The sequence below is a fragment of the Ovis canadensis genome, chromosome 1, assembly GCF_042477335.2.
Source record: "Ovis canadensis isolate MfBH-ARS-UI-01 breed Bighorn chromosome 1, ARS-UI_OviCan_v2, whole genome shotgun sequence".
Taxonomy (NCBI): domain Eukaryota; kingdom Metazoa; phylum Chordata; class Mammalia; order Artiodactyla; family Bovidae; genus Ovis; species Ovis canadensis.
In genome coordinates, this window is record NC_091245.1 from 44,857,963 (window position 1) to 44,930,051 (window position 72,089).

A 72,089-nucleotide genomic window follows, 5' to 3' on the forward strand; every position below is an offset into this window, starting at 1 on the left:
TCACTTCCAGAATATGCAGTATTTTAGGGTTAATTGCTCCATCCCTACATCTGGGTATTAGATGAAATATATGTGGAGGTCAAAGTCATTATAGTTCTTCCGCTATTGTTGCTGTTTAGTCACTAAGTCTTGTCTGACTCTTTGCGAGCCCACCAGGCTCCTCTTTCCATGGGATTTCCTAGGCAAGAATACTGGAGTGGGTTGCCATTTCCTTTTCCAGGGGATTTTCCTAACTCAAGGATTGAACCCACTTTTCCTTCTTGGCAGGTGGAATCTTTACCACTGAGCCACATGGGAAGCCATAGATCTTCTACAAAGGCCTAAATCATGTGATTTAAAATACCCCACAGCAGACTTTATTTTATTCACCAATAGAAGAGTTTCTGCACGTTGTGGATACTCAACAAACAGTTGATGGAACAAGAATAAGTGTAGAGAAGCTGAAGCACTGAATCTATTAAATTTGTGCTTGTGAATGGGGATAATAACTGGGAAGAAAATCATGATTTTTCAAAGACCTGTTGAGCCTCTGAGGCTTGGGCTTCTGTGATTTAGTCCCAGGAGAGAATTAATATTAATAGTTACATGTTTTGAGTTCCATGAATACCAGATATTGAGCTAGACAATTTAGATACATCGTTGTTAATCTTCAGAATAACTTTCCAAGTTACATATTATCTATTTTATTTATGTGTATATAGGCTGTGAAAAAGTTAAACAATGTTCCCAAAGTTACATAGCCATTAAATGGCAAAGTAGTAACTCAAATCCATATGACTGCTAAATCAATGCATTTTACTTTTATCACATTTAATATTGTATATATTTTGAAAAATTTTATTCTCTTTGTAGTAAAATTAGTGTATGTTCATCCAAATAAATTCAGAAAAGAAAGGTGCAGGGGGACAAAGTCAGCCATGATACCTTCACTCTTTTGTAAACATATGGCAATATAATGTTTCTAAAAAGTCACCGCAAACACTGAAATAACAATCACAAACCTTTGCTCTTAGGGGAATTATAGAGTTAGGTTCCTGCGAGCCTTTGGCCCTAACATTTTCATGAACTGACTAATCTATAACCTTGTTTTATGTATGTTTCTGTTTAAAAATGCATTATTTAATTGTTTTGTTGATTCATTAACATTTAACTGATAGCCAACAGTACTATAACTCGTGCCTGAATGGAGTTTACATAACACATTCATTTGCTCTTCAGGTATATCACCACTTTGTTATTCTTAGGAACAAAAGGCAGCACTTCAGCACTATACTTGGGGTTCATTTTAAACAGTGAAGTCACCTATCAAAAGCTCCAAAATAAAAACATGGCACTGCATAACTGTAGAAAGGACTCTTATGTACAGCATGAGAGCTGAAACAAGAAGGTAGAGCCTTATCTTGCTCAACCTCAGCTGGAAACATGCATGTCAGGCGATTCAAATATGGTGTTATTTGGGCATGTCCATCAATGACCATGGAAATCATAGTCTACTATGTAATCACAGAGCTAGCAACTGAATAATCATGTCAGCTTCTGCTTTCTAAGAGGACAGATATTAGACGGTTTATTCCATTCTTTTCAATTTTGAAGAAAGCTGTCTATAGATTCCCTTGAAAGTATACATTATGATTTTAGAGAAAATTTACTCTAAATCTGAATTGCTCAGGTAAGACTTCTCTTCTTTGTCTTATTTAGAAGCAAAGATTTAGAGGTGGGGGTGAAGAGAGGGAATTGTCATTCATTTTAATATAAGGATAATCTCAGATATTTTCCTTTTCCAAATATTTATATTTATTAGCACTCTATTTTGGAAAAGTAATGTTGGATATGACAGAAATTAAAACAGTTTCGGGGGTACACACATTAAAAAAATAAGACTCCTTCATAATCCCCAAATTCAGCAATCACTGTTTATCATTTTTTATAAATATATTGTAGAAATACTCTATGCAGCTACCAACATATATATCTACATTTAAGTTTTATAAAAGACGTAAAAATGAAAAGATATACAGGATAGGATAAGTATCCCAAATTCTATTTTATCCAAAAAGGTAATGATATATTTTATAACTCTTAAATGCACTAGGTAGGAAGACAGTAAAAATGTCTTGAGATTTTTGTTCTAATTTTAAGGGAAAGGGAACTATTATCAATTGATATCATCCTGTATGCATACTTGTGCTAGGCACTTTATACATTTTATGTATTTTGAGGTCTCAAAGATGTCATGAAGGAAGTATTATTCCCATTTTATAAATTAAAAATACTGCATTTCAGAGAAGTTATGTAATTTCTTTACTGTCACACAGCTGATTATACACAATTAGAACCCACTTCCAGAGCATTATTCCAATATCTATGCTCATTTCATATAGATAGTCTAGATCTTACACGTTATGCTTAACATTTGAATTATTAATATGGATATGGCAGTTGATATTAGCTCAGTGGTTTAAAAATCTCTAATGAGGATCTGTAAGGACCTATAAATTCATCCTTCTTCAGTCTGTGATTAATGCCACTTTGTACTTGACATTATAAAACCATAAATATTCAGTAGAGTCAAATCTCTTAGAGAACATCAGACACTAAGAAGAATGGCATCACAGACCTGCAGATGGCACTGCTGCCCACAAGTCATCCAAATCTAACTTACTAATAGGTTTCTTAAAAATACATTCACTTTACAAATTATGCAACAGATTCCGAAAGTTAAATTTCCACTGTCTGTGATTTTTAAACTATGTAATTCTTTCAACTTATGATTTGATTTTGAAATTTAATTTTCTGTTTACTGACCAATAAGTGCTTAATAGCAACACTTAATAGCACTACAGCCTAGGTGAAATATAAATCTGAGTGGAGGGGACACACAATGTTAAGATGGGTTAAAGAAAGACTTTGGACTCTTCACTTGAGCATGAAGTAATGCCTGGCAAGTTAGATCACTGAATTGTAAGAAGACAGGTAGAAACTGCTAAAATCTAAAGATGGATGCAGTCTTTAGGATTTCCAAGATATAAATCAGAAAGCTGACAAAAACCCCATAAATACAAAAGTCTGAGACATTGTACATAATGAATAAGAATGCAGGTCCTTTCACTGTATTTTTAGCTTCATCATGAACTTTTAAGAAAAATTAATGCTAATCTCAGTCAATCATATAAGCGTAGAAGACAAAAAGAGCTACTTTATTCTGAGTTGTTGACAGATAGGATACTCTAAGATTTCATAGGGTTTTATGTGATTGTTAAGATTACAGGCAATTTAAACTTTTTCAATTCCAAATCATCTATTAATATGACAGACATTACTTTTTAGTAAATCAACAAACAATGAAGCAAATAATATCCCAAAGCATTAATTCTCATAACCTCTCATATTAATCCCTTTTCTAGTTTGTTCATTTTAATGCTAAGGATCCCTTGCAGTGGATATGAGGCATCCTCCATAGAACCCATTCTGTGCTGAGTCATTCTCTTCTCACCAGTCAGGGATACTGGCTGCAGTCTTTTATAGGAACCATGCTTGACTGAAGGGAACTTCTTCACCCAGGGTTGCACTTCCGAAATCAGTCCATATTGAGTGACTGGTTTACAGGAAGGTACCTTCCCTGGTGGCTCAGATGGTTAAGAATCTTCCTGCAATGCAGGAGACCCAGGTTCAATCCCTGGGTCAGGAAGATCCCCTGGAGAAGGAAATGGTAGCCCAATCCAGTGTTCCTGCTTGCAGAATCCCACGGACAGAGGAGCCTGGTGGGCTACAGTCCATGGGGTCACAGAGAGTCGGACATGCCTGAGTGACTAACACTTTCACTTAGATGAAGGTACAAAGGCTCAGTTGCTTTTTTCAATTTGGGACAATTCTGAAGGCCCATCCCAGCTCCAAAGCCTGTTCATTGGATCAGTTGAGGCCTCTATTACAATTCTGCTGCAGTTCAACCTTTTCTTTTGCCCCATCCTTCCCACTCTCCATCACTTTTGCAAGTATTGCTAAGTGTTGTTCAGTTGTTAGAGTCGTGTCTGATGTTTTGCGACCCCATGGTCTGCACCATGCCAAGTTTCCCTGTCCTTCACTGTCTTCCAGAGTTTGTTCAAATTCATGTCTATTGAGTTGGGGATGACATCTAACCATCTCATCCTCTGCTGCTCCCTTCTCTTTTGGCCTTCAATCTTTCCCAGCATCAGGGTCTTTTCCAATGAGTCAGCTAAATGTACTACTCAGTAATCTCCGACACACAAATATTTGTCTCAGTACTGTAATATGGGTAACATGACCTAAGGCAGAACTAAGACTAGTCCTACAAAGCTGACTAAACTAGGATTTCGGATCTGGATCAATCAATGGCTAGCTTGTAATGAAGAATCTATTACTGGTGGTTGGTAGAATACTGACAGACCTTGCCAAATTTTTTACTGGTAGTGAGTTTACACCAATTCTCAACCAAGAAAACAAATCTAAAACAGTATCACTTAATTGTCTTCTCATTTACAGTTTTTAAAAATAAGTCTATAATTCTTATTTTTGTTCCTCTGTATAAATTGTTTTTCTCTGAATGCTTTTCCTCTTTGTCATTAGTTTTCAGCAACTTGATTACATGTGCCTTGGTACAGGGTTTTTTTTTTTTTTTTGCTGTGTTACTTGAACTTCTATAGGTTTATGGTCTTTGTCACATTTAGGAAAACCTCATTGTTTTTTGTCAGTAACTTTACGCCTTCTGTTTTTCTTCTTTCATTTCTAGGCTCTAATTTACACAATTCTCAGTTTCATATTTTCACATAGCTCATTGAAACTCTGTTCTTTTCGTTTCTTTCAGTTTTGCTTCCTTTGTACTTTATTTTGAAAGTGAAAGTCACTCAGTCGTGTCTGACTCTTTGCAACCCCATGGACTGTATAGTACATGGAATTCTCCAGGCCAGAATACTGGAGTGGGTAGCCTTTCCCTTCTCCAGGGGATCTTCCCAACCCAGGGATCAAACCCAGGTCTCCCACATTGCAGGTGGATTCTTAACCAGCTGAGCCATAAGGGAAGCCCAAGAATACTGGAGTGGGTAACCTATCCCTTCTCCAGGAGTTGAACCAGGGTCTCCTGCATTGCAGGCGGATTCTTTACCAACTGAGCTATCAGGGAAGCCCAAAATCATACCTTCCCTTACTGGGAATCAAACCCAGGCTGCAGTAGTGAAAGTGCTGAATCCTAGTCACTAGACCACCAGGGAACTTTATTTTGGGTAGTGGATATTGCTGTTTCTAAGCTCATGACTTTTTTCTTCTGCTGGGTCTAATTTGCTCTTAATTTTAATACATTTATTTTTCATTTTAGATATTATAATCTCTAGAATTATCTTTGAATCTTTTTTGTATCTTCCATGTCTGCCAATATATTCCTGATTTTCTTTATATCCTAGAATATATTTATAATGTTTATAATAACTGTTAAAGTGCCTGTTAATTTCTTATCTGTTATATCTACGTACATTTCTATTGATCACTTTTACCTCTGGCTATGGATTATATATTTTTCTGTTTCTTTGCATGTCTGATAATTTTTTATTGGATGCTAGACATTGTAATTTTTATATTGTTAAATGTGGATTTTGTTGTATTTCTTTAAAGTATTGTTCTGGCACACAGGAAGTTACTTGAAGAGCAATGTGAACATTTTGAGGCTTGTTTTTAAGATTTATAGTAGGATGAATTCATAGCAGTTTTTATTCTAGCACTAATTTGGCCCACTATTGAAGCGCAACTCTTCTGAAGATGCTACCCAATGCCCCAAGTATTAGAGGTTCTCTATACTTTGACAGATGGGAATATGTATTCCCAGATCTGTGAGGTACTGAGATTGTTTGGTTTACTGCTTTTCATTCCATTCTTTCTTTGTCCCCCAAACCCCTTTTTAAGTACTCAACTGATTTACTTCACCCTGTCCAATGCCAATTAGTACTCAATAAAACCTTTAAACTACTGCAGGTCTCTGAAGAGTTTTTTTTCTTTAACTTTTTGTCTTCTGTATTTTTTAATAGCTTCCTCACTCATCCTCTGATCTCTAGCTACTGAATGCACTGAAATGCTGAGCTTTATTTTGGCTGTCCCTCCCTGCACTGTGGCCTGGCAGCCGCCTGGAGGCAGTAATCTTGAGACAATCATAGGGATTCTCCAGTGGCTCAGCTGGTAAAGAACTTGCCTACCAATGAAGAAGATACAAGAGATACAGGCTTGATCCCTGGGTTGGGAAGATCCACTGGAGGAGGAAATGGCAACTCACTCCAGTATTCTTGCCTGAAAAATTCCATGGACAGAGGTGGATGTGACTATGCACACATGCATAGGGCTTACCTCCTTTGTTTTCATTTTCTGAGGAATCAGTCTTTTATTACCTGTAGTTGGTATCTCTTAACAGTTGCTTCATACATTGGGCTGGCCAAAAACCTTGTTTGGGCTTTTCGTAAGATGTTATGGAAAAACTTAAAAGAAAGTTTTGGCCAACTCAATACTTGGTTTTCCAGTTGCTTATGGAAGGATAAGTTAGACCAATTAATGATACGAAAGTTTTTTTTCATAATGAGTAAAAGTCAAGACTATTTTCAAATGTCTTATACATTCTGCATTTCCTCAGTACACATCCTGGGAGGTTTTCTGGAGAGATTAAAATCAGCTATTCTATATATTTTCCCCCCTAGTTCTTAAGAAAATAAGATTCTTAGTTAATACAAAAGCTAAGTTAATCCTGAGTTAATAAAAGATTTACAGTATAAAGTTGGTATACTTTATTGTATTTAGAACTGTGAATTTTATTCCAGTGAACTGACTTTATTTCCTTAAATTTAGAGTTTAGTGTTAAAACCACAATCCTTCATTTCTCTTCTAGAAGTTTCAACAGTAATACCACATGCACACACATGTGCTTTACCTTCAAAATCAAAGGGAGATATATCTGTTGGAGAGGTAACAGGCTGCAGGTATATAAAATTCTGGAACTATTTTTAATTCTTCCAAACATGAACATATCACCACTGATAGAAGAGAACAGAAAATATATCGTGAGATATGAGAACAGAGATTGGAAGGAAAGTTTCAATCAGCAGAAATTTTATTAAATTCAATATAAGAGGAAAGGACCTAGAAATTGAGCTTAGGCTTGCTAATAAGTTCAAGATTTAAATACATTACATTGCCTCTTTTAATTATCCTTACAACTTGGTTAAGTAGATGTTATTATTCATATTTTATGGATGAGGAAACTAAGAGTTTAGACTTTCCAAGGACAGAAAGCTAGTCAGTAGGAAATTCTTTGTACTTTCCACTACTGAGTATAGATTAACTAGATAAGTATATGAGAAGTGTGGATCACTAAATGACAGCAATTAGCAGAAGCTAGTGGGAATGCTTGGTGGCAATAACTTTTGGCACCAGAAATAAAATTTTCTATGTGTTCCAACAGATTTGCTAGACCATTTCATATCCTCTTCCCTGAAATTTGCAACATCTTCCCCAAAATGCTTTACTTTCAAGGGCTGATTTTGATTCTTTTTTCCCAAGAAAGTAAAAGTATTAGAAGAAACTTTCTATAAGCATCTAACATCAAACCAAACCATCAATATTTGAAATTAAAGACTCTTTTTTTCCCCCTGATACAATGGTATCTGTCCACATTCCAGTCAAAGGCTAAGCATTCAACTTGTGTAATGTATCCTGTATGCTTTCACATATTCAATGATTGCTTCTGAAGACATTAATGTTTTCTTTCTCTTTATACTAGACCAAATATTTTCAACTAGTATGTACAATCAGAAGCTTTCTTTCATAACTAAAAATAGTTTAATAAGACACACACTACAAATAAGTTTAACAAGAAATTGTTCACAATTTTGTTTTGTATCCTTCCCTTCTGCTCAAAGCAACTGAGAGGACTCTATTTTTTCCTACAATCTTTTCTAGTGCTATAATTCTAGGTGTTTTTAGTATTAATTTCTAATATTTTAGAGTGCCTATTTTATGCTAGATACTGTGCTAAACACTCCTGTCATGCATTATTGTATTTAATGCTCACATCCTAATAGACATGTTCTATTATAATTTTTATCATACAGATAAGAGAAAACTGGGATTTAGAAAAGTTAATAACTTGTCTGTGGTTACATAGTATACAGCACAGTATGATTCAAATCTGACTTCAGAGTTCACATTATTAAAGTGTTATGTCATGTACTCTTTAACCTCAATTGAATGCACACTAATGGAAATGAAAGTTTATTATGCCTTTATAGTATTTATATACTTAATATCAATCAATAAATACAAAATTAAATTGTTACAAAACCCACAATAGTTTTTATCGCAATACACAACATAATTCACACTAGTACACACCTTTAAACAAATTTTTGAGTCTACAAACACCTTGGGAAGAATTCTAATTTGGTTCAATATTTTTAGCTAAGGTTTCTGGGCAAAAGATATATTATTTTCTGTTCCTATTTTTAATAAAAATAATAATCTCAAATGGAACATTGTCATTTTACTGTATGACATTACACTGAGAAATCAAAACAGTCATTGAACAATAAGCGTCTATTACATCCCAGTCAGTATGTATATCTTTACACTTACCAAATAGATATTAAATAATCGTCAGAAAAATTGAGAAGAAAAATTGCTTCAAGTTTGTACTGTTGGTCAAGCAGAAATTTGGAGAACCTTCTATTAAGATGACAGGAACTTACACTTGGGATTTTCTTCCATGAAATAATAAAGCCAATGTGATCCCAGTTTGACATTTTATTTATACAAAGTATTCAGGGCACTGATTCTCAAAGTTGGCTGAATATTGGAGTCACCTGGAGAGTTTAAAAAATACTAAGGCCTATATGCTATCCATTAAAATTTTGATTTAATTAATATAAGGTAGGGCCTGAGCATTTTTTATTTTAAAACTCTCCTGGTGCTTCTAATATGCACCAATTTAAAAAACACTAGTTTCACTTTTCACTTTCATGCATTGGAGAAGGAAATGGCAACCCTCTCCAGTGTTCTTGCCTGGAGAATCCCAGGGACGGGGGAGCCTAATGGGCTGCCGTCTATGGGGTCGCACAGAGTCGGACACGACTGAAGCGACTTAGCAGTAGCAGCAGCAGCAGTAGAGAACTGTTTCATCATTAAAAAGGCTAGTCTTCAGTAGGAATGAATCCTCATGACTTGACTTCAGTGGGTGTACTGTTATTTTAAGTATATAATAGGTATATTTTCCTTGATTAGAAAATAATTTAGGGGAAGAGGTTTTCTGTTTTATTCATCATTTTCTCCCCACATCTTGAAGAATGAAAGGCAGTTGCTAAATAAATATCTTTTAAATGAACATATGACTGCTTTCTACTTCTTTCATATCTCTACCTTCTTGGAGATTCATGACAATTAGAATGCAAAAGATATTTACTGGAGAAAAATGAATGTCTGAAGCAGTTGGGGTAAACATTAAAGGCAAACCAAAGTCTTATATATACATATTTTAAAAACACATAGATACATAAATAGATCAAAAGTAGAAAAAGAATATATGAGTGCAATATTTAGTAGATGAAAATTAATTCATCAAGTTTTCAAATATTCTTCACATTCTTACACTTAGAAACAAAAGTAATTATAAACAACTAAAACAACTAGTTCTTTAAGTGACATCCATAAGCATGTGCAGATAAAGTTTTTTTTTTTAAACAGAATTACAGCTTAATCTTGATGAGCAAATGTCAGTTTTCAAAATTCAAGTAAATATAGTTTTAGCACACATCATGATAAATTTTCCAGATAGCTGTATAAAAAACAAAAGATCATTTCTGGTTAAAATACCTGGTATCATCTACTGTTATTTGCTCTCAGTTAAGGTCTACTAGTTTCTTAGCAGCTTCACAATGATAAAAACTATTTGGCACCTCCTTATATAATGTTTTATTGAAAAAAAACCAAACAACCTAATTAATAAATAGACTTCCTTTTTAGTACCTGAATTCTTACATATGGCTTCACTTACCAAAGTTCTAGCAGTAGTACATAATTTTCAATTCAATTAGTATCTTAAGCTACGAAACTTTGGTTTTCTTAAAAATAGCATCGGTTGCTTGATTGTAGGTTTGTCACCGAAAAGTGCTGCTTCACTTTCAGAGGTTGGAAATCTTTTCTGATATATTAAGGGATATTCCTTCTGAAACTTAAAAATGGGGTGAACAATTAGAGGATATTTAACATTATTATCCAAGCTGAAGCCACTGGTCAAGATTTTATAAGGATTCTGTGCTCCTCTCAAATATGTATTTGATAAGTATCCTTTTACTTTATCCTTGCTTCTCCTTGCGCTTTCTCACATATGAAAGGTATCTTGTAATATTTCTTGGAGCCCAGTTAGCATTAATGCTCTAGGATTCTCTTCTGATATTAATTCTCCTAAATTCCAGATGTTCTTTCTTCTCATTGGTAACACCATGAAGGTCACTGGGATCTACTTGGTATATTTCATATTTCTTCGAGTGTCTCAGATCTGGAATTGGACATGCTAGAATCATGTGGCTACAGTGCTTTGATATAGAGCTAAAAATTCTAAATGGCAATGATGAGTCACTAAAATTTACATATTATAATCTAAAGTTTATAATTATTTTCCTAAGGTATAAATACAAATATAGCGTTTTCCATGCTATGAATACAAAATACTTGACATAAAGGAGAGTATATGCTATTATTATTATTAATTTCAGGACAGAGTAAAACCAAGCAGGTAGAAATATGTAGTTATATATATATATTTAAAATTCAAAATATTAAAATAAGAAATTAGATTCTAAATGCTTTTAAATAACAAACAGCAATAGCATCTTAGAAATATTTATGATTAGGAAATTATTCAATCTCTTACCTGTTTTAGTTTTCTCCTTTTCTCCTTTAGAGGCAAACTCTTATTTTTAATAATATTCTCTAAAAGTTCTGCAATTGCAGCTTGAGAGGTAGAAACTTTCTGTTCATCAAACTCCTGAGGACTGATCTGCTTACAGTATGAATACGTTGGCAGAGGAGCAATCACTCCATCTCCAGGATTTTTAATCTGTAAAGAACAAAATGATACAGTCAAATCTATTAATTCAGGTCATGTTCCTAGTTGGTAAATGATTCTTTCAATGGAATTTTGTTCCTATTATTTTGCCACCAAACATGCAACATTTTAAGAAAACTGTATTATGCAGCAGAGAAGCAATAAGTCAGTAGAGTCTCACTCCCAGTCCTACAAGCTACTACAGCTTTATAACCATCAGCAAGTTATTTAAACTTGTCTTGATTTGTCTCATCCATAAAATGGGGATGTACATAAGATATTGATAATGTAAAATCATCATTAGTACCATTAACTATAGATTTTATCCTTTTAACTATGAAACAGTAACAATCAACATGATATTTTAATTCATCTTAAAACACTAATGTTTTGAAATAGTGAGTGTTCATCTACGATTTCTGAGGTGTAAGAATATGGGCAGGGCCTCTAACATCTGTAGACAAGAGAAAGAAATTGTAGGGGATAGTTATAATTATGGTAAGTCATGGCAACATTAGAATGGTATGCGTAGGAAGAAACATGAGTATATATGCTGGGCAGTCAAAGACTGAATAGAACAGATGTGTTGTTTTTGGCTGCTTAGATTCCTTTTCTCCTTCCCATTCTACCCCCAACTATCCTTACTTTTTTTTGAATAACAGACTATTCTCTAATCTATGTAGAGTCACTCAGAGTATGGCCCTCTCTCCAACTCACTCACCCTCAACCACTTAAAAAATGTGCATTTAACCTAGATTGGGCCAATATGAGTCCATACCAGTAACTTTTCAAATCAAAGGTGAAGGAATGGCTCTTTTCCCCCATGGAATGCAAAGAGCTTAAATGGACCATAGGGCTTCCCTCATAGCTCACTTGGTAAAGAATCTGCCTGCAATGCAGGAGACCCTGGTTTGATTCCTGGGTCAGGAAGATCCACTGGAGAAGGGATAGGCTACCTACTGCAGTATTCTTGGGCTTCCCTGTGGCTCAGCTGGTAAAGAATCCACCTGCAATGTGGGAGACCTGGGTTTGATCTCTGGTTTGGGAAGATCCCCTGGAAAAGGGAAAGGCTACCTGCTACAGTATTCTGGCCTGGAGAATTCCATGGACTATATAGTCCATGGGGTCACAAAGAGTCAGACACGACTGAGTGACTTCCACTTTAATCAACCATATCCCATCATGTGAAGGAGCCAGTTTTCAACTACAGGACTGAAATGGAAATAAGAGATGAAGGGATAGAAAAGAGTCCTCTGGCTATTTGAATCTCCATATTCTATCTATATTCCTGACTTTTGGAGGTTATTTACATGGGCTGAAATAGTTTCCCTTTTTGATAAGGCTAGTTTGAGATGAGTTTGACACTTGCAATAGACTAATGCAAAGAATTTTAAGACTTACAATACATACATGGCCCTTTCTTAAGTAGTCAAGATGTTTCTCTACTGCAGCCTGCAGGTAAGAAGGCACTTGAAGAATTTCCTGTTGATGATCCATCAAGAAAGATACTAATCTTGCAGCAAGAAGCTCATCAAGATCTACTTCTTCAGCACAGCGTAACACACTCCGAGAAAAAGTGTGTATCATCTAGAAACATAATAAAGACGTGAATTTAAAAGCTTAAGGTTTTACATAAATTAGAGTATCAGTAAATTCTAGGTAGCATTATGCTAACAGATTGAGATAAAGTGATAAGCCAACTTCAGCTTAAAAAATGAGGACAATAACATAACATTAGGAAGAATAAAATGCCAATTCCTTTTATTTTAGTACTTGTTAAGTAATTCCTTAATATAAATTCCAAACGACCACAGAAGACTTAGCTTTTTAACTTTGTCACAATTTCATTAGTAAATACATAGATTCCATTAATACCACATAAATATGGTGCCCCTAAGTTGGGAAGTTCCCCTGGAGAAGGCAGGAAGGGACAGGCTACCGACTCCAGTATTGTTGGGCTTCCCCGATGGCTCAGACGGTAAAGAATCTGCCTGCAATGTGGGACACCTGGGTTCGGAATATCCCTTGGAGGAGGGCATGGCAACCCATTCCAGTATCTTGCCTGGAGAATCGCTCTGGACAGAGGAGCCTGGCAAGTTACAGTCCCCAGGGTTGTAAACAGTCAGACATGACTAAGCGCAGCACAGCACAAGGACTGTTAGAGAAGAATGACTTATAAAATTGATCCCACAAAAACACAAATAGGAGAATATATAACATATAAACACACGTGGTTACAAGGTTGGCACCATGTATCTTTTGAAATTGGAAAATAGTTTTTAATGCTATTCCATCAGTCTTTAAAGAGAATGTATGTATTATTCGGTTCCATCATGATGATCTTCAAATCCTGGGATAAATTTTAGGTTTCAAAACTAATTTACTCTCATTTATATCCATATAAGCCACCAAATATAAGACACACACATGCATGCACCCTTGCACACACTATTTTCCAGCTTCAAAAGATATATGGTGCCAACCTTGTAACCACGTGTGTTTATATGTTATATATTCTATTTGTGTTTTTGTGGGATTAATTTAATAAGGCACATATAAACACACACTTCATTCTAAAATAATTTGAATACAAAATTGTATTTTAGGTATTGTGCACGTAATAGATGCTGAGCATATTTATTAAACTATTTTTGGTTTTATTTCTACATGTCTGGCAGGTTTTTTCTATCTTCTTCTAAGGTTCAATCCTCAGATTTTTATTTTTTTCCTCAGCTTTGTAGAGCTCATTTACTCCCATACTTTCAACTACCACTTTTCAAAACACGTACTTTCGGCCCTGATCTTTTTTCACCAGTCTCAGGTTTCCAACACTCTGTAGGATAAATTTTACTTGGATGTCCTATAACCTAACTGAAAAAGTGTAAAATCAAAATTATCTTCTTTCTACTCATATCTCTCTAAATATCTTCCCCTACAAACCTGCCTATGCTTTTTAGTGGTGCCACAATCACTTGAGTGCAATTTTTTCTCTTTATATTAGGTCTGTTATTATTAAAAAACTGTCCTTATTGAGTGGAAGAATGGAACTTAGCTCTTGAGTCTTTGCTACAAGAACATCCTGTAAATTGAAGCTGTGCTCTGAGGAAGTGGCAGTTCTTTATAGACAGAGAGAGAGACAGAGAGAGAAACAGAGAAAGACATATTAGAGGTACAATTTCAAGAGTTCATTTCCAATGGGGATCTGCATATGAATGTCTCATCCCTCATATTCATATGGAGCCCAAGACTCTTTCACAGAAGTTCTCCCAACTTCCTGCCTACAGTGATAAGCCATTCTAATTCACATAATACATCAAATACAACTTTTCCACTTCCAGAGTATCTGAAACACTCTGACTTACTACATATGAATTTCCCATTAATTCTCTATTTCAAGGGTTACAGTGCCCTTCAGCTTTCAGCAGTGCCTATATCTCCTCTTCTTTCCCCACCAAACAGAATTGGCATGGGCAATATAATATGGTCTGACAGTCTGACTCATTGTAACACAGAATGAATGAAGAGGCAAAGTCCTTAGACAATACAAAGATCAAGATGTGAAAGTATAAAAGACTGGGCATAAAGGATTAATGTGCATTCCGCTGTACATTAGGGAAGGTTAGACTTTTAAGTCTTTTAAACTCAAGAATCTAGATTTCAAGACCATGACATCACTTGAATAGTACTCTTAGTTTGGTTTTCTATCTTTTTTTTTCTGCTGGGGACGGGAGAATGGTGGTGGTGGTGGTTTATGATTCAGACTTATTCTTTCCTTAAGAAATCAACTTACCAGTGATCTTGTACCCATTGCATCATGAAGTTGGGGCATATCAACATTTTGACTCATTCGAGAAATCATGCGCATTAAAAGTTGAAGCTTTCTACGATTTGGTGGGGGAAGTAACAAACAACATAACTGCAGTGCATCGATGGCAACCCTCTCTAAATGAGGTTGCAGCAAACCTAGGAAAGCAAAGTCACCCCCCAGGAAAAAAAAATCATCAATGACACTAGTTGTTTTAATACTACCAGCATACAGTTATATAAGGAAGGCAAAATAATATTTTGATATTTTAACTATTCCATGAAATTTATACATTCTTCAAAAACATGGTAAGGTACTCATTATTTTCTTCATAACCCACTGGATTATGAAGGACTGAAAATCTTTCACCAATTATAAACTGACTTAGAATAAATGAAATTTAAGGCAAAGAAAAGGAGTGCTTTAGGTAAGTAGAATAAATCTTGGTTATGCCATGACAAGTCTTATACAACAAGAATTTTTTCTGTTGGAGAAAAAAATAAAGCAATTTCAGAGAAGAAAAGCCAGGTAAGCAAAACTGGGTTAGTAAACACTAAAAATTAATATTACATGCATTGAAAGCATCAACCTTACTTTGTGTGCCAGTCAACATAGAAGAAGCTGGAGGTAAAGAGTTTTCTGAAAGTTCTATTGTGCTTTTGCAGAGTCTTTTATTGATTGTGGTACTAGACTCTCCGAGTTCACCTTCCATAGCTGTTTGCACACTGGTGCTGCCTTGTCCAAGATTTGGTTTCATGATAATTTCAGCCACTGGCATATTAATATAACTATTCCTTTTTGTACTACTTCTTAAAAGTAAACTCTGAGATCTACAAAGCTGTTTTGGTTTGCACTTTCCATTATATAACTCCTCTTGGTCTTGAATGGTCAAAGTAGAGGTTCTCTTATAACCAACAGAGAATGGCTTTTGAATACTTTCCTCTGAATGAAGATTCATCAGGGATTCCTGTTTGGTCTCAGATTCTAAAGATTGCTTATTATTTTGTCCTTCTATGTTCAGAACAGATTGATGGAAGACACTGGAGACCTCTTTACTTGAACTCCCTGGTAAATCTACAATTCCTTCTAGTGAATAGCACCTTGGTTTGATGTTAGAGGATAGAACATGCATTCTACTTAAGCCTACTAAATTATGACAACTTCCTCCCATTATGTCATTAGCACTGGCTCTTCTGTTTTTAAAATTAACTAGCTGCATTTTCTTAGCATATTTTTCTTGAAATCCTTGATCACTTATCTGCAGTCTCTCAGTAGTATCTGATTCTTCTTTTGTTTTGTCTTTATGAAGAAGACTGAGAAGAAGACACTCAGTTGATTTGAAGGAATTCAGATTGTTTAAATGAAGAATTTTTGAAGACTGTGGATCATCTTGGATTTTATGTATCCCACTGGGTCTATCTGAAACTGTGACGTAGCCACAAACAACTACCAGGAAATGAAACAAAAATTAAGATGCAACTGTATGATAGTGGACAAAAATAAAACAAAAACAATAAAGCATCACTATAGTCCATATTGTTAGTATAGTACAAATAGCAGCTGCTTAATTCAGAAGCCACTTAAATAGGACACATGCAACATTCAGTTACAAAGTGCAAGACTAGAGGTTTTCCAACTTGTGATGAAAATAATATTAAAATTTATTTCAACAATCTAATTAAATGGATTGAGTCAAATACATTAAAAAATATCTACTTTCAGTCTACAAATATTAGAAAGCTCTTAATTATAAGACAACTATAGTTTAAGAAAACATATATATGATCTTTCTCTCAGATACCTGGTACATAGCTCCTAAAACCCAAGGAATTTCCAGAGTGATTGGAGCCTTTTATTCTTCACCATGAGCCTATTTGAGCACACTTCAGTTTATGCTAATGAGTTGACTTAGGGCTGGCCTGAGTAAAGTTGAGTAAAGAATCTACCTGCAATGCAGGAGACCAGGGTTCAGTTCCTGGGTTGGGAAGATCCCCTGGAGAAGGAAATGGCAACCCACTCCAGTATTCTTGCCTGGAGAACGCCATGGAGAAAGAAGTCTGGCGGGCTACAGTCTATGGTCGTAAGAGTCAGACACGACTTAACTACTACACCACCACCAGTGCTGGCCTTGCTTAGAAGGTTGGAATTTTAGTCCTACCTCAAGGAGACCTGGATTTGATCCCTGGGTTGGGAAGATTTCCTGGAGAAGGGAATGGCTACCCAGTCCAGTATCCTGGCCTGGAGAATTTCATGGACTGTATAGTTCATGGGGTCAGAGTTGGACATGACTGAGCGACTTTTACTTCACTTGACTCTGGTGTTTCCCAGGTGGCACTAAGTGGTTAAGAACCCACCTGCCAACATAGAAGACTTAAGAGACATGGGTCTAATCCCTGGGTCAGGAACATTCCCTGGAGAAGGGCATGGCAACTCACTCCAGTATTCTTGTCTGGAGAATCCCATGGACATAGGAGCTGGGCAGCTAAAGACCACAGTGTCACAAAGAGTCAGACACGACTTAAGTGACTTAGCATGCACACATGCATACCTCCCTGGAGGGGGTGGTAGGGTGGGTGGTGGTGGTGGTGGTGATCAAACTTAATCAACAATGACCAATGATTTAATCAACCATGTCTATGTAGTGAAATCTTATGGAAACAACACAGCTATGGGAGCTTACCAGTTGGTAAATACATGGACAAACTTGGAAGAGTGACATTCCTGAAGAAAACTTAGAAGCTCTGCACAGCCCTTACCCCCATTTCTTGCCCTATATCTCTCTTCAACTTGGCTACTCCTGACTTATATACTTTATAATAAACTGGTGATCATTAGGTAAAGCACTTTCCACAGTTTTGAAAACTATTACAGTGAATTATTAAACCTCAGGGGGATTGTGGGACTCCCTGGGTTTGGTAATGAGCCAGGGAGAAGGGCTATGAAACATGAGGACCCCATTTGCAGCTCCTGTATGAAGTGAGGACAGTCTTGATGAACTGAGCCCTTAATCTGTGGGGTCTAAGCTAGTCCTGCGTAGTTAGTACCCAAGTTGAAAAACTTTGCCCTCAACTTTTGGGGTCTGGGTTAACCGGGTAGTTTCAGAAATGAACTGAATTGCAAGATGTGATTGGTGTAGAGAGTTGGTGTTAGAATGGTATATTTGAATGACTGAAAACATAACAGCAACCAGAATATTTCTGAGTTTTAAAATAATTTATAGCCTGTCACTTTCATACTTATCTATACTTTTAGATCCTTTAAATTATGGGGGACTTGGAAACCAGTAAAATAAATTAAATAATAAGGAAAAATCTATACATACCCAAAATGTTTACAAATAATTCATAATAGTCAAAGGTAAGTAGAGGTTCAGGGAGATCTAGAAAATAATCTGCAATTGTTCTGAATACATCTCGCTCAAATCCAATATAAGTTGGATTATTCATGTCATTACTTCTTGGCCCTAAGTGGAAGGCAAAAAAATAGTGAAATTTATTTCTTTTAAATATAATTTTTAAAGACACTTATAAAAAGCCTAAAGCCTGTATTTATTTCATGAAGGATCTATGCTTAACAACAAATTGTCATAATTCAAAAATTTAAAAGGTTGTGCATATCTCATGCCTTCTCACTATCTTTTCACTAGAAATCACTGCAATTATTAATATTTTGTTTAGTTTTAATATTTGTATGACTGAAAAATTTGAAATATATTTTAAAAGCATCGGGGAAGTTTATTTTAATGGAATTTTATCACAATTCATTTTATATAGCACAGAATATTTAGATATTGCAAATAATTCTTTCAAATTATCTTTTGCAAATTTATATTTTCATGATTAAATTTTGCCTGATATAAAGCATACTCTGAATGAATTTAAATAATGTCATTACATTGCTATTCAATTAGCTTAACATTATTGAAATAATTATGCCTACTTATTGGTATTTTCCTCAGGAAATTCTGATCTCATGTTATAGATGAAGAAACTGAAGCTTAGAACCACTCACTCAAGATTCAAGAGCCTTTGATGGCAAAGCTAAAATTAGAACTCAGAGCTCTGTAACAGCAAGTCATAGGACCTTGAGATTCAACAGCATTTAAAGTGCAGTTCATGGACAACATAATCAGAAACATCAATATGCCTATTAAAAGCATAATCTCTTCTATACAGTACAGAATCTATCAGAATTCCAATGCAGCTAGGGATTATTGATCTAGAATTTTTGCTATTTGTTCACTAATTTAGTAGCTTCCAAATACTGATCTGGGCATCTTCACTAGAAGAATCTTCTGAGATAGGATTTTTTTTAAAAAAATCCTGACATATTCAATCAGTTGAACCTGAAAGTTTGGTGAGTATCTCTAGTGACTATGTTATGCACTAAGATTTGAGAGTTACTCTACTATCTTTCAAGGTAACACACACACATACACACTTAATAGTTTAAAGGCGAATGATGGCTTTATGTGGAACAAAACAGTTTTTATAAGGAGGATATGAGATATATTCTTAATATGTAGAACAAAAATTTTGATAATCATTACAAGTTTTTTAAGATAGAAAATTCTTTACTGGAATTAACATATAAAATTTACAGTTAGAGAATCTAGGTTTGAATATATAGCTCCTCATGTATCAGAAAAAAAGCCTGAATTTTCTTTTCTAGAGAAAAACTGGGAATAGTATATTGATCACTGATTCTTGTATGTCACAGGATTACTGTGGGGGAATAAATAACAAACATGTTAAATGAAAGTCCTGATATTGCTTCTGGCTAGACATATTGTTGTTAAACTGGAATCCAGTAAGTTATATCTTTGGTATCATTTATGCATAACATGCATAATAAGGGACTGCAAGGAGATCCAACCAGTCCATTCTAAAGGAGATCAGCCCTGGGATTTCTTTGGAAGGAATGATGCTAAAGCTGAAACTCCAATACTTTGGCCACCTCATGCAAAGAGCTGACTCATTGGAAAAGACTCTGATGCTGGGAGGGATTGGGGGCAGGAGGAGAAGGGGACGACCGAGGATGAGATGGCTGGATGGCATCACTGACTCGATGGACATGAGTCTGAGTGAACTCCGGGAGTTGGTGATGGACAGGGAGGCCTGGCGTGCTGTGATTCAAGGGGTCGCAAAGAGTCGGACATGACTGAGCGACTGAACTGAACTGAACTGAATGCATAACATGGACTGGGAAGCAAAAGAAACAAAACCCTAAAGATGAGGTATCAGAGAAATCCCTGGAAGTATGCTATCTGAGTTGCTAACTATGAGGCAAGGTATGAGAGAGAAAGGCAGGTAGGTAGGGGAAGGTAGAAAGAGAATTTCAAAAAGCTTATGTTTCTGTTCAAGATCTTTACCTTGATTTGATAAATAGAATTTTTCTGTATCTAATATTATTTACTTTATTGCTACTCTGTTATTTTGTCATATTGACACCCAGTGGACAATAAGGGAATATATACTTATTTTGAACATTAATAAAATACAAATTTTATAAGACCTAGAAAATTACTTCTATAATTATTAAAATATAATTTTACTTTTGATGATTAAGAAGCATACACCTCTGCACACATTTTTAAAATTGACTTTGAGAGCAATTAGTGTTTTGTACTTGAACAGGGCCTTAAATTATAAAAATCAATCATCATTGACCAGTATGGAAAAAGCTTGAAGAACAAAACATGAAAAAATTATCTAACTTAGTGAAGATCATTCTTTTTGATAAACATAAAAGTCCCATTAATATATCCTATGGAGAAGAAGTATATCATGAAACATCTGAATGCTGAAGCTGCATACAATGGCCAGGGGAATGAAGTGGGTTTTATGAGACTTCATTTCTAATTGAAACTTTATATTTACCAGCTGCTTTATTTATAAGTTGCTATTTGAACTCCCTGGACTCATGAGACAATTGATGTAGATTATATCTAAAAATTGTTTGAGATCTTCTAGGTTATGATTTTATCGTCTATGAAAACTGAGTCATAAATGATTAGCTTGGATTATAAAATCATTATGTGCACAGAAAAAGTTAAGTGCTCTATAACACAATCCACATGCAATGAAAGGTAATCAGTTCTACTAGATCTTCATTTAAACATCAACAGAAATGATATAGTTCAATTTTATCATGACTTTCATGAATTAAATAATCCCTTGGTTCTTATTAAATACTATCAATATAATACATACACATATCACACATATACCGTTTGTTTACTTACAATTTGCTAGGCACTTCATGGCAGATAGTACCCAGTGAGGAAGATCATCTACACAAAAAATTAATATCATTTAATTATACAATTATTATAACAGTATATTTAAAACTTCACACTTGCTACATAATTATACATAATTATATATATGTATATGTACTACCAGAGTTAAAATTGATTACATATGTAATAAGATATAGGGTTTTAAAATACAAGTTTAAAAGTTAGCTATGCTTCTTGAATATTACAGATTTGAGTGAAACCTATGACAGAAACAAGCTATATTTTAATATTATATTTTATAAAATATATAAATATAATTAATGAAATATATTAATATATAAATATATTAATAAAGTATATATTAATTAAAATATTATATTTTACTATTAAGGTGATTTCAAAGCAAGGCTTGCTTAAAATCTTTCAACTGCCACTAAGTGTAATATGATGCATAAGTGTTGCAGTTTTTTGACACAAACACAAAAACCACACATACATTTCACTTGAAAAGTTAATAGTCATAAAGAATAGAAAGCTTAGATGAGAGCATACACTCAAGTTATTTCAGGTAATGAAAGATGGGATTGATCCAAAGCTGCATACAAATACAACATAGCTCCTAGTTTTCAACATTTACTTTTTGTCCTTATGATTAAAATCTCAAAAGTTCTTGCCCACAGAAAGAATCTCAAAGTAATGCATGTCAGTTAATTCTACAGCCAGCAACTGATTATTAGGAAAAAAGACAAGAGCCAACATTTTGAGTAAATTTATTAATACACTTCCTGTAATGTAAATTTTCCAATGCAACTGGCTTGATTTCCCTGATTTTCTTTATATTTGAAACCAATACATTATATAAAATACATACAATATGAAGCCAGTATTCTTTTAAATACTGTTCTTAAGTTTGGACTTATATTTTATTTTGTGTTACTTTGGTTTTGCATGTGTCTTGACCCCTTTAAATCTGTATGTAACTTCTCATGTAAGCTCCAGAAAGGAATGGACCATTTTTCTCTTAATCATCACTAATCTTTAGCACAATGCCCAGCACATTGTAGGTCCTCAATAAAATGTGGTTAAACAATAGTTTCAATTTTATTTGCATACTCTGGATGTTTACTCTGTCATTAAAAAAATTCAAGCAAGAATCCACCTTAGGAGCTAAAACAATACTGTGAATAATATTCATTTTAAAATTATTTTGCCATGATTACCAAAGTACCTCTGATAAAACAGTAGTCTCCCTGATGTTCTCTCAGTTGAAGCATTCTACTTTATATATTTTGGTTTCTCTTTATCCTCACTATAGCTGCAGCCTTTTTTAGCAAGTTTAAAATGATTCCAACTTCTTTTATTGATACCAACCTGATTTGTCTTGTAGTATAACTACTCCATGTTTACTTGTATTGGTCATGTTGTACATTATATACTGAGGAATTACTTGTTTGGGATTTATGACTTCTTCTAGGGAGGATACACCTAGAACGGTTTGCAGGCTAAATAGAAGAAAGAATACAAGCTTTTTTTTTTCTCCATAAAATAGGTGGAATAGAAATATGCGAGTATGAATAGAAAACAGACAAAGATTTCAGAATATTTTTCTTAAATCAAACCTCTAAGGCTTATATTTAGTATCTACTTTAAAGTATATTTATCTTTATAACCTTTGAAGGATTCCAACATAGACCCCAAACTATAGCTACAACTTTGAGTCAAAGAAAAAGCAAATCATAGTCAAACCATTCTACTTCTACTCTACCAGAACAATAAATACAAAAGTATTTATTATGAAACACATATACAGGTGAAATTCTAAGCGTTGAGAATTAATCTGCTCTTCTTCAACTGAGCATCTTGATGAAAATAACAAAATAACATCCTAAACACCCCAGGAACTTGGTTATAGCTTAGTTTTAGCTTACTATATCAGAATAACATATCTCCAAACTTCTTCAACATCTTTCTGGCTTATTTCTCTGTTTTCAGCTAAATTTTCTTGATCTTCATCAATTATTTCACAGTTCATTTTCTCTGCATTTTCCTGAAAAAAGAATTACTTTGGTTTAATATGATATGCTCAAATTTTAGAAATAATGAACTGATACTACTTCTAACATTTAGTAATTCTATTAGTATCAGTCTACTGTGGAGCTGTAAAGGTGTCACTTGAAGAAATAATACAGTATTTGGGGCTTTCCAGGTGGCACTAGTTGTAAACAAACTGCCTACCAGTGCAGGAGACTTAAGAGACACAGGTTCAACCCCTGGATTGGGGAGATCTCCTGGAAAAGGAAATGGCAACCCACTCCAGTATTCTTCCCTGGAGAATCTGATGGACAGAGGAGCCTGGTGGACTATAGTCCATGACGTTGCAGAGTTGGATATGAATGAAGCAATTTAGCCCTTAGCATGCACTGTAATAGAGCTTTTGGTTTTGTATCTGCCCCCACTACTGTCAAATTAATTTAAAATACATGCTTAAATTATACAAATAGTATTTCAAATATGTCTCACTTTTTATTATTATTTGAGTTCCAAACAAATTTACATATATACATTTAGAATATAATATAGCTAAGTGATTCCAAGCATTGGCTTCAAATCTTAAAGAATCATTTACTTTTAATTATTCTATTGATATTATTAAGCACACAGTAATTATATTTAAACAAGTGATTAGTAAAAAGGATGTTTTTACCTGAGAGAAATGTAGTCCATGTTTTTTGGGAGTTCTTCGAGATAAGTTTCGCAATTTAAAAATACTATCTTTATCTTTGGAAAAATTCTCTATGCTGTTTTTTCTCAATTCTGGATGCCTTCGTGGAAGAGTTTTAAGTGGAGAACTTGTAGGAAATCTGGTTTAAGAATATGCAATTAAATAATGTGAGATAATGAACTTTTAATGCCTATTTATCTTAGTGCCTATTTATCTTTTCAATTGTGGTTCTGGGAGAAGACTCTTTAGAGTCCCTTGGACTACAAGGAGATCAAAAAAGTCAATCCTAAGGAAAATCAACCCTGAATATTCCCTGGAAGGACTAATGCTGAAGCTGAAGCTCCAATACTTTGGCCACCTGATGCAAAGAGCTGATTCACTGGAAAAGACCCTGATGCTGGGAAAGACTGAGGGTGGGTGGTGGTGGGGAGTGGGACAGAGGATGAGACAGTTGGATAGCATCACTAACTCAATGGACATGAGCTTGAGCAAAATCTGGGAGACAGTGAAGGACAGGGAAGCCTGGTGTGCTACAGTTCATGGGTCTCAAAGAGTTGGACGTGACTTAGCAACTGACCAACAACAAAAATCTTAAAAATAACTCAAAAACACTGGGTTTAATTTATCAAGGAATGAATATTCTACATAAATTAATTTTCTTCTTAAGCCTTTAATTTCTTAAAATAGTTTCCTGATATTATGAGTAAACTGTATATTTTAACTTTATTCCTGTATAATTCAGGGTTATTATTAGGACTAATTCTTTAGGAGAGGTATGACTTACATACAAAACAGTTCTAGAAAGTTACATTTTCTAAATTTCTCTTATTATCTAATTTGTATATATTTTCTGTCCTTTGTGACTGTTCAATTTTCAGAACTCTGTTGTTCCTTTTGATTATAATGCTTTTCCTCCCTTCAATTTAATATAAAATATTTCAAAGATACAAAGAAGTACAAGGTGTTTTTATAAAATAACATCCACATAGGTGACCATCAACAAATGCAACGGTTAACATTTTAACAAGACTTCTTAAACCAATTCATAGTTTTATTATCACTGTAAAAGGCCTAGAGGTAGAGAGACTAAGAGTTTTGCAGAATTTCAGGTAAGAGAAAACAATAGTCTAATGAAAAAAATACCATGAAGACAAGCAGACAGATCAGAGAGTACTGAGGCAGCATGATATACATGGTTTGATAATTATATCATATTTAAAGAGGAGAAGGGAAAGAATGAAAGCAACTACAGGAAAGACTGCCATTCATTCAGATATGGATATAAGAGGTCAAAAGTTAGCTTAGGCGATGGTAGTGATTTTTCATATGCTATATGATATGTGAATCGCCTAATAGGCAAAAAGTGAGTCCTAAAGCTCAGGAGCGATATTTGGGTTGGAGACTTGAAAATCATTAAAACATGGCATGAAAGCAGAGACATAGGAGGAGATTGTCTAGGGAGAGAGGTGAAGTATAGACAAGCCTAGGATCTTGAGGACAATAAAAGCTAAAGGATGAGGTGCAGCAGAGAAACTCAAATGGTGACTAATGAGTAGTGCAGAGAGGAAAGATTTATAGAGTTTTATACAAAGTATTTATATATTTGTTACTGTAGTTTACTTGTGTGACATAAATCATCTTTGACACATAGGCAAAAATCTACTTCTACATTTCATTTGAAAAGTACTAATTTTGTAGAGTAAAAAAGCATGTGTATTAGAATCCAAAGATCTAATTTAAGGGATATATAATCAAGAACTCTGGATGCATGAGAGAAAACTCAATTATGCAGACCCAAGGGAATCAGAAAGATCTCTTGACCTCAAGGTGGGCTACAATACAGCTGACATGAGAAGAAATGTATTCACTAGTCTGATGAATGTGTACATGAGCATATTTCAGACTGAAGGATAAGATTTGTTGACGCATGGTCTCCACCTTTTCACCTGTAAAAATGAGTTAATATCTACTCTGTTTAGCTATTCTAGGTATTAAGTAAGGAAAACACATAACTCATAAAGTAAGGCTGCTGCTGCTGCTAACTCGCTTCAGTCGTGTCCAACTCTGTGTGACCCCATAGAAGGCAGCCCACCAGGCTCCTCCATCCATGGGATTTTCCAGGCAAGAGTACTGGAGTGGGGTGCCATCGCCTTCTCCAAAGTAAGGCTGCTAGTACGTGATAAATGCTTATTTTTTTCAAATTGTGGTATATTTCATTTTTTAGTTATTAAATAAGCTTGCTATTATTTATCTCATCACATGTATTCTTAGATTATATAGATTTATGTCTATTGAAAGCAAGAACCTGTGAGAATTTGTCATTCTTAAATCTATGAAACTAAATGTTGATAATGTTCTGTCCTTCACATGTTATAGAGCTTTCAGAAGATGTTTAAGTTACAGTATCTCCTCCTTTCCTCACAATTTTCTATTTTATTATATATACTATCTATCATTATAAGGTTTGAATTGTGCAGGAATTAGTCTTAAAGGACTTTAACTTCTAAGTGGTTTCAATTGAACTAAGAGCAATAGTTTTCTAAAGAAAATATTACTTCTCTTAAAGAGGCTGCTGTCTCAGTAACCATATAATAGAAGCAGAGTGAAACTTTATGGTTAAGTAATTCAGTTTTGCAATTATTTCTTTGTTTAATACCTGAATAGCTGACTGTTGTCATCAAGATTTTCTGTCCCCCATTTGCCTTTGATATCTTCAATTACATGATTCTTAAGAAATTTTCTCAATAGCTGGATAGTCTGTTGCCTTGTAACTTCAGGACCAAAATTGCTATTAGTTCTTAATAAGTCATAAAGCCAGTCCACTGCTTCTCCTGCTGTAAAACAGTTGCCATATTTTTTGAAGTGTTGCCTATGTTTTCTCAGGGGCATTCCCACTCGAAAAGACGTGGTAATTTCATTCCACTGCAAAATGAAAAAAAAAAAAGTTTTAAAAATCCACTCATTCCTTTCACATATTATTAAATCATTGAAATTCATGAAGAAATCACTTGTCTTATTTGTGCTAAAATTTTTTTACATCTCATACTAATTTCTTATTATTAATTACAGTGTTACGAAAATATTTTTATGTAATGGTTTTTGACGAAAAGTACTTCATTGGCTGATTAGCTTACTTAGGAAACCTAGGAATAATGGAGAACTGTAATGGACCCGCCTTTAGTCCTCAACAGAGAAAGCATTTATTCCTGTTTCTACAACTTCAACTAATATTAATGATATGATAGTAGCATTTGTGTCAGACATTATGCATGGCATTCATTACTTCACTTTAATTCTCACAATTCAATGAATGGGTACTATTATCATCCCATTTTCAGATATGAAATATGAAGCACTGAGATATTTAATAACTTGACCAAGGTCACACACCTGAAAACTCTAGAACTTGCACTCATAACTAAGCACACCAAACAAAACTTACGGCAGGCAGTAGTTTTACTGGTAAAATACCTTTAGTATTAAAAAAAGTTTATATATTTACTAGTGAAGATCCCAATAATGAACATAACAGATGAAGTAAATTAAAATTTAAGTCTATTGTTTGTTTAATAACACTGTGATATATTTACATTTTAAAAAGATAATCACACTTTCAGAAATCTTTTTCAAATTACCCAAAATTTTGGGTTTGTGGCAGGTCTAAGAGTGGTGGTATAGAAGGTGGTGGTGATAAATGTTTTTTTTTGGGAGTACAATTGCTTTACAGCCTTGTGTCAGTTTCTGCTGTACAATGAAGTGAATCAGCTGTATGTATGCATATATCTCCTCCCTCCTGGACTTTCCTCCCCTGTCCCCTACACCACCCATCTAGGTCAACACAGCACCAAGCTGAGCTCCCTGTGTTATACAGCAGCTTCCCATTAGCTATCTATTTTACACATGGTAGTTGGGTTTCCCAGGTGGCTCAGTGGTAAAAGAATTTGCCTACCAATGCAGGAGATGCAAGTTCAATACCTGGGTCGGGAAGATCCCCTGGAGGAGGAAATGGCAACGTACTCCAGTATTCTTGCCTGGAGAATCCCATGGACAAAACCTGACAGGCTGCAGTCCACGGTGTTGCAAAGGGTTAGACATGACTGAGCACGCTCACGTGTATAATATATATACATATATATATGTATGTCAATCCTAATTTCCCAATTCTTCCCACCCTCCCTTTGTCCACACCTCCATTCTCTATGTCTGTGTCTCTATTCCTGCTCCAGAAATAGGCTTCAACATATGGGTTAATATAAAATATTTGTTTCTCTCACAGACAGCTCATAGAGCTCAATATCAAAAAACAAACAACCCAAGTCAAAAAATGGGTGGAAAGCCTAAAAAGACATTTCTTCAAAGAAGACATACAGACGGCCAATAAACACATGAAAATACGCTCAGTGAAAATGGGTTTCCCTTGTGGCTCAGGTGGTAAACAATCTGCCTGCAATGCAGGAGACCCAGGTTCAATCCCTGGGTCGGGAAGATCCCCTGGAGAAGAATACATAGAGATGGCCCATGAACACATGAAAATATGTTCAACTTCACTAATTATTAGAGAAATGCAAATCAAAACTACAATAAGGTATCACCTCAAACCATCAGAATGGCCATCATCAAAAAAATCTACAAACAATGCAGGCGAAGGTGTAGAGAAAAGGAAACCTTTTGCACTGTTGGTGGGAATATAAACTGATACGGCCAAGTGGAGAACAGTATGCAGATTCCTTCAAAAACTAAAAATAAAACTACCATATGACCCAGCAATCTCACCATTGGGTGTATGCCCTGAGAAAACCATAATTCAAAATGATACATGTACTCCAATATTCACTGCCACACTATATTCAATAGCCAGGACATGGAAACAACTCAAATGTTCCATGACAGATGAAAGAGTAAATAAGATGTGGTACAGATAGAGCAGAACATATAACTTTTTAATTGAAAAAAATCCTACTTTAGAGGTGAAGAAATCTGATCTGTAAATCCAACTGTTAGTACTTGTTACGCTACCACTTCTCTAACCTATGTGGTCCCAACATCATAGCACAAAATTTACGGGCTGAAAGAGAACACAATAACTGTATTATTTTCTTTATACACCTGCACATTTCATGTTATTCAAGAAAGTTATACTGAGCTGCAGTTTATACAGAGAATAAGTTGTCTGTTATTCTACAGATAACGACACACTTTAACCTACAGTAACATCTACTCTGGACAACTCTCAGCTCTACTTTACCAGTGGGGAAACTGATGCTCACACAAGTGATCCTCCTAATGTCACATAACTAGTGACACAGTATCCTCGTGGACCGATGATCCAAATACACAAGACACTGTGTGCAAGTACAAATCCTGTGACTACCAACAGTGGCTCCTGATGGGTACTTACAATAGTCTGAGTTTTAGCTGTTAGAAATAGCTGTTATTGAGTTGTATTCAGTCGATACATCCTGTATTTAATTCCACAGGACCGGAAAAATGAAGCTGTCGCAATCTGATCCTACAAAACAAGGGAACTCGTTCTAAATTCCCCTAAAATCCTGTTGAGGGTAGAAAACCTGGGGCGAGGAGCGCCTAAACTCAGAATATTCTAAGTCATCCCAGGAGACGCTGAAAACACCAAGAACAGAGTCGCTTAAGAAGTTGGGTCGATGCGCCTACCCCGGGAGCCTGGAGCAAAGGAGGGGGGCAGACTCTCAAAGGAGGGGGACAAGCGTATCCAACGGTATCGCAAAGGTCCGCGATACCCGAGAACTCCCCTCATCCGCCTCTTCAGCGATCTCCTGGGCTCTGGGGCCCATCCCTACGCCCTAGGAAAAACCATGAGCCTTTTCACGTAAAACCGGCCATCACTCCGCTGGCCAGTCTCGTCGTTCGCGCTGTCTTACCAGCTTAGTGGCCCGATAAGGGCCTGGAGGCACATCCCGATTCTCCATTCCGCCCACCGGGCCCAAGGGTCCCTCAGCGTCCGGTGCCCGGCATGGCAGCGGAAGGCGACACTCAGACCCCGATTCCCGGGCGGCGACACAGATCCCCACAACCGTCACCCCGCCGTTGATTTGAATACCGCCGAGGGCTGCGCTGATTGGCTGAGCTGTCTGCCCACGTGACGCACCGCCCTGGCTAGCCGCAGGGGGCGTGGGCTGTGGACTCTCTCCAGGCTGCGGCGCAGGCGGACTTGGCTGAGAAAAGCTGATCTTCTTCCTCCCAGCCGGGTGAGACCGGCTCCTTAACCTCACCTGGCTTCTCTGAAGTTGTTTATCTGTCTTGCGGTCCTTGGCTAGGCGGAGTCATGCTTCCACACTCAGAATTGGTGAGGCGGTTTATTCCCCTACAGGATGTTTGGAGCCCAGCATTTGGCTTAAAGGAATTTGAAATTTGAAAAGAAAAAAACGAACAAACACAAGCCTTTTCTGCCTGGTCCCGCAGGGTCCCAGGCAGTTGGTTAGCAAGAGAAACAAACCTGGGGCGTAGCTTTCGCCCGACTGACCGCTTGGTTTTGCTTTTAGGAAGCTTTCTGGGTATAAGGGAACACAATTCCCCACAATTCCATCCTCCCCAGTGCTGAATGTGAGTTAATGCTCACTAACCGCCCCCCAACACCCCGCCCCCCCCCGGTGATGCAAAACTTGCCAAATTGCTTCCCTTAAAATCTATCTCATCACACGAAAATCCTGGGTTTATTTAAATCGTGGATATACAGAAACTGAAGTTCCCAGAACTTGCTCAGAATCTCAGGTCCTGTTGGCATATCTCAGACTTCGTACTTTTAATAAACGTTCTATCACGAGTTTGAAACTGTTTGGTGGTGGGAGTCCCTTAGTTCAGACACTGAGAAATTACCTGAGTGAATTGAAGGCGTGGAAGAATTAATTTGGAAATTAAAGGACAATTTGAAAGGATAGACTATAGTAAAAAGGAGTGATAACAGAAAAATTTTAAGGGAGAACACGATGGTGTGATCACTCACCTAGAGCCAGACATCCTGGAATGTGAAGTCAAGTGGGCCTTAGAAAGCATCACTACGAACAAAGCTAGTGGAGGTGACCGAATTCCAGTTGAGCTATTTCAAATCCTAAAAGATGATGCTGTCAAAGTGCTGCACTCAGTATGCCAGCAAATTTGGAAAACTCAGCAGTGGCCACAGGACTGGAAAAGGTCAGCTTTCATTCCAATCCCAAAGAAAGGCGATGCCAAAGAATGCTCAAACTACCGCACAATTGCACTCATCTCACACGCTAGTAAAGTAATGCTCAAAATTCTCCAAGCCAGGCTTCAGCAATACATGAACCATGAACTTCCAGATATTCAAGCTTGTTTTAGAAAAGGCAGAGGAACCAGAGATCAAATTGACAACATCCGCTGGATCATGGAAAAAGCAAGAGAGTTCCAGAAAAACATCTATTTCTGCTTTCTTGACTATGCCAAAGCCTTTGACTGTGTGGATCATAATAAACTGTGGAAAATTCTGAAAGAGATGGGAATACCAGACCACCTGACCTGCCTCTTGAGAAACCTGTATGCAGGTCAGGAAGCAACAGTTAGAACTGGACATGGAACAACAGACCGATTCCAAATAGGAAAAGGAGTACATCAAGGCTGTATATTGTCACCCTGCTTATTTAACTTCTATGCAGAGTACATCACAAGAAACGGTGGACTGGAAGAAGCACAAGCTGGAATCAAGATTGCTGGGAGGACTATCAATAACCTCAGACATGCAGATTACACCACCATTATGGCAGAAAGTGAAGAGGAACTAAAAAGCCTCTTGATGAAAGTGAAGGAGGAGAGTGAAAAAGTTGGCTTAAAGCTCAACATTCAGAAAATGAAGATCATGGCATCCAGTCCCATCACTTCATGGGAAATAGATCGGGAAACAGTGGAAACAGTGTCAGACTTTATTTTTGGGGTCTCCAAAATCACTGCAGATGGTGACTGCAGCCATGAAATTAAAAGACGCTTACTCCTTGGAAGGAAAGTTATGATCAACCTGGATAGCATATTCAAAAGCAGAGACATTATGTTGTCCACAAAGGTCCATCTAGTCAAGGCTATGGTTTTTCCAGTGGTCATGTATGGATGTGAGAGTTGGACTGTGAAGAAGGCTGAGCACCGAAGAATTGATGCTTTTGAACTGTGGTGTTGGAGAAGACTCTTGAGAGTCCCTTGGACTGCAAGGAGATCCAATCAGTCCATTCTAAAGGAGATCAGACCTGGGTGTTCATTGGAAGGACTGATGCTAAAGCTGAAACTCCAATACTTTGGCCACCTGATGCAAAGAGTTGACTCATTGGAAAAGACTCTGATGCTGGGAGGGATTGGGGGCAGGAGGAGAAGGGGATGACAGAGGATGAGATGGCTGGATGGCATCACCGACTCGATGGACATGAATTTGAGTAAACTCTGTGAGTTGGTGATGGACAGGGAGGCCTGGCGTGCTGTGATTCATGGGGTCGCAAAGAGTTGGACACGACTGAGTGACTGAACTGAACTGAGTATAATGATGTGCAGAGTTTACTTACCTGTTGCATTATTTTGTTACCTATTGCATTATTTCGTTGAAGATACGTATCTTTCTGAACAGATCAATGGTTTGGAATTTTCAGAAAGCTCTTAGTGGATAGGAATAATCAACTCTGTTTTGTATTGTGTTAAGGAAAAGAAGTACAGTGATAGATATTGCAAAATAGTGTTAACCATTTTTTAAAATCTGGCTTTATGACACGTTGTTCTAGGGTTTTCTTTTTTCTTTTGTTTCCTGTTTCCCTTCAGAATGAAAGAAGATGAGAATGTGGAAGTCAATATGTATTTTGCATGTTTTGTCTGGCTTCCTTGTTGCACATCATCTCATATACAGCCTTCAGTATGAGTAGCCACAGCCTAACATTACCTGTTTTTATGTAATATTACCTGACAGGGGATACCATTAATGGCACAAAATTAATTTCAAATTATAAAGCTTCATCTGAAACATTATAAAAGGTAGCAATAAAAGCGGGCTTCCCTGGTGGCTCAGTGGTAAAGAATCTGCCTGCCAGTGCAGGAGACTTCTTTGCTCCCTGGGTGAGGAAGATCCCCTGGAGAAGGAAATGGCAACACATTCCAGTATTGTTGCCTGGGAAATCCCATGGACAGAGGAGCCTGGTGGTCTACAGTCTATGGGGATGCAAAAGAGCCAGACTCGACTTAACAACTAAATAACAGCAGCAGCAACAACGAAAACAATAAAGGTGCATCTAAATTTTTTGTAAGAAAATGGTTGGAGGAGTTCTGAAAAGGTGTGTAATAAGATGTAGGTGTCACATCTTGAGAAGACCTCTGAGACTCTTATTTAGGGACTTCCATATTGCTTGTGGGCTCACTCTGCATCACCCACCATCCTCTGACCATTTGTTTAGATAAGAAAATATCTAAAAGTCAAGGTTTTGTCAAACATGGGTGGTTTGGCTTTTGTTAAGGTGACTTTACATATCTTTGCTCTTAACAACTGTTCGTTGATTTCATAGTTTGATTCTTAGAAGTAACTTTTTATTTTTCTCATTATTGAGGTTTTAAGAGTCACTTTATCATCTTTTCCTCATTCTTTGACATCAGAATGTCTCATGTGGGTTATAAACCACCTGAATTTGGATTATTTGGGATATCTGTTAAAATGCAGATTCCTTAGATTCCCCAGTTTTGGGGGGAGTGTTTGTGTGTGATTGGGCATGGCAGGATAGTACAAGGTACATTCTTAAGGACAGAGGAGTCTGAGTTCTCTGAAGATTTCATAGAGCTGATCTGCTAGAATGCCCATAGACTTCCTACCTGTAGACTTATATGTGTAAGAAATAGGCCTCTGTTAATTTATTTGTGGCTGAACCTAATCGTAATTGACAGAATGAATATCACAAAGTAAAATGAAATGAATGCATCACCTCTTAAATGTAAAAGACATAAAACATGATGAAACAAATTTTTCCACCTTGACAGAGATTATCTGTCTTAGTAAGTTTTGTCCACTTGCCTTGAAGTTTAATTTTTTAAATTAAAAAATTGAATTTAGACTGTAGTTTGTTCATTGCTCTATCTCTAGCTGCTGCTGAACAGTACATAGTAGAAACTTAATAAATAATTGGTGAACAGATGAGTTTTTTAATCACTAAAGGAAAGTTTATATATAGGTGGTATAAGTAAATTATCTTTCCTAGGAAACGTTTTATGAAATCTTTGTGCATATTTGTCAGTTATCCTTGAAATTTAGCCATTCCACCATGCTATGTTTAGAGTTTGAGTTCATGAGTATTGACTAATATTTGGTATGATCTGAGGGAATTTCCAGTTCTCTTGTATTGCTCCAGTTTGTTTTCCTCCCTGCTTCTGAAACTAGTATTAATGATTATTTTATTTCCTGGCACTATCCTCTTTTTCTTGTCCATCCTCCTATATTTTTCATTTTATTATTATTTTCCCTTTAAGTTCTGAGAGAATTCTTCCAACTGAGCTTTAAATTCATTGGTCCAATTTCCTTTACTCTATGTTTTATGTTTTAGTTGCTCAGTTGTGTCCAGCTCTTTGCAACCCCATGGACTGTGTAGCCTGCTAGGCTCTTCTGTCCATGGAGATTCTCCAGGCAAGAATACTGGACTGGGTTGCCATGCCCTCCTCCAGGGGATCTTCCCAACTCAGGGATCGAACCCAGGTCTCCCACACAGGCGGATTCTTTACCCTCTGAGTTACATAGTAACTCACTCTAAAATGCTCCGAAAGGATGTTCTTCTTTGAACTGCTGATGTTTTAATTGTGTGCATTAATTTTCTTTATGTATTCTTATAAAAGATTGCTTTGAAAATTTACCATCAGTAACTGATATGAGTCTCAGTGAAGGCTGGATCAGTCAGTTCAGATCAGTCAGTCAGTTGTGTCTAACTCTTTGCGATCCCATGGACTGGAGTCCCACCTGGCTTCCCTGTTGATCACTAACTCCCGGAGCCTGCTCTAACTCATGTCGCATTGAGGCACCATCCAACCATCTCATCCTCCATTGTCTTCTTCTCCTCCTGCCTTCTGTCTTTCCCAGCATCAGGGTCTTTTCCAGTGAGTCAGTTCTTCACATCAAGTAGCCAAAGTATTGGAGTTTCAGTTTTAGCTTCAGTCCTTCCAGTGAAAATTCAGGACTGATTTTCCTTATGATTGAGTGGTTTGATCTTGCTGTTCAAGGGACTCTCAAGAGTCTTCTCCAACACCATAGTTCAAAAGCATCAATTCTTCAGTGCTCAGCTTTCTTTATGGTCCATCTCTCACATCCATGCATAACTACTGGAAAAACCATAGCTTTGGCTAGATGGACATTTGTTGGTAAAGTCATGTCTCTGCTTTTCAGTATGCTGTCTAGGTTTGTCATAGCTTTTCTTCCAAGGAGCAAGTAACTTTTAATTTCATGGCTGCAGTAAACCATCTGCAGTGGTTTTGAACCCCCCCCAAAATAAAGTCTGTCACTGTTTCCATTGTTTCCCCATCTACTTGCCATGAAGTGATGGGACCAGATGCCATGATCTTAGACTTTTGAATCTTGAGTTTTAAGCCAGCTTTTTCACTCTCCTCTTTCACCTTCATCAAGAGGTTTTTTAGTTCCTCTTTGCTTTCTGCTATAAGACTGGTGTCACCTGCATATCTGAAGTTATTGATACTTCTCCCTGAAATCTTGATTCCAGCTTGTGCTTCATCCAGTCTGGCATTTCTCTTGATGTACGCTGCATTTAAGTTAAATAAGCAAGGTGATAATATATAGCCTTGATGTACTCCTTTCCCAATTTGGAACCAGTCCCTTATTCCATGTCCGGTTCTGTTGCTTCTTGACTTGTGTACAGATTTCTCAGGAGACGGGTAAGGTGGTCTGGTATTCCCATCTCTTGAAGAATTTTCCAGTTTGTTGTGATTCAAAAAATCAGAGGCTTTAGCGTAGTCAATGAAGCCAAAGTAGATGTTTTTCTGGGATTCTTTCATTTTTTCTATGATCCAACGGATGTTGGCAATTTGATTCCTAGTTCCTCTCCCTTTCCTAAATCCAGCTTGAATATCTGGAAGTTCTCTATTCATTTACTGTTGAAGCCTGGCTTGGAGAATTTTGAGCATTACTTTGCTAGCATGTGAGATGATGCAATTGTGTGGTAGTTTTAACATCCTTTGGCCCTGCCTTTCTTTTGGATTGGAATAAAAACTGATCTTTTTCAGTACTGTGGCCACTGCTGAGTTTTTGAAATTTGCTGGCATATTGAGCACAGCACTCAATATCACCTTTTAGGATTTAAAATAGCTCAGCTGGAATTCCTTCACCTCCACTAGCGTTGTTTTTAGTGATGCTTCCTAAGGGCCATTGACTTTACACTACAGGATGTCTGGCTCTAGGTGAGTGATCACACCATCGTGGTTATCTGGGTGATGATCTTTTTGTATAGTTTTTCTGTGTATTCTTGCCGCCTCTTCTTAATAAGTCTCTCACATTACAGGTCTCCCACATTACAAGCATATTCTTTACCAGTTGAGCCACCAGGGAAGCCCAATATTACTGGAGTGGTTAACCTATCCCTTCTTTATCACATCTTCACAACCCAGGAATTGAAGTGGGGTCTCTGGCATTGCAGGTAGATTCTTTTCCAGCTGAGCTACTAAGGAAGCTGGGTACATCCATGGAAATATTTTAAAATACCTACTTTTTACTTTCAACCATCCATGTTCAAATTCCTGTATCCTCAGGTATGCAGAAAAATGCTATAGTTTAGGGTTGGAAGTATAGTTGACATTCATTGTTTTGTTTGGCAACTCACTCTTATTTCTTTTGAGAGTAGCATACTTCCTTATTTGGAATACTAATTCTCCCACTGTGGCTTATATTCTGAATGGACTCTTCCATCTTCCCCATGTCCAGCTGATTCATAGCAATTTGCTTCCCTGACTCAATGAGGTAGTCACGTGACCAAGCTGAGTTAAGCAGAGTCCTCTGAGATTTTTTTTCAAGCTGAGTCAAAATGGAAGAGGTTTCCCTATCTGGTGACTGAGAAGATATGAGCTAGGAGCCAATGGTGGCTATAATTACAACTGAATGGAGTCTTCTGTTCTGTTAAAAAGGAAAAGGAGAACTAGCGAGTGCTAGTTTTAGTCTTTCTGAGGCTAACTTATATTCCTATAATTTGATTACATGATTCATAATTTTTTTTCAGTTTGTTTAGATCTTTGTTGTGTAAATGTTGCCAAACCATAGTTGAATCCACTCACCAGAGTTCAGTAAAGCCAATCTACTGACACTGGGTTGTGCTGAAGGAAGTGCAGTGTTTATTACAGGTGCCTCTAGTAAAGCTCATGGTTTCAAATGCACTATCCAGGTCTACTGAGTTTTGGAAGAGAAGTAGAAAGATGGGGTCTTATATTTAGGCTGCTGTATTCCATATTTTTCTGTGTTGTGCTTGTGTTTAATAGAATAATTTACAGGAAATAAACATTTGAGATTGAAAGGACTGTGAAAAATTTAATTATGTGATTTTTTTCCCTATGCAAAATTATATCAGCCAGCTTCCAAGAGAGCCCCTGATGAGTCATGCTTCCTGGTATTTATGTCCTTGGGTCATCTCATCACAAACCAAGTATGGCTAACCTCTGTAACCAGTAGGATATTGTACAAGTGACAGTGTTATTCTTGACACTAGATCAGAAAAGAAATTCCTGCTCAAATCTTGCCATCTCTTGGGTCTTTCACTTTGGGAGAAGTTAGCTGTCATATCCTGAAGCTGCTCAGGAAATCATTTGGAGAAGTTCCTGTGGAGGGGAGATGAAGCCTTCTATTTAATAACCAGCACTGAATGAGTAACTGCCGTAGGAACCTCCAGCCCCAGTTAGGCTTTGTATGGCTAGCCTTGGGGAGCATCTTGACTGCAGTCTTATGACGGTCCCTGAGTCAGAGCTACTAAGTCATATCTGAACTCCTGACCTATAGAAAATATATGTTTAAAACATTAAATATTCATTGTCCTAAGCTATTAAGTTTTGGGAGAATTGTTACATAGCAATACATGATTAATATAAGGATCCTCATTTTTCTTAAGAAATCAACTGTATAAAGGATAGTAGAATTTATTCTGATGGGAAAGATTAGGGGAAGAACAAATATGAACAAAGCTTTCTTCATTGGACTTTTTAATTATGAGATGCCAAGTATAAATTTAAATGCAGAAGTCAAATATGAAGGTGGACATAAGATTATTAAGTTTTATAGAGAGAACAGAATTACATAATGAAATTTGAAAGGAATCTGTATATAGATTATATTTAAAATTATAGGAAGAGATGTGGACAAAGAGAATGGAGCTCATCACTGAGTCACAAGGAAGAAGAATTAGCAAAGAAGTCTGAGAAGAGACAGTCATTGAGATAGGAAAAGAAACTAGCCTGTGTATTAAGGAAACCTAGAAGATAAACTCTCTCTAGAAGGGAGTGGGCCATCCTTTATAATGACCTGAGAGATTGAGCAGGATTATTATAGTAGAGACATGTCTGTGGGAGCTGTGAAATGGAGGTCAGTAACACCTTCATAAGAGCAGTCTTAATGTAGTGGGGAAAGAATGAAGCACAGTTGGAGTAACTTGACAAGAGAATGGGAATAAGGAGGTTAAGACAGACATCACTAACAGGTTCATGAAGTTCTGCAGTGAAGAGAAGGTGAGAAATATGAAGGTAGTTGGAAGAGGGGAGTTTATTTCTAGTTTATGTGTTTATAATTAAAGATATAGGGTATGAGACTACATTTGTAAGCTGATGGGAATAAGTAACTTCAAGAAAATAATTGGTGATGCAGGAAAGGGGATAACTATGAGAGCAAACCCCTTAAAGGACTCAGAGGGAATGGAATTGTTGCAGGAAGGGAGACCCCTTCCAGGCGCCAGAGTGGCTCATCTATCTCTTGGAATTGAATTGTCCGAGGAGACGTGCTGAGACTCACAAAGCAAGAGACTTTATTGGGAAGGGACAGCCAGGCGGAGAGCAGCAGGGTAAGGGAACCCAAGAGGACTGCTCTGCCACATGGTTCACAGTCTTGGTTTTATGGGATTAGTTTCTGTGCTGTCTGTGCCCAGTCATTCTGATTCAGGGTTCTTCCTGGTGGTGCATGCATTGCTCAGCCAAGATGGATTCCAGTGAGAAGGATTCTGGAAGGTTGATAGGACATGTGGCTTCTCCTTTTGACTTTTCCTAAATTCTTCCAGTTGGTAATGGCTCATTAGTTCCATATTCTTTACCAGGACCTCCTGTGATAAAATTACTATGCAAATAATTATTATGGTGTCTGGCCAGGGTAGGTGGTTTCAGTTAGTGTTTCCCCAACAGAATAGAAGTAGAGATGCTGGACTTTGATGGGAACAGAAATACTTCCTATGTCTATTAAGAAGGCAACTGTGGGCCTTTTCCTTAGTAATACAAAGACTCTGGGAAGTGAAAACATGTCAGAAAAGCTGTCTTGCCATCTCAACTCCTAGTCTATATAATTAGTTGAAGGAATTAATCTCTGATACAGAGTTTTGATTGATTATTCATTAAAGGAATATATATTGAACTCCAACAAAGTAGAAGTTACTTAGGAAAAATGATAGAATATCTTTCTCTAGGAGATTAAAACCTACTTTGGAAGTGATCATGTACATAAATAATTCAGATGCAAGAATTTAATGGTTATAATGGAGATGTGTTCAAAGTGCATTGAAGCATAAGAGAAAGAAGGACCCAAGACTAAGGGGGAAGACTAAGGAAAAGTAGGAATTTGCAGTTGAGCTGGTTAACAACAGCCATAATAATAAATATAGCAATGATGATTTAGAGATGCCTCGTTCATACATATATGAGAGAACACAATAAAAAGGTGGTGATGAATCCTTTTCTACTTTTCTTCCTGTGTTTTATGTGAATGCCTTCACACATTTGCATATTAGCTCTTTAGTGGGATATCCTTGGAGTTCTCTGTTTAGCTGCATGTAAGTGCAGGGCAACTCACTCCTGTGTTCATGCCTGGACAGTTCCATGGACAGAGGAGCCTGGTCAGACACAACTCTGTGCATACACACACAAGTGTATTGGTTTAGACTGGATTGCTTGTAAACCACAATAGATTTAGAATCCCTTAGAGACAGGAAGTTGAACATTTCCTTAAAAACTAACACCAAGATCAAATAGTTTTAAAGTGGAAATTCTGCATTTTAGAATTTAAGTTAATTTCTGTCAAAACTGTATATTGTGTGTGTGAATACACAGGTGTGTATATAAATTGAAATTCAAATTAAAAAACACTTGAGTGTATATAGGGTATACTAGCTAATCAGAATTTTCTGTTTAATCAGAATGGTATTGGTTTTAATATTGTTGAACATCTTTCTAAAATAAATCATTTTCCTTTGAGGTCTTGTTAATGCTTAAAAATGTGTATTAAAATTATAGGAAAAAATTTTAAGTAATTTTCAATTTTATTTTGGTTAGGATTTTACTACGCTTGAATACTATAGTGTTTAGGTCCTCCCTGCCCCCCAACCTTGGGTTTCTGCTTTTATAATAATTCTAATGCATGATTGTGTGTGTGTGTGTGTGTGTGTGTGTGTGTTGGTGTATGATAATAGGTAATACAGTTTTATAATTTATATTCTGCTATTAATGTAGAACTTTAGTTTTTTCCTTACAGCCATTCACATAAAATACTTTTATCTTATGTCTTCTTTTATTCTATCTGCTTTTTTTTGCTTCATCCTTTGTCTCTTCTTGTGGAGAGGTAATAATAAGGAAGGAGGAAATTCTGGTCTTCATATCATATGTCATTTTATAGATTTGTATTTTTCTGTGAACTTTAATGCTAATTCTTTGTTCTCTTTTAACTCTGCTTAGTCAGTACTTTTACTATCCTCCAAGGAGTAATAATAATAATTCATGAATTTTAGTGAGTATATATGGAAAATGCTAATATAATATATAACCATCAAATGTCTGGATTCCCTTTTGTTTAATGTATTTTTTGTGTTTTTCAGTGAAAAGTGATTCATTAATAATCAATTAGTCTTTATCTGTACAACTATACTAGTTTAAGATATGAATGTAATGATGTATATATGTATGTATGAATTCCCAAATCAGAAAAAAAAATCCTTTGGTGAACTGCTTCATAACTATATTACATACGTGGGAAATCTGGTAAACTCAGGGTATGACAAAAGCATTGGTAGAAAGGAATTTATAAAGGAGGGGCAGTTTGTGATGTTTTTGGTCAGAAAAGACTGCATGAAGAGTGTAAATGACTCTTCTTTGCAGGAAATTCATAGAACAAGGAACATTTTCTCTACTATAGTGGACATTTATTGATTGATTATGCAATATCCCTTTCCCCTAGCCACCTTCCTTATGTGTGTGCTTAGCCGCTCAGTTGTGTCTGACTCTTTGTGATCCCGTGGTCTATAACCTGCTGGTCTCCTCTGTCCATGGGGATTCTCCAGGCAAGAATACTGGAGTGGGTTGCCATGCGCTCTTCCAGAGGATCTTCCCAACCCAGGGATTAAATCCAGTCTCCCGCATTGCGGGCAGATTCTTTACCTTCTGAGCCAACAGAGAAGCCCCTAGATTTTACTTAGGACATCCACCCTTTTGGTGTATGGCCCATAAGTACAGGGAGCTGTACTACTGCCAGCTAAGGGGGTAGCCCTGGATTGTCTTAAATGGAAAAGACCCTGATGCTGGGAAAGATTGAGGCCGGGAGGGAAAGGGGGTGACAGAGGATGAGATGGTTGGATGGCATCATTGACTCAATGGACATGAGTTTGAGAAAACTTTGGGAGATAGTGAAGGACAAGGAAGATTGGTGTGTGTGGTCCATGGGATCATAAAGAGTTGAACATGACTGAGCGACTGAACAACAGCAACAACAAAAAAATCTCCAATAATATACATATGCATATAATAATATGTATGTGGACTGCATAGAAAAGTCATATGACCTGACTTTGGGAGGTCCTGTGTGGGCTGTAACACCTGAGCTAATCCTGACAAATCAGTTGAAGTTATCCAGGTGAAGAAACGGAGAGGAAGCCTCTTGAGAAGGAGTAGCTTATACAGAGTCATGGAGGTTTGTTAGTTATGGGCCGTTTGCGTTAGTTTCTCACTCACGTCTGACTTCTTGCAACCCCATGGACTGCAGCCCACCAGGTTCCTCTGTCCATGGAATTCTCCAGGCATAACTGCCATGCCCTTTTCCAGGGATCTTCCAGACACAGGGATCGGACCCCAGTCTCTCCCGCATTACAGGCAGATTCTTTACTGTTTGAGCCACCAGGGAATAGTTTTTATCTGACTAGGGTATATAGTGCAAGAACTGAAGAGTGAGATAAAGCTGGAGAGGTTAGCAATCCTCATGATGGGTTAGGATCATGAGGATGCTTATAGATTGTGTGAGGATTTCATATTATACTATTCCCCGATCTATTCTTGATTAACCTTGCTTCTGACTTTCAAATTCATTTTCCTACAGACAGTCACATTGCAGTTGGAATCTTTACATTTAGATTCTTCCTATAGATGATCTTTCTATAGTCTTCCTACAGATGATCCTTCATGCACCCACTTAATTTTCCACTATATATTTTTAAATCTCACCTTATAATTATGTAATTATCTTATGTATTGTATATATACACATTTAAAACTCAGTGTTATAATTCTTGCTTTCAAATATCAAACATTTTAAAGAACTACAGAGAATAGAAATAGTCTATTATATTTGCTCTTATATTTACCATTTCTCCTGCTCTTTCTTCATTCTCAATGCTGCAGGCATCTTCTGGGTATTTCTGTTCTGTCTGACGAGGTTCCTTTAACAATTCTTTTGGAACAAATCTACTTGCAAGAAATTCTCATAGTTTAGTTATCTTCATCTGAGACTATGTATATTTTACTTTCTTTCCTAAAAGATATCTTCTCTGTATATGGAATTCTGGTTTAAAAATTATTTTCTTTTAGCATTTTAAAAATGTTCCATTTCCTTCTGGCCTCCATGAGACAGCTGTTAATTTGAATAAGCGTTTCCCTATAAGTAATCCATTATTTCTCTCTGGCTGCTTTCATGGTATTTTCTTTGTTTATAGTTTTCATCAGTTCAGTTATGGTGAATGTGGGCAAAGCTTTGTTTGGATTTACTGAATTCATTGAACTTGCAGATTTGTGCATTTTTCTCTACATTTGTGTAGTTTTCAACCATTATTTCTTCAAATATATATATGTATAGATCAAATTGCCAGCATCCTCTGGATCATCAAAAAAGCAAGAGAGTTCCAGAAAAATATCTATGTCTGCTTTATTGACTATGCCAAAGACTTTGACTGTGTGGATCACAATAAACTGTGGAAAATTCTGAAAGAGATGGGAATACCAGACCACCTGACCTGCCTCTTGAGAAACCTATACGCAGGTCAGGAAGCAACAGTTAAAACTGGACATGGAACAACAGACTGGTTGCAAATAGGAAAAGGAGTACGTCAAGGCTGTATATTGTCACCCTGCTTATTTAACTTCTATGCAGAGTACATCATGAGAAACGCTGGACTGGAAGAAATACAAGCTGGAATCAAGATTGCCAGGAGAAATATCAATAACCTCTGATATGCAGATGACACCACCCTTATGGCAGAAAGTGAAGAGGAACTCAAAAGCCTCTTGATGAAAGTGAAAGAGGAAAGTGAAAAAGTTGGCTTAAAGCTCAACATTCAGAAAACGAAGATCATGGCATCCGGTCCCATCACTTCATGGGAAATAGATGGGGAAGCAGTGGCTGACTTTATTTTTTTAGGCTTCAAAATCACTGCAGATGGTGATTGCATCCATGGAATTATGACACTTACTCGTTAGAAGGAAAGTTATGACCAACCTAGATAGCATATTCAAAAGCAGAGACATTACTTTGTCAACAAAGGTCCGTCTAGTCAAGGCTATGGTTTTCCCAGTAGTCATGTATGGATGTGAGAGTTGGACTATGAAGAAAGCTGAGCACTGAAGAATTGATGCTTTTGAACTGTGGTGTTGGAGAAGACTCTTGAGAGTCCCTTGGACTGTAAGGAGATTCAACCAGTCCATCCTAAAGGAGATCAGTCCTTGGTGTTCATTGGAAGAACTGATGTTGAAGCTAAAACTCCAGTACTTTGGCCACCTGATGTGAAGAGCTGACTCATTTAAAGACCATGATGCTGGGAAAGATTGAGGGCATGAGGAGAAGGGGACGACAGAGGATGAGATGGTTGGATAGCATCACTAACTCGATGAACATGGGTTTGGGTGGACTCTGGGAGATGGTGATGGATAGGGAGGCCTGGTGTGCTGTGGTTCATGGGATTGCAAAGAGTTGGACATGACCGAGTGACTGAACTGATGATGAACTGATATATTTATATGATTTATTAGCAAGCTTTTCCTTTACTCTGTCTGGGACTCATTAAATAATAATATCAGACCTTTTATTATTGTACCAGAGATTCCATATTTTCGGTTTAATTTTTTCATATTTTCCTGTTTTTCAGATTCAGTTCCGTTCAGTCACTTATTGATTTTCTTTCCCTCTGAGCATTTTCTTGGTTAAAAGCAAGTAATTTGGGGTTATACCTTAGACAGTTAAATATTATGTTATGAAACTCTGGGTCTTATTTATAATCCTATGAAAAATATTGATATTTTTGTTTTTGCTAGCAGTTGGCCACTTTAAATTAAGACCACAAATTGCAACCAGCTTTCTACTGGTTGTGGTTTCAAGGTCAATTCTGTTTTCAAAGCTTTTGTTCTGCAAAGAGTCCTTTTGTGTGTGTGTACCATTCACAGTGGCCAGTAAAGAATCTGGGCAGTGATCTAAATACTGATTCACTTCTCAGAGTTGTTTGGATGCTGTTTCAGGTCAAATACACATATGTGGGGCTTCCCTGGTAGCTTAGCTGGTAAAGAATCCACCTGCAATGCACAGATCCCTGGGTTGATTTCTGGGTCAGGAAGATCTCTTATAGAAGGGATAGGCTAGGCTACCTACTCCGGTATTCTTGGGCTTCCCTGGTGCCTCAGACAGTAAAGAATCCACTGGCAATGCAGGAGACCTGGGTTCTATCCCTGGATTGGGAAGATACTCTGGAGAAGGGAAAGGATACCCACTCTAGTATTCTGGTGTGGAGTATCTCCATGGATAGAGGAGCCTGGCCGGCTACAGTCCATGGGATCACAAAGAGTCAGACTCGATTGAGCAACTAACCACAGCACAGCACATACATATGCAGCTAGGGTTGAGCATTATAGTTCACAAACAATTTATGGTGTGACTTTCCCACAATCTCTAGTCTGCAATATTTCCTGTACTTACCTATTTCCTGGGTAAAGTGCCTGCCCGCAATGCGGGAGACCCGAGTTCGATCCCTGGGTCAGGAAGTTCCCCTGGAGAAGGAAATGGCAACCCACTCCAGTATTCTTGCCTGGTGACTCCCATGGATGGAAGAGCCTGGTGGGCTACAGTCCATGGGGTCGCAAAGAGTCAGACATGACTGAGCGAGCTCACTTCACTTCCCCTTTTTTGGTCCTCTGGCCAGAAATATCTCTTTGTTTACTCCACTCTCATACTTCCTGTGACTCTATCTTCACTTGGTGCAAAGCAGCAAGAAGACAAAGGTGGGTGGATGGGAAGGAATTGCCTTACCCTCTTTGAATGGCAGATCATCTACAGGAGAGGAAAGTTCCCCTCACTTAGAATTTTAGACTCCCATACCTCTCACTGCCACCTTTGCCATGGTCTCTGAGCCACCATTGGAGCCTAGCCCCTGGGGGGCCAGTGCATTAGAGAATGGAGAAAAAGGAAGAAAAATGGAGCTCTTGCTCTCTCTCTGAGTGTTAGGTCACACCTTTCCTGCTCGTTGAGCCAGAATTGCAGAAATTCTCTTCGCGCTTGTCTGTTCTTGACCAAATTCTATTTCTAGATTTTGGGTTGAGTTGAGTCCAGGCCAGGGAATGCCAGAGTAAAATGAAAGTTGAAATTCAGTGTCAGTTTAGTGGTACTCTGATTTCTAGCTTTTCTTTCCCACTCTGTGTGCTATACTTTAATTCTGAGTCCTCAAGTAGCTCTGCTCTATGCATTCTGTTCAGGTTTTATAGCTGTATTTGGTGCAATAGTGAATTATTAATAAATAATTGGTTGGTTAATTGTGGATGAGAGGTTATCATAGCTTCTAAGTTTAGGAATTTTTCAATGAAATATATTTTGGAAATAATCTGTTTTCTTTTATTAGGGGAAGTTTAATATCTCTCTTGTAAAAATCTTCTAGATATTAAACTGATTGTCCTTTGTTATCATGAAAGAAATAATATTCTTCACATTATTGTTTACTTCACAAAGTATTTGCTACAGGTTTAGTATGTTACTGATTTTCAAAAAAGAATTGTTTTATGTGTCTCTTTATTCTGAGTAGGTTGTAATATATTCGTTAATGTCTTTCATTCAAAATGAAACAAAAGCCTAAGTATGTCTCAAGAAACAATCAAAATGTTATACCATATAAAATCAACCACATAGTATAAAATATTCTAGCAATCAAATAATCTCAACCATTTCAATAACATTTGTTCTTTAAAAATTTATGATACAATAAGTGAAATTTTCTTTTTTACTATAATGGCTTCCCTTTTCCTTAAAATATTGGGTTCATTCTTATACCTTAAAAGTAAATTTAAAATGAAATTCTTGTGTAAGTGGACATAGGAGTAAAGAACATTGTTGAGTCTTTTATTAGGTGAAAGAATTTATAACTAGAAACTGCTACTCAGGACACATGTTAACCATTGAGTATAGATAGGGGAAAGTGTTTATTTGCATCAAAATTACCAAAACTTTAATTTATTTCTGGGTTTTTCCTTTATAAACTATATATAAGTTGCAGTTTACTTACTCCTTGGAAGAAAAGTTATGACTAGCCTAGACAGCATATTAAAAAGCAGAGACATTACTTTGTCAACAAAGGTCCGTCTAGTCAAGGCTATGGATTTTCCAGTGATCATGTATGGGTTTGAGAGTTGGATTGTAAAGAAAGCTGAGTGCCGAAGAATTGATGCTTTTGAACTGTGGTGTTGGAGAAGACTCTTGAGAGTCCCTTGGACTGCAGGAGATCCAGCAAGTCCATCCTAAAGGAAATCAGTCCTGAATATTTATTGGAAGAACTGATGTTGAAGCTGAAACTCCAATACTTTGGCCATCTAATGCGAAGAGTTGACTCATTGAAAAAGACCGTGATGCTGGGAAAGATTGAAGGCAGGAGAAGGGTATGACAGAGGATGAGATGGTTGGATGGGATCACCAACTCAATGGACATGAGTTTGAGCAAGCTCTGGGAGTTGGTAATGGACAGGGAAGCCTGGCATGCTGCAGTCCATGGGGTTGCAAAGAGTGGACATGACTGAGCAACTGAACTGACCTGAAGTTGCAGTTACAAGCAACTGTGTAAGGGCATTGCATTGTAGTTGGTACTTTAAAGCTTGTGAACATTTAATATTGTTCCATCTTAACTGCATGTCAGAGACTTTAGACTTAACTGAAATTTAGTCCTTACAATGAATTCTAAAACCAGGACACTTGGTGTCATGAACACTGTAAAACGAGCTATTGGACTCTGAGAATCAGGCTGGGCAAGAATGAGTCTAGTTTATCTGCCTTCTCTTGTCATCATCATGAGATTAATTAGGTTGGATGCCTGCTTCCTAAAATCCTAAACTTTTAGTAGGCATTCATTTCCTAGGGACCATGATGCTTTTAATCATAGCCTTAGTGTTAACATTAATTCTAAGATTCTCCAGGAGTACCTATTAGGAAATGACAAACTTTTTTGGACCACAAAGTTTTGACTCTTTTATAAGTAATCTTTCCTGTTGAAGCTTTCATATATTGCTTCAGTAAATATTTATTGACTGCTTACCGTGTTCTTGGACTTTGCTAGATATTGCTAAATTAGTCAGTAAAACATAGTTTGAGTCAGATTTATTTAAAATCTAGCAGGAAATAGAAGCCAATAATATAAAGTTTAACTTGTGTTGTGATAGAATTATATCGCTTAGGAGTATAGAAGAACACCTAATTCAAAGAAGGCCTAGGATAACACTCAAGACCAAGAACATATCAGCCAAGGGAAGGGATGATTGAAGCTCTCTTTGACTTGTGACTAACTTAGCCTGAGATCTCCTGACACCTGTAGCTTGTAAATAGTGATGCTTTATGATTCTAATTCAATGTTATTTTGTACCTCTTAAAGAATGGGTGCCCAGAAATGTTTACATACTTTTTTCTACGCTGATGACACGGACCTTTATTAATATATAATCATGATCAGATACAAATGACTAAAACAGTGATTTATTTAAAGAAATGTCATAATTACCAGTTACTAATAAATGATTTTATATGTGTACAGCCTCCTAAATCAAGTTTTTTATAATAATTCTTGAAATCTGTCAGCAGCTTTCATTTACTGTTTTCTCATCTGACAGTGGATTCATGGATCTATTTGCTTGTCTTGCAGTTTTGTTTCTAGAGCCCTTCCATTCTTTTTTGTCCTTTATGAAGAGGGTTAAGAAATGTTCTTATGAAACATCAGTCCCATTTTTGTTAGAGTCTTTACCTAGTTTATCCTCAGTTTTCCAGAAAAATCACTGCTTTCAAGGATAGTATATGTTCATTTAATGTCTCTGATACAGTATTCTCAGGTGTCTTTTGCTTTCTTTTCTCCTTTTATCACTGGAAGTTTCATTTCTGAGTTTATTCCTTCCAGTTATTATCTTGATGTTTTCCTACAGCACAGTAAGATAAAAGCAAATTATCTTGTTTAGCTGGAAAAGATGAATGATTGAATAAAATGAAAGGAAAATATAGAATTCAAAGCCTTCAGGAGAGGAAGATCATGGCTTAAAGGTAATGGTGGCAATGAATATTTCTGTCTTCATGGAGAAAGAGGCTTTGAGAGGTCAAAATAATTTGTTTCCAGGTTATTTGCAAGTGAACTCCAGACCAAGGGGAGAGCGACAGCACATGGGGACCAATGTACTCTGACAGAGAACCTGGATATTACAAAATGTACAACTATGTGGGCTTCTACTAAGTGGAGTGCTTCAGTTCAGTTCAGTCGCTCAGTTGTATCTGACTCTTTGCAACCTCATGGACTGCAGCAATTCCTTGTCCATCACCAACTCTCGGAGCTTACTCAAACTCATGTCTATCGAGTTGGTGATGCCATAAACCATGTCATCCTCTGTCGTCCCCTTCTCCTCCCGCCTTCAATCTTTCCCAGCATCATGGTCTTTTCCAATGAGTCATTTCTTTGCATCAGGTGGCCAAAATATTGGAGTTTCAGCTTCAGCATCAGTCCTTCCAATGAATATTCAGGGATGATTTCCTTTAGGATTGACTTGTTCGATCTCCTTGCAGTCCAAGGGACTCTCAAGAGTCTTCTCCAACATCACAGTTCAAAAGCATCAATTCTTCAGTTCTCAGCTTTCTTTATAGTCCAACTCTCACATCCATACGTGACTACTGGAAAAACCATGGCTTTGACTAGATGGACCTTTTTTGGCAAAGTAATGTCTCTGATTTTTAAATGCTATAGACTGGGTCAAGTCACTATATAGAGCTGAATTTTTGTTGTTTTTATTACTATGATACCTTGTATTAGTATTAAGCAATGAGTACCCTATGATTAATAGTCTAAGACAAAAAATGAGACAGCTAGCTTTTCACTTAAAGCAATTTCTAGTCTGTTATTACTCAGTTAGTTTCAAGACTTTATTGCCTCTTTAAATCATAATTAATATAGATAATTAGATACATTTCTGCTTCCTAATCACTGCTTATGCAAGCCCTCAGAATATTTTATAATCCAATTTTATATTACTATCATTTGTTTTATAAATGGAAAGAATTCGTTTTTCTGTTTTGGTGAGAGAATTCTCATTATGGTAGTTGAATAATACAACACTGAGTTAAGCCAAATAATTAAAATCATAGTATATATCAGTATTAAGAAATGTACACATTTTTGAAGATCTTAATGATGGCAAAATTGAAGAATAAGAAGTGATTTTAACATTTATAAATTCAATATCCTGGAGCATGTTTTATGTTTGAAAATTGCTTAAAATTTTCATTACAAGGTTTTAAGGGCATTTTCTATTTTGATTGTATAAAATAGAGCAAGGATAACCCAGAGATTTACAACTTCTCAGTGCATTGCATTCACTTAGTGCAATTCAAAATGCATAGCTCTAAAACGAGTATGTGAAGATTCAGTACCTGCCTTTCAAAGAGTTTACACTTTACAAAAACAAGGATAATTTCAATACCATTCCATGATAGGTGCTTTAATCAGGGCATGCACAGTGTGCTATGGGTTCGCATACGAGAGAAAATATGATTCTGAAAGTGTTGGGTAGTTGTTGCTGGTGGTAAGGATGGCATTGTGGAATATCCCAGATGTAAAACATTAAATCATGTTATTGGAGAGGTTAACAAATTTTATGGGGGCACACATTTAGTTTGGTTTGGTGCTAACAGGAAGGTGAAACTTCACTTTGATATATACCATAAAATCTTTTCTATTTTTGTACCTTTAACTTGAATGAAAATTATTATAACTGCTAATAAGTGCATGATAAAATAAACCACACAAGAAGTACAGAATAATTCTAGAGTCAGGGAGATTACTGATGAGTTAGAGAAAGTTTCTTTAAGAAAGTGAATGAGCTCTTTCTTGAAGGAGGTTACAGGTACAGATTGATGCCTATGTTATAATTTGTACTGGACAACTCATTTAAGCTTTTCAAAGGATTTTCACGTTTATCATCCCACATTATCTTGACAAAAATTCTATAACAGTGATCATACCAATTGGACTAATAAACTAAGCCATAAAGAAGTCAGGTATTATCTAAGGACATATTTTGTTACTCAATATCTGAGACTTGGACCCAAACCCCCTTTGTTCTGATCTGTTTTATTTCCATAGGATTTAGTCATTTTCTTATTGTATCCTTCATTATTTAAGTAACAAATAGAATCCTGTGTATTCTGATATTTTTACTGACTGTCAAAAGTTCAAAAGTACTTGGACAATACACTAAGAAAATAGTTAAAAGTGAGTAGTTATTAAAGAAAAACTGATATTTCTGAATTAGTCCCTATAAGTTTGGAAAAATGAATTATCATCAAGGATCAGGTCAACTTGGGCAGGTGAAGTGCATTAATATAATAGTGACCTTTCAACCTTTCAAAGTTCTGCTCATGAGAATTCATATAGACAACTTTTTCTTTTGATTAGTAGTGTAAGTGAAATGTCAAAGTTTTGTTCCCCACTCCTTTTGCCATGTTTGCCTTGGAAATGGAACTGGGAGTGCTATTCTTGTCCTAGTTTCAATACTGAGGCCAGGAAATGTTAGAGAGGTGTTGAGTTGTCAGCATTAGCTCTAGCTTTCTCAAAATGGAGGGAGCTTGGCTCACCACTAATTCTTCCTTATGGTTATTACCATTGACAAGCTACTACTCATGAGCTGGTTAAGAATGACTTATGTGCTCAGCAGAGTACTGTCACATTTCACACATTATCATCATCCTGATTTTTTTTGTCTGTAGGATTTGAAACTCTGCAATCTGTCTTTTATCACAGCTTCCTCTTCCTCCCTCCCTCCCCTACCTTCCAACATTTTTGCTTCTCCTGGGCTTTTACTTCATCATTGTCTTTTGACTTTGCTCTGGATATTTTAATAGATAACAAGCCTCCTGCTTTTGGAAAATAAAGGAAAAAGATAAAATTTAAGCTCTCAAGAAGCTCACAGACTAGTAGGAGGCAAAAAAAAAAGGAGCCAGATAATGACAAAACCATGTGGCAACTTTAGTTGAACATTTATATTAATTTTATATTGCTATGCAACAAATGCATTCCAATCCCAAGGAAAGGCAATGCCAAAGAATGTTCAAACTACTGTACAATTGCACTCATCTCACATGCCAGCAAGATTATTCTCAAACTCTTTCAAGCTAGGCTTCAGTAGTATGTGAACCGAGAACTTGCAGATGTAAAAACTGGATTTAGAAAAGGCAGAGGAATCAGATCAAATTGCCAACATGTGCTAGATTGTAGAAAAATAAGGTAATTCCAAAAAAACATATACTTTCCCTTCATTGAGTATGATAACATCTTTGCCTGTGTGGATAACAGCAAACTGTGGAATATTCTTAATGAGATAGGAATACCAGGCCATATTACCTGCCTCCTGAGAAACCTGATGCAACACAAGAAGCAACAGTTAGAACTGGACATGGGACAACGGACTGGTTCCAAATTGGGAAAGAAATACTTCAAGGCTGTATATTGTTAGCCTGCTTATTTAACTTGTATGTAGAGTACATCATGAGAAATGTCAGGGTGGATGAATTACAATCTGGAATCAAGATTACTGGGAGAAATATCAAAAACCTCAGCTCAGATGATACCATTTTAATGGCAGAAATTAAAGAGAAACTAAAGAACCTCTTGATGAAGGTGAAAGAGAAGAATGAAAAAGCTGGCTTAAAACTCAACATTAAAAAAATGAAGATCATGGCATCCTGTCCTATCACTTCATGGCAAATAGATGGGATAAATGTGGAAACAGCATTAGAATTCATTTTCTTGGGCTCCAAAATCAACGCAGACAGTGACTGCAGCCATGAAATTAAAAGACACTTCCTCTTTGGAGAAATAGCTGTGATAAACCTAGGCAGTGTATTGAAAAGCAGAGACATCACTTTGCTGAACAAAGGTCCATCTAGTCAAAGCTATGGTTTTTCCATATGTATGGATGTTCTTTGCTGCTGTAACTTGGAGGCCACCTTTACTTTCTTACAAGGAGGGCCTCTCCATAGGGAGCCCAATGCATGCCAGTGTTATCTGGCTTTATCAGAGTAAGCAGGTGAGAGTACAAGAGTGCCAACAAGAGAGCAGTCAGATTTTTTGTAATTTAATCTTGGAAGTGACATTTATCACTGTTGTCCTGTTCTGTCTGTTAGAAGCAAGTCACTAGGTTGAGCCCATACTCAAGGGAAGAGATTAGCCAAAGACAGGAGGTAGAGATCATTGGGGGACCATTTCAGAAATTGCCTAAAATACCTGGAATAAAATGTCTGTCAAAAAAGTCCATAAATTTCTTCTTGTAGGTGATGAGTATATTTTTTCAGGCCAGAAAGGGACTTAGAATTAATGATTGAATTAGCAAGTTATCTCACTTCTGTTTAGGTTCAGAGTGTTCTAGATTGGACACACTGAAAGGGCTAGAAACACTGGGGCATGTTGAGGTGACAAACATTTATTAAAAGGCTATGTGCAAAAAATTGTGTTGGATGCCTTCATACTTTTGTTTAATCTCCAAAAAGTGTTGCATGGAAGAGTTAGCCTACAGGGTAGAGCTTCTGAATGGGTTGTGCCCTGCCGTACTCTCAGGTCACTACCCATAGTGTGAGCAGCATGTGTTGGGAGTGTGCACATAGTGGATGGATGATTTTAGTGGTTACATGCTTGTGCCTGGAGTGAGCACTTCCTTACTAGTGATGTTATTTTGTTAAATTAATTAAGGTCTCTAAATCTTAATTTCATCATCTTCAAAATAAGGAATTATTAAATTTCAGGATTGCTATGAGGATTACATGAGAACATCATCACCATCATCATCAATTATGCAGTGCTTACTAACATTGGGGCACTCTTCTCAGCATTTTGAATATACTGACTTTCACAGTAACCACATAATGAAGGTATTTTTATGGCTCATTTTTACCAATGAGGAAACTAAGTCATGGAAAGGTTAGGAAATTTGCCTAAGGTCACAGAGCTGGGAAAAGTCCAACTCTATAGTCTGTGTTTTTGATGTCATCTTTCATGCAGAGGTGGGCACAATAAAGGACAGAAATGGTATGGACCTAACAGAAGCAGATGTTAAGAAGAGGTGGCAACAATACACAGAAGAACTATACAAAAAAGATCTTCATGACCCAGATAACCACAATGGTGTGATCACTCACCTGGAGCCAGGCATCCTGGAATGCAAAGTCAAGTGGGCCTTAGAAAGCATCACTATGAACAAAGCTAGTGGAGGTGATGGAATTCCAGTTGAACTATTTCAAATCCTAAAAGATGATGCCGTTAAAGTGCTGGACTCAATATTCCAGCAAATATGGAAAACTCAGCAGTGGCCACAGGACTGGAAAAGGTCAGTTTTCATTCTAATCCCAAAGAAAGGTAAGGCCAAAGAATGTTCAAACTTCCTCACAATTGCATTCATCTCACACGCTAGTAAAGTAATGCTCAAAATTCTCCAAGCCAGGCTTCAGCAGTATGTGAACCATGAACTCTGAGATGTTCAAGCTGGTTTTAGAAAAGGCAGAGGAACCAAAGATCAAATTGCCAACATCCACTGGATCATGGGAAAAGCAAGAGAGTTCCAGGAAAATGTCTATTTCTACGTTATTGACTATGCCAAAGCCTTTGACTGTGTGGATCACAATAAACTGTGGAAAATTCTGAAAGAGATGGGAATACCAGACCACCTGACCTTCCTCTTGAGAAATCTGTATGCAGGTCAAGAAGCAACAGTTAGAACTGGACATGGAACAATAGACTGGTTCCGAATTAGGAAAGGAGTACATCAAGGCTGTATATTGTCACTCTGCTTCTTTAACGTATATGCAGAGCACATCATGAGAAATGCTGGGCTGGATGAAGCACAAGCTGGAATCAAGATTGCCAGGAGAATATCAATAACCTCAGATATGCAGATGACACCATCCTTATGGCAGAAAGCAAAGAAGAACTGAAGAGCCTCTTGATGAAAGTGAAAGAGGAGAGTGAAGAAGCTGGCTTAAAGCTCAACATTCAGAAAATGAAGATCATGGCATCTGGTCCCATCACTTCATGGCAAATAGATGGGGAAACAGTGGAAACAGTGTAAGACATTATTTTTCTGGGCTCAAAATCACTGCAGATGGTTTACTGCAACCATGAAATTAAAAGACCCTTATTCCTTGGAAGAAAAGCTATGACCAACCTAGACAGTATATTAAAAAGCAGAGACATTACTTTGCCAGCAAAGGTCCATCTAGTCAAAGCTATGGTTTTCCATTAGTCATGTATGGATGTGAGAGTTGAACTATAAAGAAAGCTGAGCACCGAAGAATTGATGCTTTTGAACTGTGGTGTTGGAGAAGACTCTCGAGAGTCCCTTGGACTTAAGGAGATCCAGTCAGTACATCCTAGAGGACATCAGTTGTGAATATTCATCTAAGGACTAATGCTGAAGCTGACGCTCCAATACTTTGGCCACCTTATGCGAAGTACTGACTCGTTGGAAAAGACCCTGATGCTGGGAAAAATTTAACGCAGGAGGAGAAGAGGACAACACAGGATGAGATAGTTAGATGGCATCACTGACTCGATGGGCATGAGTTTGAGCAAGCTCTGGGAGGTGTTGATGGACAGGGATGCCTGGTGTGCTGCAGTCCATGGTATCCCAAAGAGTCGAACACGACTGAGGGACTGAAGTGAACTGATGCTAACTCTGAAGTGGTCTTAGTCTAGAGGAAAGCAACCTGATAAGCTCTTTAGGGCATTGCTATATTGTAGTGTGGCACAAATACTGATTTGTATAAGAATGATTGTAGACCATCAAGAAAACCATAAATTTTATATTATATACCTTGTATAAGGTATATATACCTTATATATATACCTTGTATAAGAAGGACTGGAAGTATATATTTTAGAAGGCTTCTATCAGATTCACTAAAATAGTATCAATTTGATGTTATTGTGAGTAAGCTTTAGGTATCTGGAAAATTGTTTTATATTGCACACCATATTCCTGAGCAGTGCACGTTAAATGAGGTATGACTATATAGAATGAGGTTTACTGAATGCAGTAGCTTTGGATATCTAGGTGTGAAGTGAACCTCAACATTTCTTAGTTCAGTTTCCTTCATCTTACTGAAACTATAGAATATTCTGTAACCCATGAAGTGAATTATGTTAAAAGAAAGTGATCCACAGAATAGACTTCTGTTTTCAAAATGGTATGCACAATCATCCACTTGTTGTAGCCTTTTCATATAGGTATGCATATATAATAGTATATTCATGTACTTTATTCTGTGTTGCTCTCAAGGAATAGAGAATGGAGCTTGTAGGTGAAGTGTTAGTTCTTAAAGAAAACAAGCATTTTATCTGTGAAGACATAGCAACCCCCACAAAGTCTTATGCTATTATAAATTCATATTCTCCATCCTAAATTGGCTCTCAACGCTGATTGGGAAGAAAAAAAAAAAACTTTTATATTTATGCAGTCATCTCACTGTCCTTATCTTACAAAATATTTAAATTAACCTCTCATTTTTATTCATTGTCTTGCTTTTCTACTTTAAGCGTTTTGAGAATTTCCCTTCTTTCTTACTTCATGTATCTCTAAATAATAACATCTACTTTCATACAATTAAAAATGTTCAGAAAACATTTTAATGAATTCAGTTAAACAAGTGGACACTGGAATCAGAGCTACTTTTGTTTAGATGTTTGTTCTGTTGTTTACTAGCTGTGAAACTAAGGAAAGATTCTCGAATTCTCTAAAATTTCATTTTACTTCTATGTAAAACTTCTATGTAAAAGTGATACCCTAGGTACACTAGGATGTTCTAAGGATTAAATTATATAACTCATATAGTACTCTTAGTATAGTGCCTGGCAGGTAGTAAGAGGTCAATAAATGTTAATTATTATTGTTAATGCTACTATTATTTTTAATATATTTTTGTTAATATTACTTGTTGGTGATAGTATTTTTCAGTGCTAAGAACTTTCAGCTCTGTGCTTTCAGTTCAGATATCTTTTCTGGGATTCAGCCCTGCCTGTGCCCCACATCTAACTTTTAACAAAACATCTGCTAACTCGATTTTTATTGCTGATACCTTTACTTAAGACGTGGGCCAAACTCTGGGGAGAGCAAGGTCATTCATTCACTTTGCTTAATATAATGTTGACTAGACTGTTTCACATTCCAGGTAATTTTCAGTTACCAGAACAGTCTTATTTCTGCATTTACCATACAGTCTTGTATATTTTAAGACTGATTTCAAACTCAATTCAGCCTTTTTTCTTTAGAAGAGAGCTAGGTTTATTGGTGTCTTCAGCAGCTTGGATCAGAGTTTCTCCATCTGCCGCCTCCTCCTAGGTGCTAGTTTCTCTTTTAGGTTATGGTGGAGAGACGGAGAGGGAAAAGGCAAACTTCTCTTTATTGAACTAGGGGTTAAAGCCATTTGGTTACTTGTTAATTGATGAGGTGTTTGGCTCACGTTGATCATTTCTGTCATGGGACCCAGGAGGGTCCTGTTCAGGTTTCCTGCTGATTCCCTGATATGGGAGATCTAGCTTTGACTTGGTATTTTCCACATCCTTTACCCTTCAGTTCAGTTAAGCCACTCAGGTGTGTCCAACTCTTTGCAACCCCATGGACTGCCACACACCAGGCTTCCTTGTCCATCACTAACTCCTGGAACTTGCTCAAACTCATGTCCATCGGGTCGGTGATGCCATCCAACCATCTTATCCTCTATCATCCCCTTCTCCTGCCTTCAATCTTGCCCCAAATCAGGGTCTTTCCAATGAGTCAGTACTTCACATCAGATGGCCAAAATATTGGGGCATCAGCTTCAGCATCAGTCCTTCCAATGAATATTCGGGACCGATTTTCTTTAGGAGTGACTGGTTTGATCTTGTAGTCCAAGGGACTCTTAAGAGTCTTCTCCAACATCAGTTCAAAAGCATCAGTTCTTCAGTTCTCAGCTTTCTTTATAGTCCAACTGTCGCATCCACTGGACTACTGGAAAGACCACAGCTTTGACTAGATGGACCTTTGATGGCAAAGTAATATCTCTGTTTTTGAATATGCTGTCTAGGTTGGTCATAGCTTTCTTCCAAGAAGGAAGCATCTTTTAATTTCATGGCTGCAGTCACCATCTGCAGTGATTTTGGAGCTGAAAAAAATTATGCCTGTCACTGTTTCCCCATCTATTTGCTATGAAGTGATGGGACTGGATGCCATGATCTTAATTTTATGAATGTTGAGTTTTAAGCCTACTTTTTCACTCTCCTCTTTTGTTTTAAGCTTATCCCACCACAACTTCCTGCTGAGAGTCCTCTTGGAGAAGTTTTCCCAAGATAGCTCAAACCCAGCAACTTTCTAAAATATTCTAGTCACTCCACCTTAACAATAGGTGAAGTTTCACTTTCTCCTCTTTTTTTTAGCCCTGTTTTTTTTTTTTTTTTTTTCCCTATGGTGATCCAGGGACAAACTAGTGAATCTGCTGGTTACACAGTGTACAGTTGGGTAACAAAATATTTTTCTCCTTTTCTTGTAGAAATCCTGCTATTGAATAAATAATTCTCTCAAAGCTCCCAATTTCCAGTGGATTTTGGAAGGATAATCACTCTTATAGGCTTGTGTTGCGAAAGGAAGAAAATAGTCTTTTGTCTTGGACACTGCTTATCACCACCCGTCTTCATGTATTTTGACTATCAGAGATGATGTATAATAGATATAGAAGAGAAGATGCTTGGATTTTTGCCTTTCATTAAGCCTTGAAGATGTGTCTGGCCCCAACTGCTAGTAACTGCTGAGCTTATAATGCAAGAACTTTGCATGTTTTGCATATAATTTTGAGTCTTTGTAGCAATTTCTAGAAAACAGGACAAAATCTCTTATGGACCTCTGTTACACTCAACTAAAAATTGTCAGTATCAGAGGTCTGGGATCATTATTATCCAGTTTTGATTTTGTATCTTCAGGGTCTAACATAGTATCTGCAAAATAAATATTTGTTGAATGAATGAAAAGCCAAACATAATACAAAGAAAATATGATCCTAAACTCTTTACTACACAACAGATAAAAAACATAGTCCTGGAAATTGACACCCAAAGAATTTGCTAATGTCTTCTTTATATTGTAAAACACCCGAAGTTCTTAAATTGGTCCCTCTGTTACCATTGTATTTATTGTATAGATTTCTATACTTTATGCTTTGGTTTCACTTTCTATTTATTAAATAATTACCTTATGAGAACTCTGGGAATAAATTTAAAACTTTATTTCTACAGAGAGTTCTGTTGCAATATAATGACTGTGAAATGATCTCAGATCTACTTAGGGTTATTAAAAGGCACAGTTCAAAAAATATTTTTATTATTGTTCATTCTTTCCCAAATCACATTAAAATGGTCCTTTTGGCACTTAAGTGATTTTGTAAGAGTTTTATACTCACTTTAAAATGCCAGATTATTTTCCTAGTTTTTAAAATTTCTTTTTTGTAAATGATTTCCAAGCAAAGAACTCAAGAGAAAATTTAAATCTAAATTCAGTCTATCAGAGAAATATCAATAAAATTTGATGCAAAGTACTAAATTACATGTTTTGTAATTCCTTACAAATTTTGGCAGTACTACTGGATTTTTCAAGTAGATTTACCTGGGAGACCAACCATGAACCATCTTGAGTTACATTTGCTTTATCACTTGATGGAAGCAAATCATTACATATCTTTTTCAAAAACACAAAAAATATCATTTGGTGCTATTCCAATGCATTTCAACAATGTTTAGAAGAGCGAAAAAGATATAATCATTTAAGAAGTGCTGTTCGAAATATTGCTAGGAATTTATAGAAATTGTTAAAAAAAAAAAGCTTGCATATTTAACCTTTTCATTGGCTCTTTCAGGTGTCTATGCAGAATGGGCTTTATAAGACAAATTACCAGGAAAATCATTTCCTCACTGGTAAAGGATAATCGTGTACTAGGAGTCCATGTATAGCAAGTGTGTAATCTTCCATTTCATCTAGGTTAGCTATTGAAGAGCAAACATTATAGGGTCGAGATGCTAAGAATTCAGAAGGACAAAAGCAGTTTTTATAACCTTAAGTTGATTAATTTCCCTTTCTGATACTTTGTTGTTAGTATATAGAAATGCGGCAGATTTCCATGTATTAATTTTGTATCCTGCAAATTTACTGAATTCATTGATGAGCTATAGTAATTTTCTGGTGGAGTCGTTAGGATTTTCTGTGAGTAGTGTCTTGTCATCTGCAGACAGTGGCAGTTTTATTTCTTTCTTTTCCATTTGTATTCCTCTTACTTCTTTTTTTCTCTGATGAAAAAGAAATAAGATCGTCTTGTTCATGATCTTAGAGGACATGCTTTCAAGACCCTGTACTTAATGAAGCCGCTCGGTACAGACTTATTGTAATTCCAGTCTAGTACCTGCATGCAAGCATGTGTGCATGCTCAGTTGTGTCTGACTCTCTGCAACTCTATGAACTGTAGTCTGACAGGCTCTTCTCTCCATGGGATTCTCCAAGCAAGGATACTGGAATGGGTTTCCATTTCCTCCTCCAGTGGATCAAGCCTGCATCCCTTGCATTGGCAGACAGATTCTTTATCACTGAGCCGTCTGACTACCCCAGTTAGCTTTAGGTACTACTAGCATTCTATATTGAGAGATTTTCCCTTCTCCTCTAGAAACTTAGCCTCTTGCCATTACAGGATATCAAACAGAACCTTTGTTTTTGAAAACCTAGGGTGATGTGATGCAAATTGATTATTTTGGACTGAAAGGACTCCAGTGGAAGTATTCCACCCTGGGAGAGACATTGTTAGAGTCCTTGAGTTTAGGTGGCACAGATGATGCAAGGTTGTTGAGAATAACAGGGACCATCATCTTGTTCCCCTCATACCCATAGTTCTTAGAAGTGGTGCTTCTTTCATAAGGCTGACTGTATTGCGGCAGTAGAATTCATGGCTTGAGACAATTATTAATAATTCCTTGAGTCCTAAGTTATCGATGGTTGGACAATTCATATCATAGGGAAATCATCTCAAATTGAAGACCATCGTCCTTTTCCCCCAGTTTCTTGAACTATGTATGTAATCACTCCATCCCATAACTTAGCCACCCCATCCCATCACTGCAACTCATGACTATTGTATATATGACTTTAAGGTAGTAATTCTTGAAGTATGATTCCCTTTCCATATATCAGAGTCACTTGTGAATGTTTTAGAAATACAAATTCTTAGGCCTACTAGTTAGAAACTCTAGGAAGTGGTCTATAGAGCAAATTTTTCTGTACTACTTATGGGTTCATAATATTACACAACAGGTGAACAGATGGGTCAGCTGGGTCTTATGAGCGATGGGAAACAGAAACACAAGAGCCATCAGGACACAAAACAATATCACAAAGTCTTTCTGGATATATGATGGCATGGTCTGTCTTGGATTTACTCTGTGAATGTTCTGAGTTTTTCCTTGTTTAAGGATTTTTTTTCTGCTTCTCTATACTTATGGCTTGAGATACTTATTAATGTTCCTTGAGTCCTAAGTTATCATAGAGAGGGTAGAAACACTAGTCTATAAAGAGATGACACTTTCTTAGCTCCACAACAGCTCGCGGAGTTAACAGAGATTGATTAATGAATCAGAAACCCTGTTTGAGGAGAAAGATTTGATTGAGTCAATTTCAGTAAGTTTTGGCCAGATTGACAGAATCTTGTGGGACAAACAGGGCTGAAGGGGACTCACACTTGTGAGTCCCAACTTGTGATAGTTGGGACAGGGGTTCATATTATAAATGTGAACAGCAGGATTCAAGATTGAAGGCCGCTAATATCAGTGACTTTCATTTCTAATTTTTATTAAATTTTTTGTCCATAGTTTTATTCTTTTGTACTTTGACTGAGTCCTGTGCTCATTTCCATATGCCTGGATATATGAAAATAAATTGGCTTTGGCAAGAAATTTAAGTTTCTGCTGGAGTGGAAGGTGGTTGAGAGTTTGACTTCCATATTGGAGTCTTTATTGATTTCTTAAGATACAAATGTATTTCCTACAAAGCTCTGAAATAATAGCTCAATAAATAATTACTAATGTTGCAGTTCAGGCATTTTAAGTAAGAATTTTTAACTTTCACTACTCTAATATTCAAATAATGCATGATTCAATGAGACTTTTTGGTTGCAAAACTGGAAGTTTAAGCAACATTTCAAATGAATTTAATTTTAACTCAGATTCTATGTAACTAACAATTATTTTTACTAATATCTAAAAACAATCACAGATTCATTATATCTTTAATCTTCGTTTTGTTTCTTTATTGTTAATAAACAAAGTCTTTGTTGTTGTCAGTTGCTAAATCATGTCTGACTCTTTGCAACTCCATGAACTGCAGCATGCCAGATTTCCGTGTCATTCACTATCTCCCTAAATTTGCTCAATCTCATGTCCATTGAGTCAGTGATGCCATCCAACCATCTCATCCTCTGTTGCCCCCTTTTCCTCTTGGCAGGTCTACATTTTTTATTTATTATTTCCTTACAACTAATTCTGCTGAATTCTCAATATTACAAAATCAAAGGGTGCCTTCAATCATAAAGACTTCAACATACAGTCCCTAAGCTGCCAAATGTCTTCATGTAGGGCTTCCCTTGTGACCCAGGTGGTAAATAATCTACTTGCAAGGCAGGAGATCCGGGTTCAATCCCTGGGTCAGGAAGATGTCCTGGAGAAGGAAATGGCTTTTCATTATGGGCCAGAGAGAAAATATTTTAGGTATTTGGGGCCACATACAGTCTGTCACGTATTCTCCTCTTCTCCTTTCCATTTTCCTCCCTTCTTCCTTTTCCTTTTGCTCCTTGTCTTCTTTCTTCTTCTTTGTAACCTATTCTTAGCTCATGGGCTATGTAAAAACAGGCTGAATTTGGCCTGAGCTGTAGTTTTCCAACCCAGATTATAATCCAGAAAGGAGCTTGAAAGTGATTTAATGTTCTCTCTTCAAACTCTGTGAATTTTCAGTCATCCTTTTGTGATTGAATCATAAGATCGGATTGTAGAAAGAGGGTGAAACATGCACAGCAATGGAAGGAAGAACAAATAACTTCAGAAAATAAAGACTAGAAGCATCTATCTTATCCCAGATGCTAAATAAATGTTTTCACTTAATTTTCTTTTTTTTTGTCACTTAATTTTCTAAAACATACTGATAGGTTTTATAATACCCATTCTATAAATGAGGAAAGAGACATAAAGTGGTAATATTACTGAGTAACTTAAACTATTTGTTTAGTTTAAAACTCAGGTTTATTGAGTGCCTAAAACCTATCTTCTTTGTGATATATTACATTGTGATCTTCCGTAGAACAGAGTGAGGAATACTGTACACCTCAAAATGGATTTGTAAACATTTAAAAAACTTTCTGAAAACATTCTGAAAACATTTAATGAAATTGCTCAGGTGTTAAAAGAATGTTCCAGGTTCTTATAAGGGTCAGTAAGTACAAATAAGTTTGGACTGCTTATAACTGTCTTTAATGTTAACATATTGTTCTTTTGCACTGTATGTTGTTTGAAAAGTTCTGAAGTTCTTGTCTTAATAAACAGAAGTAATACATTGCCTCAGACATTATGTATACCTTGTTCCCTCATCCATATCCATATACTTATAATCACAATGTATTCATGAAATATGCAAGGCAAGGGTGCCATTATTGTTCCCCTCTATTTTTCTGAGGCACTAGAGTATAAAGGAAGGAACTGAAATGAACTCGCTTAGTCAATGACAGAGCTAAGACTGCTATTGAAATTATACATACCCTTAAGCTAATGGATATTTTACTAGATTGCCTCTTGTATGTTGCTTTATGTTTTTAGGGAGAGCATTTTCTTTCTTTCTAATGAATATACAGCTGGACCAACTTTTCTCAAATTAGCTTATCATCAAGGCTATTATTCCATAAATTTGCATCAGATGTTCCTTAAATCTAGCTTGATTACAGATGCTCCCTACAGCTCTATTCAATTGCTTAACTCTAAACGTTATGCTATCAAACCATTTAATTTAGCCATCTCCAAAGTTTTATTTAAATTGTTTAATATTATGAGAATTAAATAACTCATTACTCAAACCATAAAAGGGAGGTCATAATACAATAAAAGTGTTATGAATATAACTTCTCCTAAGTCTCTGACATAGTGATAAAATATTGTTATCAACTCTTTACATACCTTTGTGAGATATAGTGGAAATCACATTATATCTGAACTTTATAGATGAAGAACTCATGGTGGTGTATTGAATTGCATTCAGTTCAGTTCAGTTCAGTTGCTCAGTTGTGTCCGACTCTTTGTGACCTCATGGACTGCAGCATGCCAGGCTTCCCTGTCCATCACCAACTCCTGCAGCCTACTCAAACTCATGTCCATCGTGTTGGTGATGCCATCCAACCATCTCACCCTCTATCATCCCCTTCTCCTCCTGCCTTCAATCTTTCCCAGCATCAGGGTCTTTTCCAATGAGTTGGTTCTTCACATTGGGTAGCCAAACTATTGGAGTTTCAGCTTCAACATCAGTCCTTCTATTGAATATTCAATTTCTTTTAGGATGGACTGGTTGGATCTCCTTGCAGTCCAAGGGACTCTCAAGAGTCTTCTCCAACACCCCAGTTCAAAAGAGTCAGTTTATCAGTGCTCAACTTTCTTTACAGTCTAACTGTCACATCCATACATGACTACTGGAAAAACAATAGCTTTGACTAGACAGACCTTTGTTGTTGATTTGCATTAGGTGTAAAAAAAATTCAAAAGTGTTTCATGGTTTCTTGTTCTTTTATAGAACAAGAATGTCTTAGTTTGTTCAGGCTGCTATAAAAGACTCCCACAAGCTGGGTGGCTGAAATAAGAATCTCCCACAGTTCTGGAGACTGGGAAATCTAAGAACATGGCACTGGCAGATTCACTGTTTCATAAGAGCCTCAGTTCAGTTCAGTTACTCAGTCATGTCCGACTCTTTGCAACACCATGAACTGCAGCATGCCAGGCCTCCCTGTCCATCACCAACTCCCGGAGTCCACCCAAACCCATGTCCATCGAGTTGGTGATGCCATCCAACCATCTCATCCTCAGTCGTCCCCTTCTCCTCCTGCCCTCAATCTTTTCCAGCATCAGAGTCTTTTCAAATGAGTCAACTCTTTGCATCAGGTGGCCAAAGTACTGGAGTTTCAGCTTCAACATCAGTCCTTCCAAAGAATACCCAGGACTGACTGATCTCCTTTGGATGGACTGGTTGGATCTCCTTACAGTCCAAGGGACTCTCAAGAGTCTTCTCCAACACCACAGTTCAAACACATCAATTCTTTGGTGCTCAGCTTTCTTCACAGTCCAACTCTCACATCCATACATGACCACTGGAAAAACCATAGCCTTGACTAGACGGATCTTTGTTGGCAAAGTAATGTCTCTGCTTTTGAATATACTATCTAGGTTGGTCATGACGTTCCTTCCAAGGAGTAAGAGTCTCTTAATTTCATGGCTGCAGTCACCATTTGCAGTGATTTTGGAGCCCAGAAAAATAAAGTCAGCCACTCTTTCCACTGTTTCCCCATCTATTTCCCATGAAGTGATGGGACCGGATGCCATGATCTTCGCTTTCTGAATGTTGAGCTTTAAGCCAACTTTTTCACTCTCCTCTTTCACTTTCATCAAGAGGCTCTTTAGTTCCTCTTCACTTTCTGCCATAACGGTGGTGTCATTGGCATATCTGAGGTTATTAATATTTCTCCCAGCAATCTTGATTCCAGCTTATATTTCTTCCAGTCCAGCGTTTCTCATGATGTACTCTGCATATAAGTTAAATAAGCACGGTGACAATATACAGCCTCGACGTACTCCTTTTCCTATTTGGAACCAGTCTGTTGTTCCATGTCTGCTTCTAACTCTTGCTCCCTGACCTGCATACAGATTTCTCAAGAGGCAGGTCAGGTGGTCTGGTATTCCCATCTCTAACAGAATTTTCCACAGTTTCTTGTGATCCACACAGTCAAAGGCTTTGGCATAGTCAAAAAGCAGAAATAAATGTTTTTCTGGAATTCTGTTGCTTTTTCCATGATCCAGCAGATGTTGGCAATTTGCTCTCTGGTTCCTCTGCCTTTTCTAAAACGAGCTTGAACATCTGGAAGTTCACTGTTCACGTATTGCTGAAGCCTGGCTTGGAGAATTTTAAGCATTATTTTACTAGCGTGTGAGATGACTGCAATTATGTGGTAGTTTGGCCATTCTTTTGCATTGCCTTTCTTTGGAATTGGAATGAAAACTGACTTTTCCAGTCCTGTGGCCACTGCTGAGTTTTCCAAATTTGTTGGCATATTGAATGCAGCACTTTCACAGCATCATCTTTCAGGATTTGAGATAGCCAACTGGAATTCTGTCACCTCCACTAGCTTTGTTTGTAGTGATGCTTCCTAAGGTCCACTTGACTTCACATTCCAGGATGTCTGCTTATTCCATAAGAGCCTGCTTCCATGTTTATAGGCAGCTGTCTTCTTGCTGTTTGCATATAGCCATGGAAGTAAGGGAGTTCTTTAAGGTCTCTTTTATAAGGTCACTGATCCCATTTATGAGTACTCAACCTTCTTGATCTAATCACCTCTCTCCTAATGCCATCATGTTGGAGGCTAGGATTTCAACATGTGAATTTGGTGGGGAGACATAACTTTTCTGTTCAATGCAAAGGATATATTATCTTACTTTTTATTTAAACTTTTGTGAACTTGTTTTCATGTGCTTGAGGTATTTAAAATATATAATATTCCACTTGAAATTTATATCTTATGGGAAGAAATACATAAATGTAAGTTATAGCTATGTGGTCCAGTGTTGTAGCCAGTGAATATATATGGCTGTTTAAATTTAAATTAATTAATGTACAATTAAAAATTCAGTTTCAGAGTTACACAGCCACATTTGAAGTGCTCAGAAGGCACTTGTGGTTAGTGGCTACTATATTACACAATGGCTACAATATAGAACAGTTTCATCATTGCCAAAAGTTAAATCTGACTGTACTGTTATATAAATAAAGATTAGCATTTTTGCATAGGACTTTAGCATTTACATTATTGATTACTTTTATTTTGTATATGTGTTAAATTTATTTTAGGAATCTTATAAAAAGCAAATATGATGAGGTCAAAAAATTTTACCAAAGACAAAGAAATGGAGACATAAATAAGGAATGAAGAATACTGTACAGAAAACTATTCATGATGGAGTAGAAATTGATAACAAAGTTTAGTTCTGAATTTCTTAGCAGCCAGGACAAAAAGAAAAAAATGCAGTGATCAATATCAATATTTTAGAGGAAAGGAAAAATATACTCATAGATTCATAGTGAAAGTGAAAGTTGCTCAGTAGTGTCTGAGTTTTGTGACCCCATGAACTATACAGTCCATGGAATTCTCTAGGCCAGATAATGGAATGGGTAGCCTTTCCCTTCTCCATAGATTCATAAGGTAGATTTAAATTACCTGCCTTGTAATGTAATTTAGGTTGGTACAAACGTAGTTGTGGTTTTGGACCATGAATTTCAAATCACTATACCTCTGCTCAAGCACATCTTTAGTAATCAAAATAGGAACCATTACAATCAACCCATTTTTGTCAATGAGACATAAGTCTGTTTATTCCTTTAGCATAAAAATTAATGCTTCATGAACTTTTGGAAAGCATTTTCTGCTCCTTGCTGGTTGTAGAAGCATTTTCCCTGCAAAAAGTTGTTGAGATGCTTGAAGAAGTTGTAGTTGGTTGACGAGAGGTCAGGTGAATATAGTGGATGAAGCAAAACTGTATAGCCTAATTTATTTAAAATTTGAAGGATTGGTTGTGTGACGTGTCGTTGGGAGTGTCATGGAGAAGAATTGGGCCCATTCTGTTGATCCGTGTCAGCGGCAGGTGTTGCAGTTTTCAGTGCATCTCATTGATTTGCTGAGCATACTTCTCAGATGTAATGGTTTCACCAGGGTTCAGAAAACTGTAGTGGATCCTATGGGCAGCAGACTAGACCACCAAACAATGACCATGACCTTTTTTTGATGCAAGTTTGGCTTTGGGAAGTTCTTTAGAACTTCTTCTCAATTCAGCCACTGAGCTGGTTGTCACTGGTTGACTTTTCATCACACGTCACAATCTGATAGAGAAATTTTTCATTGTTGTGTGGAATAAGAGAAAACACTTCAAAACAATGATTTTTTGGATTTGTGGTCAGCTCATGAGGCACCCATTTTTTGGGCTTTTTCATCTTTCTAGTTTGCTTCAAAAGCTGAATGACTGTAGAATGGTCAACATGGAGTTCTTTGGCAGTTTCTCGTGTAGTTGTGGGAGGATCAGCTTTGATGATCCTCTCAGTTGTCATTGTCAACTTCTGATGGCCAGCCACTGTTCTCCTCACCTTCAAGGCTGTCTTCTCCTTTGCAAAATTTCTTGAACCTCCACTGCACTGTACATTTATTAGCAATTCCTGAGCTAAATGCATTGTTGATGTTGCTAGTTGTCTCCGCTGCTTTATGACCCATTTTGAACTTGAATAAGAAAATCCCTTGAATTTTCTTTTTGTCTAACATCATTTCCCCAGTGTAAAATAAATATACAAAAATCAGTAAATCATAAGTCATTAACAAAAAACATAAAGAGAGAAATGCACATTAAAATGATATATAATGTAACCATATTTATTTAAGAATGTATTCTAATATCAAATGGCAAATTTCAGCAATTGCAAGTCTGCAGTTACTTTTGTACCAACTTGATATTTAAATGGAAGTGAAATAACATTTATAAAGTATGTACTCTTTATAGAACATATAAAATATATAAAACTAGAAAAATAACCAGGCATGTGAACTGTTTTCATTGTTGCTATTGGACTGAATCTCAGGAGCTTGAATGATGGAGACAGTGTTATGCCCAGGACCTTGTAATGTCAAAGCTTCGTTTCATTGCACCCAAAAGTATTATTGCATATATTTAAAATTTTCATTTATCACAGGGAAATTTAAAATTGATTCATAAAAAATCACAATTTTCAAGATTTCAAAGGATATGGAAAATTTTAAGTGTAACATTTTACTTCTTAAATGCTGTTTTTCCTCCTCTGATTCTGCCACCTCTGACTATGTTATCTACTTATTGATGAAATTTTGTGCATATCTTATGGGTTTATTGATCAGTTAACACTCATGGCGTTTTGGGGGATCTGTATATACTAGCCACAGATTTCTCTATGCAGTAAGCATTGTTTATATATGAATTGTAAATTTATCCAACTAATTTGTTGAAATAATTCCAATGAAACTATGAAGACTAAGGATACCCAAAATTTATAGTTTCAAGTCCAAAGTAAAATAGATTTTCCTCTATTATATAGACAGGATTTCATCAATCTTATCTACAAGTGTTTATATGGATATAGTTCCTAAAACTGTATAAATGTTACATTTTTATTCTTTGGCAATATGATGTTACAAAGAAAAAAAAACTAGAAAAAATAAAGTATAAATTAAAGAAAATTTCAACAATAAAAAAGTATTTGGGGGCCATTACTAGGGCTTGCCTAGTAGCTCAGCTGGTAAAAATCTGCCTGCAATTCAGGAGACCCTGGTTCAATTTCTGGGTCAGGAAGATCCACTGGAGAAGGGATAGATTACCCACTCCAGTATTCTTGGGCCCCCTGGTGGCTCAGCTGGTAGAGAATCCACCTGCACTGTGGGACACCTGGGTTTGATCCCTGGGTTGGGAAGATCCCCTGGAGAAGGGAACGGCTACCCACTCCAGTATTCTGGCCTGGAGAATTCCACGGGGTTGCAATGAATGGGACAAGACTGAGTGACTTTCACTTTTGCTAACATAAAGTAGCTGTTTGCAACTTGGAAATGTTACTACTAAGACACTGGTTCTTCTCAGTGTTGTACCTTTGTAGTATCTTTTTTTCTTCTCCTGTCCTCTCTCCTCCAAAATAGGGCACAAGTTGAAAAGACATTAAATGGAAAGACTTACCTACAGTGTTGTGTAGATGATACCTAAATGTCAGGACTGCTGTTGTGCATTTCTATTTGAGAATCTCAAAAGGAGTAAAGAGGACCAAGAAGTATGATACATAGATTTAGAACTAAAGTTTCATATTGTTCTTACTATAAAAAGTGTCTCCTGAGACAAGGGTATGCATCATTGTGAGTAACACTATTTTGGAAAACAAGTTTAGTTTATAGAAAGAATGTTTTATTTAATTTCTCTCCTGTGAAGACTCAATTTTTCCATCTTTTTTTTCCTATTATATCTACTATTAAACCATCCTTTCTGCTTGGTATTAAAGTAATACTAATACCAAATATATGCACATGGATCCCATTGTTATAAACTCTAAACCAGAAAATTCTCATTTACCAGTAAGCAATTATATACTGTTTCATAATGAAACCATTTTGCCCTCCTTGGCCTTGAATCTGAATATAGATTGATCATTAAAGCTTTTTGGGGGGTAAGTAGGAACATAAGTTGGAAAAGGCAATGGCAACCCAGTCCAGTGTTCTTGCCTGGAGAATCCCAGGGACAGAGGAGTCTAATGGGCTGCCGTCTATGGGGGGTCGCACAGAGTCGGACACAACTGAAGCGACTTAGCAGCAGCAGCAGCAGCAGCAGCAGCAGCAGCAGGAACATAAGTAGCATAATAGAAAGTTAAATTGAAAGCAACTTTAAAAGAAGTACAACAGTGTTTCTCTACTTACTGTTCTTTATGATGGCCTTCCTTGAAAGAGAATGCAATAATAAGCATAGGTCTGCAATTAAATGGAACAAAGGGAAGCTAGAGAATGTCATGGTCCAGGATTGCTTTGTTTAAAGCTTTTTCTTAATACATGGATGACATTTTTGGAATCTTAAAAACAATTGAGAAACTAACATATGTATTCCTTGGTGCATGTCTCTTATATAAGAGCTCTGAAAATTGGGCTTCTGAAGAGCAAGGAAATTTTTAAAAAAGAACAAAAAATTAGGTTACTATTTTCCAAAATTGGCATTATAATCTGAAGAGAAATATTAACAATCCATTTTAAATAAGAGAAGTGAGATGGTTGGACTGACAGCATAACCTTTCTTGGATTCAAACTAGCAGAGAGGGGAATCACATGGATAGAGTTGAAAAAGGAATCATACAGATATGCTGTATTTTGAGAAAATAATCAGGGGACAAAGCAGACTGGAAGAGACAGGATCTCCATACCTCTGATGTAAGACATTGGCAATATTCTGGTTTTAATGTGGTGGTTACTTCATGGATGTCCATTTTATTCTATTTACTAATTTATGTTAAATGTATTAAGTATCTTTTGCTGTATAACAAATTATTTTGAAACTTAGTAATATAAATAATATTTATTATCCTCACAGTTTCTGTGAGTTGGGAATTCATGAACAGCTTAACTAGCTTGAAGTTTCTCATAAAGTTGCAGTCAAGTTGTAATCTAGGGATATAGGCATTTAAAGTCTTATATGGAGCTAGAAAATCAACTTTCAAGGTAACCCATTAAAATGGTTGGAAAATTGTCACTGGTTTTTCATTGGAGATCTCAGTTTCTCCCAGTGTGAGCTTCCTCAAAGGTTGCTTGAATGTCCTAACAACATAGTGGTTGGTTTTCCTCATGCTGAGTAATTCAAAGACCACCAAGGCAAAAGCAGCAATACTTTTTAGGACCTAGCCTTGGGTGCTACCTTTTATCTCTTCTTCCATATTTTATTTGTGAGAAGTGAGTCAGCAAGTCCAATCCAAATTCAAAAGGAAGAGAATTAGGCTCTGACTTTTGATTGGATGAGGAATGAAGAATTTTCAAACATTTCAAGTCATCATATTGTTTTTTGAAGGCTTCAAATATTATATAGCAATTTTTAAAAAAAAATCCATGAGCACACATCTTAAGAAAAAATAAGATGATACCTTAAATGAAAGTCACATGTGAATTATAACAAAAGAGAATAGAAACTGTTGAAAACACAGTAAGAGTGGGAGAAGCATGAAAATAAATTGGAAATTAATAAGTATTAAATTTATGGTATATTGAGTAACAGCCCCAAAGATACTCAGATCCTCATCCCTGGAGCCTGTGAATGTTACTTATATGACAAAAGTAACTTTGCAAATGTCATTAAGTATCTTGAGATGGCGAAATTATCCTGCTGCTGTTAAGTTGCTTCCGTTGCGTCCTACTCTGTGCGACCCCATAGACGGCAGCCCA

At 36.8% G+C, this 72,089-nt stretch overlaps 1 protein-coding gene across 7 annotated transcripts; it reads right to left on the reverse strand.

Annotated features, from left to right (window-relative positions):
• Nucleotides 1–3,176: 3,176 nt before the first annotated feature.
• DEPDC1 (DEP domain containing 1) lies at nt 3,177–29,937 on the reverse strand. Of its 7 annotated transcripts, none has more exons than XM_069564529.1 (13): nt 29,752–29,937; nt 26,511–26,776; nt 23,837–23,993; nt 23,061–23,179; nt 22,504–22,634; nt 21,136–21,183; nt 18,214–18,354; nt 15,486–16,337; nt 14,877–15,049; nt 12,497–12,673; nt 10,913–11,098; nt 10,034–10,210; nt 3,177–7,022 (listed from the first exon to the last, which is right to left on the reverse strand). In XM_069564529.1, the coding sequence occupies exons 1-12, from the start codon at nt 29,797–29,799 to the stop codon at nt 10,070–10,072; spliced, it is 2,439 nt and encodes an 812-aa protein (XP_069420630.1). In that variant the 5' UTR covers nt 29,800–29,937; the 3' UTR covers nt 3,177–7,022; nt 10,034–10,069. The 7 variants fall into 7 exon arrangements, with proteins under 7 accessions (XP_069420630.1, XP_069420451.1, XP_069420804.1 ...); XM_069564350.1 differs by having other exon boundaries at nt 12,488–12,673; XM_069564703.1 differs by lacking the exon at nt 15,486–16,337.
• Between the last annotated feature and the right edge of the window lie 42,152 nt (nt 29,938–72,089).

Excerpts from the sequence above, each read along its gene's own strand:
- DEPDC1 (XM_069564350.1), bottom strand. The coding sequence starts at position 29,799 with ATGGAGAATCGGGATGTGCCTCCAGGCCCTTATCGGGCCACTAAGCTG. Across the intron at positions 23,994-26,510 it reads GACAACAGTCAGCTATTCAG|ATTTCCTACAAGTTCTCCAC; the intron begins GTATTAAACAAA and ends TTCTTAAACCAG. Across the intron at positions 11,099-12,487 it reads GAAAGGGCCATGTATGTATT|ATTAAAAATCCTGGAGATGG; the intron begins GTAAGTCTTAAA and ends TGTTCTTTACAG.